The 72,089-nt window shown below is 44.3% G+C and overlaps 2 protein-coding genes across 34 annotated transcripts; one reads left to right on the top strand and one right to left on the bottom strand.

Moving 5' to 3' along the window:
• Window positions 1-4,197: 4,197 nt before the first annotated feature.
• LOC123159535 (chitinase 1-like) lies at window positions 4,198-5,215 on the bottom strand. Its single transcript, XM_044577369.1, has one exon. It carries the CDS (start codon window positions 5,182-5,184, stop codon window positions 4,438-4,440), a length of 747 nt encoding a protein of 248 aa, XP_044433304.1. The 5' UTR covers window positions 5,185-5,215; the 3' UTR covers window positions 4,198-4,437.
• Window positions 5,216-36,857: 31,642 nt separating this feature from the next.
• Window positions 36,858-43,926, top strand: LOC123162271 (uncharacterized). 33 transcript variants are annotated; one of them, XM_044580064.1, is made up of 13 exons: window positions 36,858-37,387; window positions 37,454-37,720; window positions 38,091-38,297; window positions 38,477-38,608; window positions 39,093-39,170; window positions 39,606-39,752; window positions 39,822-39,939; window positions 40,271-40,349; window positions 40,460-40,678; window positions 41,119-41,333; window positions 41,439-42,689; window positions 43,066-43,312; window positions 43,407-43,926. In XM_044580064.1, the coding sequence occupies exons 1-4, from the start codon at window positions 36,975-36,977 to the stop codon at window positions 38,559-38,561; spliced, it is 972 nt and encodes a 323-aa protein (XP_044435999.1). In that variant the 5' UTR covers window positions 36,858-36,974; the 3' UTR covers window positions 38,562-38,608; window positions 39,093-39,170; window positions 39,606-39,752; window positions 39,822-39,939; window positions 40,271-40,349; window positions 40,460-40,678; window positions 41,119-41,333; window positions 41,439-42,689; window positions 43,066-43,312; window positions 43,407-43,926. The 33 variants fall into 33 exon arrangements, 26 of the variants coding, with proteins under 26 accessions (XP_044435999.1, XP_044436002.1, XP_044436001.1 ...); XM_044580063.1 differs by having other exon boundaries at window positions 36,859-37,387; window positions 39,105-39,170; XM_044580070.1 differs by having other exon boundaries at window positions 36,869-37,387; window positions 38,518-38,608.
• Window positions 43,927-72,089: the final 28,163 nt, after the last annotated feature.

Genomic DNA, 72,089 nt, shown 5'->3' on the forward strand with positions numbered 1-72,089 from the left:
GCGTGAGTGGCAGAAGCACAAACCCGAGTAAGTATGTTGTTTGCGTATGGGATAAAGGGGACTTGATGCTTTAATGCTATGGTTGGGTTTTACCTTAATGATCTTTAGTAGTTGCGGATGCTTGCTAGAGTTCTAATCATAAGTGCATATGATCCAAGTAGAGAAAGTATGTTAGCTTATGCCTCTCCCTCAAATAGAATTGCGATAGTGATTACCGGTCTAGTAACATAGTCAATCGCTTAGGGACAATTCCACAACCCCTACCACCACTTTTCCACACTTGCTATATTTACTTTATTACTTCTTTATCTAAACAGCCCCTAGTTTATATTTACATGTTCTTTATTATCTTGCAAACCTATCAAACAACACCTACAAAGTAATTCTAGTTTCATACTTGTTCTAGGTAAAGCGAACGTCAAGCGTGCGTAGAGTCGTATCAGTGGCCGATAGGACTTGAGAGAGTATTTGTTCTACCTTTAGCTCCTCGTTGGGTTCGACACTCTTGCTTATCGAAAGAGGCTACAACTATCCTGTATACTTACGGGTTATCAGACCTCCAGGTGACAGGTGTCGGTATCAATGAGGAGCGAAGACAATACGAGGAGAACGAGAAGCAGTGATTCATAAAGCATTGGTATTGGTATGACATAATGATCTTAATTGCTGAGCCGACCATTGATGATGGCAACGGAAGACAGGAATATAGAGTGAAACAATCTCAGCAGAAGAAATCTGGCTATTCAAGGGTGACACGCCTAACGAACGTACAATTCAAAGGGTAATATAACTAGGTAACTTCATGTTATTTTTTGCGGGGGAGGTAACTTCACATTACCGTTGCACCCGACTCATTCGTTGTTCACCATGCACTAAATCTCTAGGTGTCTAGCCTATTCATTGTAGGAAATGTGGTACTTCATAAGGCCTGGCAAGTGTACGTCCCATATTGAATGTTCGAACATATTCAACCTTTATAGGCTCAAAGGCATATTCAACCTCATGTGTTTCATGCTAGCACATAAGGTCAAGGATTGCATACTTGTTCCCTACAATCCTATGTAAAATCATTTTCTACATTGTGCTTTCATTAATTTCCTGTGATTGTGCACCTAACCAATTTTGTGGGTTATTATTGGTTTGTTCACATGTTTGTGTAGCGTCCACCGGATCATCTTATGCCAAAGGAAAGCAAAACTTAGTACTTTGATTCTATGAAAAGGAAAAAAGAAATACTTCACCCACTAAAGTAAGTTCTCAACCATGCTCTCTTTGACTATAAACACAAATGAGAAACCGTGGCAAGTGGTAATGTATGCTTCAACCACGAGACTGATGTCTGTTGCAGATCACAATAACCGGAGAATAGTGTGATGTGTCGTTAGTACGTAATCTCACACATGGACGATTATGTATGGTCCAAGAACATGTTAAACACGACGACGACTTATGAAAATGGGTTAATAAACTTAAGCACAAGCCGAATGGACTGGATCCAAGAGTTTGCACACTATTAGAATGTGTTTGCAAACATCATGAACAAGGATGCCTTCATGGATACCTTCTATAGCATGCACCCCCCATATTGGTACGTCCTTGGTTAAGTTGCTCAATCAAACCGTGTGTGATGTAGCACTTGTGTACAAATGAGTTTTGTGAACCACATGGATGTCCTAGCACATGGTTAACTTAACCAATCATGTGCAATGAGTTCTCCATTGCATGCGCTTGAACTTGGGGTAGACAACTTTCTTTTCACAGAGAGAGAGAGAGAGAGAGAGAGAGAGAGAGAGAGAGAGAGAGAGAGAGAGAGAGAGAGAGAGAGAGAGAGAGAGAGAGAGAGAGAGAGAGAGAGAGAGAGAGAGAGAGAGAGTGTGTGTGTGTGTGTTAGCATCATCACATTTCTCACTAACATGTGACATAGTTGAGAGGGCTTAATAGTATGTATCTATAATAGTACAAATGGCATCGACTTCAGAACCATGACCTCCACCTGAATACCTCTTCTTTCTTTCTCTTTCTTCTTGGTTCCCTCTCTCCTTCCCTACTCTGTCCCTTCGTTTCATGTGCCAAATATTTACTAGCACTAGTATAGTTAAGGTCATCTCACATGGTTCAAAATTCTTTCAGCAAATAGAGATTAGAACCGTTGCCTTGCGATGTTGTGCAATAGATGGGGTGGGGATGTGTGCATTGCACACACTACATGATAATCATGTGCGATAGAGATGCAGACGTTTTAGCGAAAGCAAATGTATGCGATACCTGCGTCTGGCCTATGTCAGATGACAGTTCTGGGAGGAGTGGAGAACAAGCGTCGGTCGCAAAGCTCTTTTTACTGGTACCGGTATCTACCGGCAAGCAGTTAGCCAATGAGCACATGACACCACATTAAGCATCTGTATACGGGGGATGTATTTCACTTGTTTCTCCAGATTTGCATGTAGTGTATTTCCTGCACTAGGACGCACCATGTGCCAGATGAAGGACACATGCATGCATGACCATCTCTTGCTGACACACAAGTACCTATAAAGCACGCATGCATTTTGTTTTCTTTGACAATTTCAATCATGCATATCTTTTAATCTATAGTTTTATTTTTAAAACTTTTTTATATTTAAACTCCTAGGGTCAAGACCTTTACAACAAGATCATTCTTGCATATATTTGAAACATGTTTAAATTTCAATGTTTCAATTCACTTATTTCGTTCAATCTATTAATTCGGTGTGGGAAATATGTTTTTGATTTTAGTGAAATTATTATTTTGAAATGACCTAAACTTGTATTGAGTGAAATTATTATTTTGAAATGAGCTAAAATAATTTTGAAATTAGTTTTGTAAAGGATGAAATATAGTATTTCACAAATAGAGTTTTTCAATAGAGTTTTTCAGTGAAATATGTTTAAATGAGTGAAATATGAAGATTGAAATCAATTTTTATATGAGTGAAATATTAGTTTTGCAAGCGCATGATGAAATTAGTTTTGAAATATATCTTTTGTAACGAGTGAAAAAGGTTTTTTGAAACGAGTGAAATGTAATATTTCAATTGAATGAGTGTAATGTGTTTTTTGAAATGAGTGAAATGTGTTTTTTTAGTGAAATAAGTTTATTGAAATTGAAAATTAAAATTTGTGAAGATGAATATTAAAAAAACATATTTCAACAGAAATAGCATGAACAAACCTATTTTGTAAGAAATATGTGAAATAAACCTATTTTTATAAGAAATGTGGTCAAATATATTTATTGAAATGATTGAAATCAATTTTAAATGAGTGAAATATCAGTTTCGCAAGCGCGCTGTGAAATTAGTTTTGAAATATACCTTTTGTAGTGAGTGGACAAGTGAAACGTAGTATTTTCAATTGAGTGAGTGTAATGTGTTTTTTAAAATGAGTGAAACGTAGTATTTTCAATTGAGCGAGTGTAACGTGTTTTCTGAATGAAGGAAATCTATCTTTCATAAATGAGTGTAATGTGTTTTCTAAAATGAGTGAAATCTATCTTTTGTAAATGGTTGTAATGTGTTTTCTGAATCTAGTGAAAATGTGAAACTGTCTAGAAGGTTTTCTGAAACTAGTGAAATGTGAAACTGACTGAAATGTTTTCTCTGAAATGAGTGAGACGGTAAAATTCAAACTAATCAAAGTGCATCCAAGATTGATCTTGTTTTAAAGGTCTTGTCACCCTGAATTCAAAAATATAAAATATTTCAAAACTGAATATTTAGTTCAAAAATTATCAACCTTTTAAAATGTGGCATGGAAAATAAAGTGCAAGTATTTAGTGTGTGCATGCAGCTCGTTCATCTGCTCTCTTTCTCACCCTACCACCTGACAAAAGGTACTAATGTGGACCCCGTCCAACACTGTATATCTGTTTGTGTAAGATTCGTATTGCTAAAAGAGAGAAACAAAAGCATAGTGGGTCTACCAGCCACACCAATCTCAAAGCAACGTTTGTGGTCGATTATGTACCTCCCGCCACCGGTAAAAAATCTTTTTCAATGCGTCGGTTCGGAGAACAACTCGGAGGTTGAAAACTATCATCCAACCCTCATTTTTTTTATTCAACTGCCACAAGAAAAAATTCAGGAGTCTGATGTATTGGCGGTCCCATACATACATCCATACTTTACACTCACACGAAAGACACATCATGTAGAGCAAACCAAAGTAGGGTGCCGCTTATTCAAGTTTTTTTTTTTTTGCATGGTAATACCGCTTATTCAAGCTTGAGTTACGTACACGACATTTATTTAGTCCCCGCGTACATATCCGGGTTACATGGCTTCGTACGTATATATGCTGTATGTATGCAGCAAACTTGTCTTATTCAGTGTACACCGCAAGCATGGATAGAATCCACCACTTAGTGGTTGGCGACGATCTGCTGCGCCTGGGTCTCATACTTAAACCTGTAGGGGCTCATCTTAGAGCTATCCGCCGAAAAGATGAAGATCCCCGGCAGCTTGCCCTGCCGGTCTTGAAGCTGGCGAGCAACTTGGTGCCGCCGGAGCCGGGGTAGTTGCGCGCCTGCTCGTCGTAGAACTGCACGTAGTACTGGACGATGGTGTTGGCGCCGTAGCCGTAGAACTGGAAGTTAACATAATCGATGACGCCGGAGTACTTCCTCCACAGAGCCTGGTAGTACTTCTGGTTGACTGGGAGGTCGTAGGGCGCGACGGAGGTGCGGATGTTGGGGAAGCGGGCCTTGAGCTGGGTGAGCAGGCGGCCGATGCCCTCCACGAACGCGTCGACGTCGGTGCCGAAGTGCTCGTAGTCCACGTCCACGCCGTCCAGCCCGTACTGGTTGATCATGGCGGAGAGGGAGGAGACGGCGTTGGCCACCCACGAGTCGACGGAGGTCGGCGCGTATGTGGCGTTGACGCCGGTGTTCTGGACGGTGTCGCCGCCGAGGCTGACCATGATGCTCAGGTTAGGGTGGGCCGCCTTGGCGGCGGCCATGGCGGCGGGCGTGAGGTTGCCCGTGTCCCAGAACGGCTTGAAGACGCCGTTGGTCGGCGTGGGCTTGGACTGCTGGCTCGCCAGGTAGTCGATGGCGAAGGCGAGGATGAAGTGGAAGCTGACGCCGGTGTTGACGGGCACGTCGGAGAACTGGACGCCGGTGAACTGCGCGCCGATGTACTCCCGGAAGAGGTACCCGTTCGTCATGGCTGGCTCAACGGATCGAATGAAATCTAGCTCAGTGGATCGAATGACATGCATGCTTAGGCATTCTCCGAATTTATAGCGGCTGTGCACTGGCTCGCGTGTGGCCGCTTGCATGCCACGTACGTCCAGAGCAAGTCAACAATGGCGTGCTGCTAGTTTCCGCATCCGTGAGAAGTGTCGTTGTTTTGACGGATCTCCGGGCGACGCGCGGGAACATCACACGTTAGCTCTCATGGCAGCAGTTGTGAGCCTAACGCTGGAGAGATTTCCATGCTCCAAAGTTGAGTACAGTACACCGAGGCGAGGCGACTACGACCACGTATCCGTTCAGATGCAGAACCTTCAGACGAGATCGCCAAGTGCAAAATATGCCCTCGTGGGTTGTCGGCACATTCTCTTCGGGCATTAATTTGTTAGGCCACTCTTACGCGTAGAATTCCACGTTACGGTACTGACCGGGCGTATAGGATGTCAAAGTTTTTTCCAGTTAAGATAACGAAGACACATGCATGGTACTATCACTGAGTGTGACCTCTTAGGCCTCCTTTGGTTCATACAATAGTAATAGTAAAGTAGTGAAAAACTATAGGAAGTAAGAGATGACATGCATCTCAATTTCTATAGAAACACCACTTGGGGAGCGCTAAGGCGGTTAGAGAAGATTGCGAAGTGATCGGGCTTTAACGCTAGGGTTAGGGTGTCCTGTCGGGGGTGGCTAGTCCCCGACGACGTCTAGGGTTGCGACGGCGCATCCTGGGCGTGGGTGGATGTTGCTATTCTCTGTCAGGGGCGGGGCCAATGGCAGAGAAGGCAGGAGGGAAGATGGCAACAGTTCCAGAGAAGACGACGACCCCAAGATCGACGCAGGCGGCATCCTCCACGCCGATGCGGGAGGGAGGGCTGGGGGTTCTGCTGGACGGGGGGCTCCTGTATCCCCGGCCGAGACCAAAACTCCGACCCAGCTGCGAGCCTCTCAGCGCGGCTAGGGGCATGATGTTGATGGACAAGGAGGCCGACGGAATCGTCTTTGAAGAAGACGATCAATCACTTCCAAAAGCTACAAGATGGTCGGCAGTCGGCAAGGTTTGCTCCTCCAGGCCTTTGAAGAAATCTGTGTTGGAAAGAACTATGCCAAGGGCTTGGAGTCTCCACAAGGAAGCAAGGTTCAGGAATATGGGATCAAACATATTTGTGGTAGACTAGGGATTGGACACATGTCCTGCACAATGGTCTGTGGCAGTATGATTTTTCTGTTCTGATTATGAAGGACTATGAAGGTGATGTGAGGCCCTCTGAGATGGTATTTGATAAGATTGATATCTGGGTTCGGGTGGGTGATCTACCCCGGACAAAAGGACGGAGGCATTCGGCAAAGCTCTCGGCAACTAGCTGGGAGAGGTTATGAGGGTGGATACTGACAAGGACGGCATCGCCAGAGGGCAACACCTTAGGGTTTGAGCTTTAATCTCTATGTTTGAGCCTCTGGTTTGGTGCTTCAACTTGAAGAAGTCTAAGGAAGATAAGGAGGGAACCTGGTTTGATTTTCAGTACGAGAATGTTCCACACTTTTGTTTTGAATGCGGCAGGCTTGTTCACAAGGGAGGGGCCTGCGATCGTCCCCCCGACTCTTCTGATCAATGGGGGGTGTCTTCGGGCGTCTCCCAGTCATAACAACTCAGGCAAAGAAGGGTCATCAAGTGCAGCCTCAAGTAGTAGCAACAACTTTGTTAGCTCCCAGGGTATGGATGATCAGAGGGATCGTTCGGAGCACCACAAGGGTGAGAGAAATGCCAACGAAAAGAAATCTCAACTCAGAATTTGATAGTTTCAGGGAGTACCGCACTGGTGGGCGCTCGAGGGACAAGGACATAGTTAGCAGCTACAGGCAGTGGTCGGGTAGAGTTGAAGAAGCTAGAGAGGAGGACCTCGGGTACGGGCTTGAGCAGAAATGGGAGAGAGACTTGCGAAATAAATTAGTTGAGCAAAGCCAACAAAGGCAGCGGGAGACAGGATGGGACGACTACAATGGAAGAAAGGGCAAGTATAGTCATAGTGAAAGTGAATACGACAGGCATGCTGTGGGCCGAGACTCTTACAAAGCTGAATGGGGAGAACCCGCTATGCATGCGCCCGCAATGCATGGCGATCGGAACCGACGTAAGGGCCATTACATCCGGAAGTACAGAAAGGATTTTGACCATCAGCGTGGCAGCTCGTCGCAGGCTAGTGGAGAACATGAGAGCAGAAAACAAAGGCCCAAGCAAATGTGGGTTGCCAAGGGAGAGATGGACAGGCAGGAGGATAGGAGAGTTTCATTCGCGACACGAGGCGCAAGACGTCTACAATGTTTGATTGCATCTCCAAGCATCATGATCGATCGACGGACCCTGCGGGGCCACCTGCAGGAGCAATGAATATCCTTGCCTGTAACTGTCGAGGACTGGGGTTGGACTCGGCAGTCGGCGGGCTTCGTGACCTGGATAGGTACGTCTTACAACCCAGCGGTGGTTTTCTTAAGTGAAACGAAGAAGAAGGCTAATACAATGAATAGGCTCAAGTGGAGTCTAGGTTTCCGGAAGGGTGTGGCTATGGATTGTGTTGGTAAGAGTGGTGGCTTGGCTTTATGGTGGAGAGACAATATGCAGGTAGATGTGAGGCCTTGTTGCCAATATTCATTGATGCGGCGGTCGTGTTTGAGGACAAAGCTTTTAGGATCATTGGATTCTATGGCGAGCCTAGGAAGGAATTAAGGAATAAATCTTTGGAAGCTCTTCGGTATTTGAGGAGACAAGATAATGAACCATGGATCTGTGTTGGGGATTACAACAAGGTCCTTCTTCAGACTAAACAATTTGGTGGGAACATAAGAAGCTTTTCTTATATGGAGAATTTTAGATAATGCCTAGCCGACTACGACTTGGCTGATCTTGGGTTCCCTGGTTACCCATACACTTGGGACAACAAGCGAGATGGAGCTGAGAATGTCCAAGTTCGTCTTGACCGTGAAACATGCAATTGATTTCCTTGGGTTGTTCCCCTCTACGGTTGTGGAACATTTCATCACTGAGGAGTCGGACCACAATGATATTATTGCTCATGCTAGGGAGACAGCTCCTGTTGCTTCTAACAATGGGTTTCAGAGATTTTGCTATGAGGAAATGTGGATGAGGCATGAAGGATATGATGAGATGGTCAGGTGTGCATGGCAAAAGGTAGTGTCAGCGGGGCAGGGGCGGCCAAAACCCGTGACATTCCAAAGTCCGCGTCTGCTGAGATGCAACATTAGGGCCACACTGTGTTCGGCTCGGTCGACCCAGTTCGGCTATGCAAAAGAGAGGGCTTTGGTTTCGGGTTGCTCACTGGAGGTCCGAAACTTGGAAAATCAGTTAAAAGAATTGTATGAGAGGGAATATATTATGTATAAACAAAGATCAAGAGTAGGATGGCTGAAGGAAGGAGATCAAAACACAAGTTATTTTCAGAACAGAGCTAGGCATCGGAAGAGGAAAAACACGGTAAAGGCACTTAAGAGGGCTGATGGCAGCAAGTGCACTATTGATGATGAGATGAGAGCTATGGCTGCTTCATTTTATGTAAATCTCTTCACTTCAGATGGCTCAGATGGGGCGGACAGAATACTTCACTTGATGAATGAGGTTGTCACCGATGAGATGAATAAGCACCTAACGGGCCCAATTCTGGATACCAAGATAGAGATTGCTCTATTTCAGATGGGGGGGGGTACGAAAGCTCCTAGTCTGGATGGGTTGCCAGCTCTATTCTACCAGAGACACTGGTCTCTTATTAAGGATGGCATTTGTGCAGCTGTTCGTGATTTTTTGCAAGGTCGGTTGACACCGGATCCATTCAATGATACAATGTTGGTCACGATCCCGAAGGTTAGCTCATCGGAGCTGCTTTCCTAGTTTTGCCCAATTAGCCTTTGCAATATTCTTTACAAGGTGGCTGCGAAAGTGCTTGCAAACAGACTGAAGAGCTTTCTACCGGTCATGATCCCGGAGGGAAAAAGTGCTTTTGTATCGGGGAGGCTCATCACGAATAATGTGCTTGTCACATGTGAGTGTGTTCACACCATTAGAAATCAGAAAAGAAAGAAACCCTTATGTGCGGTCAAATTAGACATGATGAAGGCGTACGACCGTGTGGAATGGTCTTTCTTGGAGCAAGTTATGCAGAAATATGGTTTCTCTCACGGATGGGTGGATATGATCATGGGGTGTCTCAGAATAGCTAGGTTCACTCTCAAACTTAATGGAGGCTATTCTGATATTTTCATCCCATCTAGGGGGCTCCTGCATGGTTACCCTCTCTCCCCTTACTTGTTCCTCCTGTGTGTCGAAGGCTTTTCAACACTCCTAAAAAATTCACAACTTGATAAATAGATTTGTGGAGTTTCATTTGGGAGAACTGTCCCCCGTGTGACTCACCTTTCGTTTGCAGATGACATCATTGTTTTCCTTGAGGGATCCCAAAGCAACATGGAGGCGTTGAGAGATATTCTACAAGTCTATGAACAAGCTTTGGGACAACTTCAAAAAATCCTCCATTTTCTTGGGTAAGGGAAGTGGTGAGGGAGATAGAGAGATGATCAACGAGATTATTGGTATTTCTTCGGAAGCTCTCAGTGATAAGTACTTGGGCTTGCAACCGGTGGTGGGTCGGTCAAAAGAAGGCACTTTTAAGCATGTGAAGGAAAGTTCCAAACGGAAAGTTTTGGGTTGTAAGGGCCAAGGTTTGTCTAAGGCAGCAAAGGAAGTTCTTGTCAAATCTGGGCTACAAGCGACACCAGCGCTCACCATGAGCTGTTTTAAACTCTCAAAGAAAATGTACCAGAACCTGACTACTACCTCCTCTAACTTCTGGTGGGGTTCAGTGAATGGTGAAAAGAAGGTGCACTGGGTGGCTTGGGACAAGATGTGCTTGTCAAAAAGAGATGGTGGTATGGGGTTCATGAACTATGAAGCGTTAAATCAGGCATTGCTTGCAAAACAAGCGTGGAGAATCTTGCATGCACCTCAATCCATATGTGTATGTGTTCTTCAAGCTAAGCTAGGTGCTTTAAGGAGGGGTCAATCATGAATGCAACCTGCTCTTCGGGACGGTCATACACCTTTTGGAGTATTCTTTATGGTCGGGACCTTCTCAGAGAGGGCCCCATTTGGCGGATTGGCGATGGATCTAAAGTGCATATTCACCATGATAACTGGATTCTACGCAAGGGTTGTCTAAGGCCACAGGGCAAAATTTATTTGCATGGCACTACTGATACATCTCCAACGTATCTATGATTTTTTATTGTTCCATGTTGTTATATTATCATACTTGGATGTTTTACAATCATTTTATAGTCATTTTATATCATTTTTTGGTACTAACCTATTGACATAGTGCCCAGTGCCAGTTGTTGTTTTCTGCATGTTTTTTACATCGTGGGAAATCAATATCAAACGGAGGCCAAATGCAGCGAAACTCCTGGAGGCTTTTTTAGGCCAGAAGACATCCCGTGGGCCAAGGAAGCACCTCGGGGGTGGCTCGAGGGGAGCAGCACCCACCAGGGCGCGCCAGGAGGCCCAGGCGCGCCCTGGTGGGTTGTGCCCACCTCGGGTGCCCCCTGAACTACCTCTTTGCTCTATAAATACCCCAATATTCCAGAAACCCTAGGGGAGTCGATGAAAATCAATTCCAGCCGCTGCAGAGTCCAGAACCACTAGTTCCAATCTAGACACCGTCATGGAGGGGTTCACCACTTTCATTGGTGCCTCTCCGATGATGCGTGAGTAGTTATTTTTAGACCTACGGGTCAGTAGTTAGTAGCTAGATGGCTTACTCTCTCTCTTGATTATCAATACAATGGTCTCTTGGATATCCATATGATGTAAGTCTTTTTGCGGTGTGTTTGTTGGGATCCGATGAACTTTGAGTTTATGATTAGATCTATGTTTTTATCCATGAAAGTTATTTGAGTTTTCTTTGATCTCTTATATGCATGATTGCTTATAGCCTCGTATTTCTTCTCCGATATTTGGGTTTTGTTTTGCCAACTTGATCTATTTATATTGCAATGGGAAGAGGTGCTTTGTAGTGGGTTCGATCTTACGGTGCTTGATCCTAGTGACAGAAGGGGAGCCGACACGTATGTATCGTTGCTACTATGGATAACAAGATGGGATCTATATCTTTGCATTAGATAAATGAATCTTGTCTACATCATGTCATCGTTCATATTGCATTAATCCATTTTTCCATGAACTTAATACACTAGATGCATGCTGGATAGCGGTCGATGTGTGGAATAATAGTAGTAGATGCAGGCAGGAGTCGGTCTTCTATTCTTGGACGTGATGCCTATATAATGATCATTGCCTGGATATCATCATGATTATTTGAAGTTCTATCAATTTCCCAACAATAATTGTTTTCCCACATTTTGCTATTTTTCTCGAGAGAAGCCACTAGTGAAACCTACGGGCCCCGGGTCTATTTTCATCATATTTGCCTCTGCGATCTATTTTCCTTTGCATTTATTTTCAGATCTATTAAACCAAAAATACAAAAATACCTAGCTGCAATTTATTTGTTCCGCGGTCTATTTATCCTATCTACCACTTCTACCTCATGTTATTTGCCTATCTTGAGGCGCCGTACCCTAAAGGGATTGACAACCCCTTTAACACGTCGGGTTGTGAGTATTTGTTATTTGTGTGCAGGTGATGTTTACGTGGTGTGAGAAGGTTCTCCTACTGGTTCTATAACCATGGTCTCATCACTGAGGGAAATACCTATTGTCGCTATACTGCATCATCCCTTCCTCTTTGGGAAATACCGACGTAGTTCTAGCAGACATCAAAAGGAATTTCTGGCGCCGTTGCCGGGGAGGATCTTCAACATCAACCAGGTTCCTAATCACAAATCTCATCTCCTCGCAATTTACATTATTTGCCATTTGCCTCTCATTTTCCTTTCCCCCACTTCACAAAAATTTGCCGGTTTATTCGCCCTCTTTTTTGTTCACCGTTTTCTCGTCAGATCTGTTTTTGAGTGCAATCTTGTTGCGAAGTCATCATGACTCAAGAGAACACCAAGTTGTGTGATTTCTCAAATACCAACAACAATGATTTTATTAGCACTCCGATTGCTCCTCCCGCCACTAGTGCAGAGTCTTGTGATATTAATACTGCTTTGCTGAATCTTGTCATGAAAGATCAATTTGCTAGTACTCCTAATGAGGATGCCGCGTCCCATCTTAACACATTCATGGAATTATGTGATATGCAAAATAAAAAAGATGTGGACAATGATGTTGTGAAATTGAAATTATTTCCGTTTTATTTGAGAGATCGTGCAAAAATTTGGTTTTCTTCTTTGTCTCGCAATAGTATCGATTCTTGGAACAAGTGCAAAGATGCTTTTATCACTAAGTATTTTCTGCCCACAAAAATTATTTCCCTTAGAACCCAGATCATGAATTTCAAGCAACTTGAACATGAGCATGTTATACAATCTTGGGAAAGGATGAAATTGATGCTAAGGAATTGCCTAACTCATGGGTTAAATCTTTGGATGATCATAGAAAAATTTTATGCGCGTTGAATTTTGTTTCTCGTAATCTTTAGATTCCGCCGCGGGGGTTACTTTTATGGAAATTACTTTGGGTGAAGCTACTAAACCGCTAGACAATATTATGGAAAATTCAACGCACAATGGCATACCGAAAGAGCTCCTAGTAGTAAAAAAGTCAATTCGGTACAAGAAATAAATTCTTTGAGTGAAAAAGTTGATGCTCTTATGAAGTTTGTTGCTAATAAAAGTGCTCCTATTGATTTTAATGATGTGTCTTTATCTACTTTGATTGAGCAAAATAGTGATGCCATAGATGTGAATTTTGTCTCGCGAAATAATTTCAATAGCAATGCTTATAGAGGTAATTTTAATCCTAGGCCTTTTCCTAGTAATTCCTCTAATAATTATGGTAATTCCTATGGTATTCCCACCTATAATAATAATAGAAACACCTCTGATCTTGAGAGCAATATTAAAGAATTTATCAATACACAAAAGGCTTTCAACACTTCAATAGAAGAAAAATTGAATAAAATTGATGATTTGTCTAGAAGTGTTGATAGAATTTCTCATGATGTAGAAACTCCCAAGATGAAAAATTTTATGCCTAAAGTTGAAGAATCAATTAAAGCTCTCTATTTCTTCTATGGATGAAAGTAAGAAAAGAACCGCTATGCTTAGAGCTAAAAGAGAATTTTTAGAAAGAGTGTTTTTAGTGATTACTATCATAAAAGTGATGAAGATATTAAAATTATTGGTGTTCCTTCTATTGATTCTTTATTTAGTAAATTTAATATTGATGAAAAAGGGATTGGAGAATAGTTAACTTTAGTTAGAAAGCGTCCCTACGATTCGGAGGGTGAAAATCTTGTTGAGGAAATTGATAAAAGTGGGTTTGAAGAGGTCAAGACTTTAAGTAGTGATGTGCCCACTATTTTGGATTACAAAGACTTTAATTATGATAGTTGCTCTTTGGTTGATTGTATTTCTTTGTTGCAATCCATGATAAATTCACCCCATGCTTATGAACAAAATAAAGCTTTTACTAAACATATTGTTGATGCCATGATGAAAGCTTTTGAAGAAAAGTTGGAATTAGAAGTTTCAATTCATAGAAAATTGCATGATGAGTGGGAACCTACTATCAAAGTCAAGATTAAAAATTATGAGTGTTTTGCTTTATGTGACTTGGGTGTTAGTGTTTCTACAATTCTAAAATCTTTATGTGATCTGCTTGGTCTCACCAATATTGAAGAATGCTCTTTAAATTTGCACTTGGTGGATTCTACTATTAGAAAGCCTTTGGAAAGAATTAATGATGTTCTTATTCTTGCAAATAGGAATTATGTGCCCATAGATTTTATTGTTCTTGACATTGATTGCAATCTATCTTGTCCAATTATTCTTGGTAGACCGTTTTTGCGTACTATTGGTGCCGTGATTGATATGAAAGAAGGCAGTACTAAATTTCAATTTCCACTAAGGAAGGGAATGGAACACTTCCCTAGAACAAGAATTAGTCCACCATATAAATCAATCATGAGGGCATCTTATGAATCTAGAACCAAAGATGACAACACTTAGATCCTACGCGTTATGCCTAGCTAGGGGCGTAAAACAATAGCGCTTGTTGGGAGGCAACCCAATGAATACAATTTATTTTGCTTTTTGCTTTCTGTTATTGTGTGTTAGCATAATTATGCTACTGTTATGATTGTGGTTTTTGTGTTTTAGTTAGTGTTTGTGCCAAGCAAGGCCTTTGGAAAGACTTGGGTGAAAGTTGATTTGATCTTGCTGAAAAGCAGAAACTTTTGTGCTCACGAGATTATTTTTCATGTTTTACAGAAGAGTGATTTTGAGTTGATTCTTTTTGAATAATATTAATATACAAATTCCTCACGTCCACCAATTTATTCTAGAATTTTTTTGAGTTACAGAATATTAGAAATATTCAGATTGCTACAGACTGTTCTGTTTTTGACAGATTCTGTTTTCTTTGCGTTGTGTGCTTATTTTGATGATTCTATGATTTTCTTTGATGAGTTTTTGCCATAGAAAATTTGGAATACAGTAGATATAATGCAAAAACAAAATAAGAATAGGTTTGCTACAATACTTATAGTAGTGGTTTGGTTTCTTATACTAACGGATCTCACGAAGGTTTTGTTTGAGTTTTGTGTGATTGAAGTTTTCAAGTTTTGGGTTATCTTACAATGGATGAAGGAATAAGGATTAGCAAAAAGCTAAGCTTGGGGATGCCCGAGGCACCCCAAGATAATATTCAAAGAAGTAGGAAGCAACTAAGCTTGGGGATGCCCCCGAGTGTTATCTCCGCTTTCTTCTAACAACCATCGGTATTTTACTTGAAACTATATTTTTATTCGTCACATAATATGAGTTTTTCTTGGAGCGTCTTGTATGATATGAGTATTTGCTTGTTTTGCTTTGTGTTTTAAGTGTTGATCCTTTCTGGACACACCCTTTTGAGAGATCCAAAAATTATGCTATGCTTGCTCATATGCTTCACTTAAATTTTTAGAGCCATGGATTTGCTCTAGCACTTCACTTATATCTTTTTGAGCACGGTGTGCTTTGTTAATTTTTGAAGAAATGCTCACATGCTTCACTTAGATTTATTTGGGAGTTAGTAATTTTTTAAGAAATTCTCTCTTGCTTCAGTTAGATTATTTTGAGAGACAGAAAAAAATTATGCTCATGATCTTCACTCATATTTGTTTGAGCTTATCAAAAGCAACATATGAAAATAGTCCCAAAGTGATAGATATCCAAGGAGGATATAATAAAAACTTTCATGAAGATCATTGGACAAAATAAACTTGATGCTTAGTAATGGTTTTGAGATATGACGATATGATATGTGAGTTATGTTGATGAGTAATTGTGCTTTAGTAAGAATATTGATGTTAAGGTTTGTGATTCCCTATGCAAGTACGAAAGTCAATAATTATGCAATGAAATGTATATCCTACTTATGGTGCATTATTTTGTTGGGGAACGTAGCAGAAATTCAAAATTTTCTTACGTAACACCAAGATCTATCTATGGAGAGACCAGCAACGAGTAGAAAGGGAGTGCATCTACATACCCTTGTAGATCGCTAAGCGGAAGCGTTCAAGTGAACGGGGTTGATGGAGTCGTACTCGTCGTGATTCAGATCACCGATGACCAAGTGCCGAACGCACGGCACCTCCGCGTTCAACACACGTACAGCCCGGTGACGTCTCCCACGCCTTGATCCAGCAAGGAGAGAGGGAGAGGTTGAGGAAGACTCCATCCAACAGCAGCACAACGGCGTGGTGGTGATGGAGGAGCGTGGCAATCCTGCAGGGCTTCGCCAAGCACCTACGGGAGAAGAGGAGGAGGGAGAGGGGCAGGGCTGCACCAACGAGAGATCAAATCGCGTGTTATGGGCAGCCCCTAGGCCTCATATATATAGGGGAAGGGGAGGGCTGCGCCCCCTTTAGGGTTTCCCACCCCAAGGGGCGGCGGCCAGCCTCCAGATGGCATCTGGTGCGGCGGCCAAGAGGGGGGGAGGAGTCCATCCTCCCCAAGGCACCTCGGAGGTGCCTTCCCCCTTGAGGACTCTTCCCTCTAGGGTTCCCTAGGCGCATGAGCCTCTTGGGGCTGGTGCCCTTGGCCCATGTAGGCCAAGGCGCACCCCCTACAGCCCATGTGCCCCCCCGGGGCAGGTGGCCCCACCCGGTGGGCCCCCGGGACCCTTCCGGTGGTCCCGGTACAATACCGATGACCCCGAAACTTGTCCCGATGGCCGAAACAGGACTTCCTATATATAAATCTTTACCTCCGGACCATTCCGGAACTCCTCGTGACGTCCGGGATCTCATCCGGGACTCCGAACAACATTCGGTAACCACATACAAGCTTCCTTTATAACCCTAGCGTCATCGAACCTTAAGTGTGTAGACCCTACGGGTTCGGGAGACATGTAGACATGACCGAGACGTTCTCCGGTCAATAACCAACAGCGGGATCTGGATACCCATGTTGGCTCCCACATGTTCCACGATGATCTCATCGGATCAACCACGATGTCAAGGACTCAATCGATCCCGTATACAATTCCCTTTGTCTAGCGGTATTTTACTTGCCCGAGATTCGATCGTCGGTATACCGATACCTTGTTCAATCTCGTTACCGGCAAGTCACTTTACTCGTTCCGTAACACATCATCCCGTGATCAACTCCTTGGTCACATTGCGCATATGATGATGTCCTACCGAGTGGGCCCAGAGATACCTCTCCGTTTACACGGAGTGACAAATCCCAGTCTCGATTCGTGCCAACCCAACAGACACTTTCGGAGATACCTGTAATGCACCTTTATAGCCACCCAGTTACGTTGTGACGTTTGGTACACCCAAAGCATTCCTACGGTATCCGAGAGTTGCACAATCTCATGGTCTAAGGAAAAAGATACTTGACATTAGAAAAGCTTTAGCATACGAACTACACGATCTTTGTGCTAGGCTTAGGATTGGGTCTTGTCCATCACATCATTCTCCTAATGATGTGATCCCGTTATCAACGACATCCAATGTCCATAGCCAGGAAACCATGACTATCTGTTGATCACAACGAGCTAGTCAACTAGAGGCTTACTAGGGACATATTGTGGTCTATGTATTCACACGTGTATTACGATTTCCGGATAATACAGTTATAGCATGAATAAAAGACTATTATCATGAACAAAGAAATATAATAATAACTTATTTATTATTGCCTCTAGGGCATATTTCCAACAGTCTCCCACTTGCACTAGAGTCAATAATCTAGTTCACATCGCCATGTGATTAACACTCACAGGTTACATCGCCATGTGACTAATACCCAAGAGTTTACTAGAGTCAGTAGTCTAGTTCACATCACTATGTGATTAACACTCAATGAGTTTTATGTTTGATCATGTTGCTTGTGAGAGAGGTTTTAGTCAACGGGTCTGAACCTTTCAGATCCGTGTGTGCTTTACAAATCTCCATGTCATCTCCTAGATGCAGCTACCACGCTCTATTTGGAGCTATTCCAAACAACTGTTCTACTTTGAGCTATTCTAAATTATTGCTCCATTATATGTATCCGGTCTCTCTACTCAGAGCTATCCAGATAGGTGTTAAGCTTGCATCGTCGTAACCTTTACGACGAACTCTTTTACCACCTCCGTAATCGAGAAAATTCCTTAGTCCACTAGTTACTCAGGATAACTTTGACCGCTGTCCTGTGAGCCATTCTTGGATCACTCTTGTACCCCTTGACTGACTCATGGCAAGGCACACTACAGGTGCGGTACACAGCATAGCATACTGAAGAGCCTACATCTTAAGCATAGGGGACGACCTTCGTCCTTTCTCTCTATTCTGCCGTGGTCGAGCTTTAAGTCTTAACTTCGTACCTTACAACTCAGGCAAGAACTTCTTCTTTGACTGATCCATCTTGAACACCTTCAAGATCATGTCAAGGTATATGCTCATTTTGAAAGTATTATTAAGCATATTGATTTATCCTTATAGATCTCGATGCTCAATGTTCAAGTAGCTTAATCCAGGTTTTCTATTGAAAAACACCTTTCAAATAACCCTATATGCTTTCTAGAAATTCTACATCATTTCTGATCAACAATATGTCAACAACATATACTCATCAGAAAATCTATAGTGCTCCCACTCACTTCTTTGGAAATACAAGTTTCTCATAAACTTTGTATAAATCCAAAATCTTTGATCATCTCATCAAAGCGTACATTCCAACTCCGAGATGCTTACTCCAGTCCTTAGAAGGATCGCTGGAGCTAGCATACCTTTTAGCATCCTTAGGATCGACAAAAATTTTCTGATTGTATTGCATACAACCTTTCCTTACGAAAACTAGTAAGGAAACTTGTCTTGACATCCATCTGCCAGATTTCATAAATGCAGCTAATGCTAACATGATTCCGACGGACTTTAAGCATCGCTACGAGTGAGAAAATCTCATCGTAGTCAACTCCTTGAACTTGTCGGAAAACACTTCGCCACAAGTCGAGCTTCATAGATGGTGACATTACCATCCACGTCCATCTTCTTCTTAAAAGATCCATTTATCTCAATGGATTGCCGGTCATCGGGCAAGTCCATCAAAGTCCATGCTTTGTTCTGATATATGGATACTATCTCGGATTTCATGGCTTCTAACCATTTATCGGAATTCGGGCCCACCATCGCTTCTCCATAGCTCGTAGGTTCATTGTTGTCTAGCAACATGACCTTCAAGACAGGATCACCTTACCACTCCGAAGTAGTACGTGTCCTTGTCGTCCTACGAGGTTCGGTAGTGAGTTGCTCCGAAGCTTCATGATCACTATCATAAGCTTCCACTTCAATTGGTGTAGGTGCCACAGGAACAACTTCCTGTGCCCTGCCACACACTAGTTGAAGAGACGGTTCAATAACCTCATCAAGTTTCCACCATCCTCCCACTCAATTCTTTTGAGAGAAACTTTTCCTCGAGAAAGGACCTGATTCTGGAAACAATCCCTTATTGCTTTCGGATCTGAGACAGGAGGTATACCCAACTGTTTTGGGTGTCCTATGAAGATGCATTTATCCGCTTTGGTTCTAGCTTATCAGCCTGAAACTTTTTCACATAAGCGTCGCAGCCCCAAACCTTTAAGAAACGACAACTTAGGTTTCTCTAAACCATAATTCATACGGTGTCATCTCATCGGAATTACGTGGTGCCCTATCTAAAGTGAATGTGGTTGTCTCTAATGCCTAACCCATGAACGATAGTGGTAATTCGATAAGAGACATCATGGTACGCACCATATCCAATAGGGTGCAACTATGATGTTCGGACACACCATCACATTATGGTGTTCCAGGCGGTATTAATTGCGAAACAATTTCCACAATGTCTTAATTGTGTGCCAAAACTCGTAACTCAGATATTCATCTCTATGATCATATCATAGACATTTTATCCTCTTGTCACAATGATCTGCTACTTCACTCTGAAATTACTTGAACCATTCAATAATTCAGACTTGTGTTTCATCAAGTAAATATACTCAACATTTACTCGAATCATCTGTGAAGTAAGAACATAATGATATTCACTGCATGCCTCAGCACTCATTCGACTGCACACATCAAAATGTGTTACTTCCAACAAGTTGCTATCTTGTTCCATCTTACTGAAAATGAGGCTTTTCAGTCATCTTGCCCATGTGGTATGATTTGCATATCTCAAGTGATTCAAAATCAAGTGAGTCCGAACGATCCATTTGCATGGAGTTTCTTCATGCATATACACCAATAGACATGGTTCGCATGTCTCAAACTTTTCAAAAACGAGTGAGTCCAAAGATCCATCAACATGGAGCTTCTTCATGCGTTTTATACCATTATGACTTACATGGCAGTGCCACAAGTAAGTGGTACTATCATTACTATCTTATATCTTTTGGCATGAAAATGTGTATCACTACGACCGAGATTCAATAAACCATTCATTTTAGGTGCAAGAGCACTCATTCAGGTTTAATACTAATCTTGATGGTAGAGGGAGCGTGCGATGTTAGATCACATCAAACTTGGAAACACTTCCAACACGTATCGTCAGCTCACCTTTAGCTAGTCTCCGTTTTATTCTGTAGCTTTTATTTCGAGTTACTAACACTTAGCAACCGAACCGGTATCTAATACCCTGGTGCTACTAGGAGTACTAGTAAAGTACACATTAACATAATGTATATCCAATATACTTCTATCGACCTTGCCAGCCTTCTCATCTACCAAGTATCTAGGGTAATGCTGCTCCAGTGGTTGTTCCCCTTATTACAGAAGCACTTAGTCTCGGGTTTGGGTTCAACCTTGGGTTTCTTCACTTGAGCAGCAGCTGAATTGCCGTTTCATGAAGTATCCCTTTGTTCCCTGGCCCTTCTTGAAACTAGTGGTTTCACCAACCATCAACAATTGATGCTCCTTCTTGATTTCTACTTTCGCGGTGTCAAACATCATGAATATTTCAAGGATCATCATATCTATCCCTGATATGTTATAGTTCATCACGAAGCTCTAGCAGCTTGGTGGCAATGACTTTGGAGAAACATCACTATCTCACTTGGAAGATCAACTCCCACTCGATTCAAGTGATTGTTGCACTCAGACAATCTGAGCACAAGCTCAACGATTGAGCTTTTCTCCCTTAGTTTGCAGGCTAAGAAAATCGTCGGAGGTCTTATACCTCTTGACATGGGCACGAGCCTGAAATCCCAATTTCAGCCCTCGAAACATCTCATATGTTCCGTGATGTTTCGAAAACGTCTTTAGTGCCTCAACTCTAAACCGTTTAACTGAACTATCACATAGTTATCAAAACGTGTATGTCCGATGTTCGCAACATCCACAAACGACGTTTGGGGTTCAGCACACTAAGCAATGCATTAAGGACATAAGCTTTCTACTGTCCGCATAATCGCTACTGTCAACTTTCAACTATATTTTCTCTAGGAACATAACTAAACAGTAGAACTAAAGCGCGAGCTACGACATAATTTGCAAAGAGTCTTTTGACTATGTTCAAGATAATTAAGTTCATCTTATGAACTCCCACTTAGATAGACATCCCTCTGGTCATCTAAGTGATCACATGATCCGAGTCAACTAGGCCGTGTCCGATCATCACGTGAGACGGACTAGTCATCATCGGTGAACATCTTCATGTTGATCGTATCTGCTATACGACTCATGCTCGACCTTTCGGTCTCCGTGTTCCGAGGCCATGTCTGCACATGCTAGGCTCGTCAAGTTAACCCTAAGTGTTTTCGCTGTGTAAAACTGTCTTACACCCGTTGTATGTGAACGTAAGAATCCATCACACCCGATCATCACGTGGTGCTTAGAAGCGACGAACTGTAGCAACGGTGCACAGTTAGGGGAGAACACTTCTTGAAATTGTTGTAAGGGATCATCTTATTTACTACCGTCGTTCTAAGCAAACAAGATGCATAAACATGATAAACATCACATGCAATCAAATAGAGTAGTGACATGATATGGCCAATATCATATAGCTCCTTTGATCTTCATCTTCGGGGCTCCATGATCATCTTGTCACCGGCATGACACCATGATCTCCATCATCATGATCTCCATCATCGTGTCTTCATGAAGTTGTCACGCCAACGACTACTTCTACTTCTATGACTAACGCGTTTAGCAATAAAGTAAAGTAGTTTACATGGCGTTCTTCAATGACACGCAGGTCATACAATAAATAAAGACAACTCCTATGGCTCCTGCCGGTTGTCATACTCATCGACATGCAAGTCGTGAATCCTATTACAAGAACATGATCAATCTCATACATCACATATATCATTCATCACATCCTTTTGGCCATATCACATCACATAGCATACCCTGCAAAAACAAGTTAGATGTCTTCTAATTGTTGTTTGCATGTTTTACGTGGCTGCTATGGGTTTCTAGCAAGAACGTTTCTTACCTACGCAAAACCACAACGTGATATGCCAATTGCTATTTACCCTTCATAAGGACCCTTTTCATCGAATCCGTTCCGACTAAAGTGGGAGAGACTGGCACCCGCTAGCCACCTTATGCACCAAGTGCATGTCAATCGGTGGAACCTGTCTCACGTAAGAGTACGTGTAAGGTCGGTCCGGGCCGCTTCATCCCACAATACCGTCGAAACAAGATTGGACTAGTAACGGTAAGCATATTGAACAACATCAACGCCCACAACTACTTTGTGTTCTACTCGTGCAAAGAATCTACGCAATAGACCTAGCTCATGATGCCACTGTTGGGGAACGTAGCAGAAATTCAAAATTTTCTTACGTAACACCAAGATCTATCTATGGAGAGACCAGCAACGAGTAGAAAGGGAGTGCATCTACATACCCTTGTAGATCGCTAAGCGGAAGCGTTCAAGTGAACGGGGTTGATGGAGTCGTACTCGTCGTGATTCAGATCACCGATGACCAAGTGCCGAACGCACGGCACCTCCGCGTTCAACACACGTACAGCCCGGTGACGTCTCCCACGCCTTGATCCAGCAAGGAGAGAGGGAGAGGTTGAGGAAGACTCCATCCAACAGCAGCGCAATGGCGTGGTGGTGATGGAGGAGCGTGGCAATCCTGCAGGGCTTCGCCAAGCACCTACGGGAGAAGAGGAGGAGGGAGAGGGGCAGGGCTGCACCAACGAGAGATCAAATCGCGTGTTATGGGCAGCCCCTAGGCCTCATATATATAGGGGAAGGGGAGGGCTGCGCCCCCTTTAGGGTTTCCCACCCCAAGGGGCGGCGGCCAGCCTCCAGATGGCATCTGGTGCGGCGGCCAAGAGGGGGGGAGGAGTCCATCCTCCCCAAGGCACCTCGGAGGTGCCTTCCCCCTTGAGGACTCTTCCCTCTAGGGTTCCCTAGGCGCATGGGCCTCTTGGGGCTGGTTCCCTTGGCCCATGTAGGCCAAGGCGCACCCCCTACAGCCCATGTGGCCCCCCGGGGCAGGTGGCCCCACCCGGTGGGCCCCCGGGACCCTTCCGGTGGTCCCGGTACAATACCGATGACCCCGAAACTTGTCCCGATGGCCGAAACAGGACTTCCTATATATAAATCTTTACCTCCGGACCATTCCGGAACTCCTCGTGACGTCCGGGATCTCATCCGGGACTCCGAACAACATTCGGTAACCACATACAAGCTTCCTTTATAACCCTAGCGTCATCGAACCTTAAGTGTGTAGACCCTACGGGTTCGGGAGACATGTAGACATGACCGAGACGTTCTCCGGTCAATAACCAACAGCGGGATCTGGATACCCATGTTGGCTCCCACATGTTCCACGATGATCTCATCGGATCAACCACGATGTCAAGGACTCAATCGATCCCGTATACAATTCCCTTTGTCTAGCGGTATTTTACTTGCCCGAGATTCGATCGTCGGTATACCGATACCTTGTTCAATCTCGTTACCGGCAAGTCACTTTACTCGTTCCGTAACACATCATCCCGTGATCAACTCCTTGGTCACATTGCGCATATGATGATGTCCTACCGAGTGGGCCCAGAGATACCTTTCCGTTTACACGGAGTGACAAATCCCAGTCTCGATTCGTGCCAACCCAACAGACACTTTCGGAGATACCTGTAATGCACCTTTATAGCCACCCAGTTACGTTGTGACGTTTGGTACACCCAAAGCATTCCTACGGTATCCGGGAGTTGCACAATCTCATGGTCTAAGGAAAAAGATACTTGACATTAGAAAAGCTTTAGCATACGAACTACACGATCTTTGTGCTAGGCTTAGGATTGGGTCTTGTCCATCACATCATTCTCCTAATGATGTGATCCCGTTATCAACGACATCCAATGTCCATAGCCAGGAAACCATGACTATCTGTTGATCACAACGAGCTAGTCAACTAGAGGCTTACTAGGGACATATTGTGGTCTATGTATTCACACGTGTATTACGATTTCCGGATAATACAGTTATAGCATGAATAAAAGACTATTATCCTGAACAAAGAAATATAATAATAACTTATTTATTATTGCCTCTAGGGCATATTTCCAACATATTTGGTGTTACTTATGCTTAATGCTTTGGGTATGAGATTTTTCGCTTTGTGGTTGGTTGCTTCTCAATCTTTTTGCTAGCCTTCATTTTGCACTAAGTATGATCACTACTTGTGCATCCAAAACCCTTTAAAACAGTTTTGCCATATGAGTCCACTATACCTACCTATATGCCTTATTTCCATAATTTCTCTTTTGTGTGCTTAACCGCTCGCGAAGTGGTGAAGGGTAGGCAATCTTTTTCATGCTAGATGTGTTATTCTCACAATGAGTGTTTATTCACTTGTCATTGCATGAGAGTACGGCAAAGGTATTAGGGATGCCCAATCCCGCAATGAAAAATGAATTTACTTTATGTTGTCAAATAATAATTTCCTTGGAAAGTGTTGGTATGGAGGGCACCCGTGGATATGGTTAGCCATGGAAAGTGAAAGTAATGGTGGAAAAAGGAATAAACTTTATTTTCTGTTTGGGAACCGCCTATGATGTATCTAGCATGGAAAGTGTTGGGATGCTCCAAGTCGTTTTCGTTGGTGGGAAAAGTATGCCTCTCAAAATATTTTTATCTCTCAATTTAAGCTCTGAGCTCTAGCACCTCTACAAATCCCTACTTCCCTCCGTGAAGGGCCTTTCTATTACTTATCCAATTTTTATTTTGAATTTGAGTCTCCATATTCTCTTATAAAGCACCAACTAAGGGGCACTATGATCGTATTTGAGCATTGGGTGTAGCTAATATTCGAGTGTGTTTCATGAATGGATCAATGACTAAGCATGATGGGTTAGGGATAACTTGCTTTAGTGTTGATAATTAGAAAGACATGGCTGCTTGTTGGTATGCTTGAGTATTAAAGTCTTCATGTCAAAACTATACTATTGCTTTGAATCATATAAAAGTCCATATGTCCATGCTATGAAGAAAAGAAATGTGATGAACATGTTAGGCAGCATTCCACATCAAAAATTCTGTTTTTATCATTTACCTACTCGAGGACGAGCAGGAATTAAGCTTGGGGATGCTGAAACATCTCCAACATATCTATAATTTTTGATTGTTCCATACTATTATATTATCATTCTTGGATCTTTTACAATCATTTTATAGTCATTTTATATCATTTTTTGGTACTAACCTATTGACATAGTGCCCAGTGTCAGTTGCTGTTTTTGCATGTTTTTTACATCGCAGGAAATCAATATCAAACGAAGTCCAAACACAGTGAAACTCCTAGAGGATTTTTTGGGCCAAAAGACATCCAGTGGGCCAAGGAAGCACTTGGGGATGGCTTGAGGGGAGCAGCACCAGCCAGGGCGCGCCAGGAGGCCCAGGCACGCCCTGGTGGGTTGTGCCCACCTCGGGTGCCCCCTGAACCGCCTATTTGCTCTATAAATACCCAACATTCCAAAAACCCTAGGGGAGTCGACGAAAATCAATTCCAGTCGCCGCAGAGTCCAGAACCACCATATCCAATCTAGACACCGTCATGGAGGAGTTCACCACTTCCATTGGTGCCTCTCTGATGATGCGTGAGTAGTTCTTTGTAGATCTACGGGTCCGTAGTTAGTAGCTAGATGGCTTACTCTCTCTCTCTTGATTATCAATACAATGGTCTCTTGGAGATCCATATGATGTAAGTCTTTTACGGTGTGTTTGTTGAGATCCGATGAACTTTGAGTTTATGATCAGATCTATGTTTTTATCCATGAAAGTTATTTGAGTCTTCTTTGATCTCTTATATGCAGGATTGCTTATAGCCTCATATTTCTTCTTTGATATTTGGGTTTTGTTTGGCCAACTTGATCTATTTATCTTGCAATAGGAAGAGGTGCTTTGTAGTGGATTCGATCTTATGGTGCTTGATCCCAGTGACAGAAGGGGAACCAACACGTATGTATCGTTGCTACTAATGATAACAAGATGGGATCTATATCTTCGCAATAGATAAATGGATCTTTTCTACATCATGTCATCGTTCTTATTGCATTACTCCATTTTTCCATGAACTTAATACACTAGATGCATGCTGGATAGCGGTCGATGTGTGGAGTAATAGTAGTAGATGCAGGCAGGAGTCGTTCTATTAATCTTGGACGTGATGCCTATATAATGATCATTGCCTTGACATCTTCATGATTATTTGAAGTTCTATCAATTGCCCAACAGTAACTGATTTCCCACCGTTTGCTATTTTTCTCGAGAGAAGCCACTAGTGAAAAATACGGCCCCCAGGTCTCTTTTCATTATATTTGCCTTTGCGATCTATTTTCCTTTGCTCTTATTTTCAGATCTATTAAACCAAAAATACAAAAATACCTTGCTGCAATTTATTTGTTCCGCGATCTATTTATCCTATCTAACACTTTTACCTCATGTTATTTGGCTATCTTGAGGCACCGTACCCGAAAGGGATTGACAACCCCTTTAACATGTCGGGTTACGAGTATTTGTTATTTGTGTGCAGGTGATGTTTACGTGGTGTGAGGAGGATCTCCTACTGGTTCGATAACCTTGGTCTCATCACTGAGGGAAATACCTACCATCGCTATACTGCATCATCCCTTCCTCTTTGGGGAAATACCAACGTACTTCTAGCAGACATCAACTACCCATGTGAGTGATCTTCTTTCAGCCACCGGGGACACTTGGGACCATTCCAAGGTTGACGCCATGTTCTCCATGGAAGATGCCAAGGATATCAAGCAAATTCTGGTTGGTGCCCTTGGTGTGGATGATGTCTTGGCTTGGAACTACACCAGGGATGGTGTTTTCACAGCTCGGTCGGTGTATCACCTATTGATGACCGGAAAGAGGGGCACAAACCGGATGGCCGGAACCCTACTCAACTGTGCAAACCCATAGGCGATGGCTGGCGCTGTGGGGTGCTCATGTACCCAATAAGGTGAAAGTGCATTCTTGGTGTCTCATGAGGAATGGTCTGGCTGTTGGTTCTGAGTTGAATAGAAGGAAGATCAAACCTGGAGTTTTTTGCATGACTTGTGGTAGAGAGGAGACAATTGTTCACAGATTCTGGGCATGCCCTCATTCTCAATGCTTTTGGAAGGACCTCTCTGATAGAAGGGGCATCCCGGCTTGTTTCCCTCCTGACTGCGTCCAAACCAACTCGAAAGTGGGTAGATGGCTGCTCCATTGGGTGGCCGAAGCTCATGATGACCAAAGAGAGATGTTGATGCAGGGCATGTATGGCCTTTGGCTCGCGGGGAATGATGCTAGGGACGGCAAGAGGATCCAAACTCCACATGAAATAGCAGTCTCAGTCTGCAAGTTCATGTATGAATGGCTCGAGGTGTCGCAGAGGAAAGCGAGACCTATAGGACGCCCTACACGTGAGAAGTGGGTGCCACCGGACAATGGATGGATTCTTGCAAACGTCGATGGTGGTGTATCAAAGAATGCAAGCAAAACGAGGAGGAGGGGTGGTCCTTCGTGATCATGTTGGTGCCTTTAGAGGCATTAGAACTCACTTCTTCCCAAATGAATCGAACCTGGAATTTGGGGAGCCGAAGGCTTGCTGGAGAGCTCTCCACCTTGGTCGTGCGCTGGGGATCCCAGAGATCCATGTTGAATTGGATTGCTGCCAAGTTGTTAGGATGATCAATAACTCAAGCAAAAACCTCTCGGTGGCGGGGTCAATTGTCGAAGATATTAAAGGCATGATGCAGGGCTCGCAGGGATGCAAAGTTACGTGGAGGTGAAGTTCAGAAAACTGCGCGGCTCATGTCTTAGCCAAGATAGCTGTAGGCGATGAATTGTGCGGGGAATGGCGATGTGTGTCTCCTGATTGTATCTTGCATGTAATAGTGGAGAAGATTCCACGCGCTTTTCAATTAATGAAATAGTTCATCCCTCAAAAAAATTCTATAGGAAATAGAGATGTCATTTGATGCATAGGATAGGAATATTTTCATTAAGTCTAGACTAATGTATTTTTTCTTTGAAATGTGAATCCATTCCTACAAACCAAAGGACACCAAAGATTTTTTTTTTCCTACAAAGTTTTTATCCTTTACAATTCCTACAAAATTCCTATGAACCAAAGGAGGCTTACCTTTTTTAGCATAGTATTGAAGCGTGACCTCTTAAATCGTCTCATACACATCGTCTGGATCAAAGTGGGAAGAGCGAGGGCCGCCAAAGCGCGTACATAACAAGCCACAAAATCCACCAGTAGTATCCCTCCATTAGAAGACAAAATGATGACTCAACCTCAAAAAGAAAAGATAAAATGATGGCTTGCGGTTTCCTTTCCCACTTCCTTGCTTCGACCCTCGCACCATGTCTAGCGGTAAGAGCTCCTCTTTGGAGCCTTGAGCGCCACGAACGCTCCATGGCGCTCACACGCTGGTCTCGTGCGGGCCTAGCCCAACAAACCTCGATCGCTTGGTCCACCTTTCTCGGTTCGCTCGGTCAAAGTCGACCAGTCAACCGTTGACCGGATAACCACTCACCTTTTGCCTGTTGAAAAAAATGAATTTGTAAAAAGCTCAAAGATTTTGAAAAGAGCAAAGAAAATCATGGAAAAATAAAAGGTTCAATTTTTAGAAAAATCATGAAATTTGAAAAGTTCATAAAATTAGAAAATGTCATCATTGAAATAATAATCATGGGTTTGAAAAAATATCACAAAATAAAAAAGAAACCCAAATTTTGGAAAACATTTCTTGAAATTTGGAAATGTTCCATGATTTTTGAAAAAAAATTGAATTGAAAATGTTCACGTGTGCGAAAAGAGGAAAAAGAAAAAAGAAAAGGAAAAAATGAATAAAAACCATCCCAAAAATAAAATGAAGAAATACTGTCTGGAAGCTTTTAGAAGCTTCCCAAAATTGGCCTCGAGGCTTCCCAATACCAGGGAACGAACTCCCTCGAATACCTTTAAGTAGGCCTGTTCACGGAGAATCGATCGAAGCGGGGTGTGTTCGCCATTTTGCTACAATACCTATAAACTACGCCTGAAGCCCGCATAGCGTTTGGGTTTGGCAGTTTCGCTCTAGTCTAGTGCGAGAGCGATGTCTCTCCCGGTTCGTATTAGGAATCGCCTAAGGAGCGAATCAGGCTGTCCATTAGTTGCCGCTTTGTGTCGCTGTAGGTTCGTCTGCTCCTGTTTTCTTCAGATTTTTCTCCTTTTTCTTTTTCTTTTTTTTCACCAGTTTTCTTTGTTATACATTTGTTTTCTTAGTTTCTATCTCAGTTTTCTTTGCTTTCCTTGTTTTCTCGTTTCTTTGTCGGCTATTATTATTTTTTAACACAAGTCTACCCTTTCTTTGTACACAATGTACATTTTTAGTGCACATGTGAAACATTTTTTTTGATACATGTTGGACAATTTTTAACTATATGAGGAATATTTTGAAAAAAATACATGTTTTGAACACTTCTTGTAATATATTAAAACATTTTGCAAATACACGCTGTACACTTTTTAAGGGAAAAAAACCTTATTTTAAACTATATGAACATTTGTATATATAAATTCCTAAACTAGGTGAAAGATTTTTACATTGTATAAACAATTTTGAAAAATATTACAAACATTTTTTCTGAAACACATGATTTTTTTTAAAATATAAATTTCATTTTTTAAATGCTACGAAATATTTTCAATTTTTTTTGCAAACATTTGTTTAAATGTGAAAAACATTTTAAATGTATATATTTTCTAAAGTCCATAGATAGAAAAAAAAATAAAAGTTGTGAATTATTTTTGAACATAACATAAACATAATTTTTAATACGGCATAAACAATTTAAATAAAACCATTTGTATGTTAGGATACTTTTAAATATAAATAAAATATTGAAATAAAAAGAAAAGCTATTTCCCGCTCACCTCCAGTCCAATACTTTAGCTGCACACGTCGATTGTTCTCTCCGTGGTTTCTCATCAATTTTTACTATTTGCAATGGCTTCTTATGGGCTTCTTTTTTTGATTTTTTTTACTTTTTTCTTTTAGTTTTCTCAATTTCCTTTTTTATATATATAACACATGCCTAACTTTTTTGTAAACATTATACATTTTTTATATACACCAGAAACATTTTCATACGCATTCAATGTTTTTTTAAATACACTTTTGGCATGCGAACCAATCTATGATTGGATGGTTAGGAGGAGAGTGGTATCCTAGCCCACCAGGATTCAAGTTATAGACTTGACATTGGTACTCGTATTATTTCTGAATTTATTTCAGGCTTCTGGTGATGTTTGTTCAGCGGGAGGAGACGTTGCCGTCAACTGTGAGGCGCATGTGGTGACTTCGTAAAATTTCAAGATGCTATGCCACTCAGTCTCTCGAAGGTGCTCATAGTGCTAAGGTGTGCGTGTGTTCATAGGCATGAGTTTATGCTCGTGTATATGAGCAACTTTGATTGTACTATGTTAAAAAGTATATGATTAACATTTTTTAAAATATATGTTCTGGTGTCCATTTTCTTATTCACTTGTACATTTTGGGCATAGATATAAAACAGTGTCACTGCTCAACTATAGCACTGGAGTCTACTCCCTCCGTCCGAAAATACTTGTTCAAGAAATGGATGTATCTAGATGTAGTTTAGTTCTAGATACATTTATTTGTATTTATTTTTATGACAAGTATTTCCGGACGGAGGGAGTACATCCTTTGGCTTGATCCGAGTGGAACTCCGCCCGCTTCACAACAGGATGGAGGTGCTACGAGCAGAGGCAACACGACTTGAGCCAGGTGCAGAGGAAAAATTGATTGAGGCACGCATGGTCGAATTATGTTTTCACGAAGAGATTACGTGGCGCCAGAGGGTTCGAGTCCAATGGCTTGTTGAAGGAGATAGCAACACAAAGTTTTCCCACAGGAAGGCGAGTCCAAAAAAATCAAAAAATCGTGTCGTGAACTGCAGAAGGCCGATGTTTCCATTTGTACCGATCCAGGAGAGATGGTGCTATAGCCCATGCTTTTTTTCCTAGGGCGAGAGAGATCGTGCATAAAGGCTTGCTTTTATTTGCTGCAACAAGGGCCGCCCTGGATGGATCTTGGGTCGGCCCTGTGCACTTCGACAATATACAAATATAAAGTATATTTCAGTGGTACAATATAAAGAGTATTTCAGCAGCACAAAAAAGATCGGTGCCATATATTAAAAATTCATGTAAGGGATAATACAAGATGGTTGGACTTTTTATGGTGGACTCAGCTCACCCGAGTTCAAGTCCTTGACTTGACATGGACTTGCTTGCATATTTTCTAAATTTATTTCAGATTTTCATCGATATTCTTTCATCGGACTGCAAGGTACTTATGACGACTTTGTTAATCTTAAGATACGTGGGTTTAGTCTCTCGAATGTGCTCATAGGGGTAGAGTTTGCGTGTGCGTGTTTATAGAATCATGGGGATGGGTATGCGTGCTTGCGAGCGATTGCACTGTTCTATGTTCACAATATTTTGGAGTTATGCTAATATACTCTTGCAATTTAGATTAAAATAGTTCAATAAAAATTTGATGCATGTCATACTAAAGTCTTTTGTTTTGACAATAAGTCGACCAACGCTGTTGTTGATCCAGTAGGAGACTTCCTAGTCAGCGCGTAGTGCAGGGACGCGCTTAGGAACGGTGTAAAGGAGGTGTTTAACTAACGTCTATATCATACTACCTTCGTTCGAAAAAGATTGTTCCTTAAATGAATGTATTTAGCATTAAGTTGATGTTAGATACATTCATTTAAGGCACAAGTCCGGGACAAGTTTTTTCAGACAGGGGAGTACCAGCCACCGAGGAGAGACAAGAAATTTTCTACAGGGGTATTAAAGTAAAAGAATAATCCAAACATGGCCCACATGTGCGAGGCTAGTCACGCAAGCGCACCCGCGCTCCATGTGAACGTTTTCAGGGCTGACCACAATGCGGGGTGGAGCACCACTTTTTCCTTTTAATTTTTCTCCTTCTTTCTATCTCTGTTTTTTTTTCTTTTTTCTTTTTTCATTTCTGTATTTCTATACCTGCTCCTATACAAATGTTGGGGTTTTAAAGAAAATCATAATTTCAAGAAAAGTCTAAAAATTTCTAAAAATGTGTCAAATTAAAATGCCTTCATAATTAAAAAATGTTCATGACTTTCGGAAACTTTCCAGGCTTAGAAAATCGTCCAAATTTTAAATAAGTGCAAGGGTTTGAAAATGATCACGAATTCAAATAAGTTTTAAATTTATAAAAATATTCACGAATTAAAAAAATGCTTCTAGATTTCAAAAAAAGTTACTCAGATTTCGAAAGATGTTCATGAAATTGAAAATTGTTCCATTTTTTATAGAAAAAACATGAAGTTGGAAAACAATAACGGATTTATAAAATTTTGAGGATTTGAAATTTTTCACGAATTTGAAAATAGTTCACATATTTGAAAAAATATGAGGAATTTCAAATTTCTTCATGATTTCTCTTTCTTTCTTTCTTCTTCTCTTTTGTTTTTTCTTTCTAGGGTTTTCACTAGTTCTATTATTTTCTTTCTTTCTTTCTTTCTTTTATTTGTTTTCATCGGTATCCACTTTTTTTGTATACACGATCAACATCTTTGAGAATTTATTTTTTGATGTTTACTTTTTCCCATACACATTTTCAATTTCTGGTATATATCTAATACATTTCCAATACACATTTATTCAAATATAAATTTCAAAAATTTAAATACACAATGAAAAAAATTCTATACACATTTTAAACATTTTGTAAATGTTTGATGAACAATTTTCAAATAAAAGATTTTCTTAATACATGGTCAAAAAAATATCTGAAAATATTTTAACATTTTTAAAATGTTTGATTAAAGTTTTGAAATACAAGATTAATATTTTTAAATTCATGGTAAATATTTTTTCTATACACATTTAACAATTTTCAAATGCTTGATTAACATTTTTAAGTAAATCTTCAACATTTTTATACACATTTAACAGTTTTCAAATGCTTAATTAACCTTTTTTAAACATTAACATTTTTTTAAATGCTTGACTATTAACTTAAAATATAGGATCAACTATTTCATGCACATTATACATTTTTTCATATACATTTTACGTATACATAAGAAGCATTTTCCCTATTCACATTTAACATATTTCAAACACTTGGTTAACACTTTTTCGAATAGTTTTACATAAAAAAAATGTAATATATTTTATTAAGTATATTTGTAAGTATAAATGAAAGTATACAAAAGAAAACCAAAAAAATGAGGATGTGGCCTCTAGAGCAACTAGTTAACGAGCGCTCCTTCGGGAGCCTCACAACGATCAGCGCCACTTGGCGCGCTTTCAGCCACCCGCCACATGTCGCGCTCTGGGCGTTTCGTCCAATTTTCCACGCATTTTCGGCTTTTTAAACAAAAAAATTCTGGGTTTTTTCGACGTTTCGGGTTTTCAACGGTCTTCCTTAACTTTTGGAACAAAAAATATTTTCGGGGAAAATTTTCTTTTGCGCGAAAATGTTTTTTTCATCCGCGAGAGGCACGATTTTTCTTTCGCTAGAGGCACGTTTTTGTTTTCGCGAGAGGCACGACAATAACTCTCGGAAACGAAAAAAAATGTTTTATGTTTTTTTTATCTGCGAGTGGCATGTTTTTGCTTTCGCGAGAGGCTCGACTTTGACTCTCGGAAACAGAAAAAAACGCGTTTTCTGTTTTTTTTCATCCGCCAGAGGCACTGTTTTGCTTCCGTGAGAGGCACGTTTTTGCTTTAACGAGAGGGAAGACCATGACTCTTGGAAACGGAAAACAAACGCGTTTCTGTTTTTTTCTGCTAGAGGCACGGTTTTGCTTTCATGAGTCACGGTTTTGCTTTCGAGAGAGGCACGACTGTGCCTCTCGGAAACAGGAAATAACGCGTTATTTATTTATTTTTCTTTCGTGAGAGCCACGGTTTTATTCCCGCGAGAGGCATGGTTGTGCTTTTGCGAGAGGCACGGTCGTGTCTTCTCGGAAATGGGACGCGTTTTCTGTTTTTTTCTTTCTTTCGCGAGATGCACAGTTTTGCTTCCGCGAGAGGCACGATCGTGCCTCTTTCGGAAAGGAAAAAGTCGCATTCCTTGTTCGGTTTTTTTTTCGGTTTTCATCCTTTTTTGTATGAAAAAGTGTTCGTCAAAACCTATCAACATGCAATCTAGTTTTGAAGAACTCGACGCGAGAAATCCAACGATGAAAACGGTTCGAGACTTGGAGGCATGGTTTAAGAGATAAAACATTTTGAATAATCAGATCTACGAAAAAGGGAAAACTACCAGGTTGCGACAAATGACACACATGCAGCGTGCCACTTGTCACAACCTGAGAAGGTGGAAGTGATATGTGCAATAAGTACTCCTCAATTAGTGATTTCGTAGGGGCGCCCAAGCACTTCTGCATTTCATCCATGAATTTGGTCATGCCCATTGACCTCGATGGGTAAAATTCAGCCCTTCAGGTTTATAAGGTGTCAGACGCATCTCTTTGGCGGCGCGCCACTAATGTTTTGCATATAAGCAGGAGTGCAGCGTTTCGGTGTCCAAGCTCATCTGCACCTGATAAAAAAATTAAATTAAATACTAGAAAATTCAAAAAAAATTCCTGTTTTTTGCATGGTAGAAAATTTATTGCGTGAAGCCCGCTCCAATTCTTAGGTCATTTGGACTGAGTAACTCTCAGTAAAAAAGAAATTGGGTCAGTACAATGCATGAACAATAAACTTTTTTATAAACCCTGAATTTGTCTTTTTTGCCGAGAGATGCTCAGATGTCCAAATGATTTTAAAATTGAAGGGGACCTCACGCATCAAAATATCTACCGTGCAAAAATATTGATTTTTTTATTTTTTCTAGTATTTATTTTGATATTTTTTCATCAGCGCGGGTGCAGATGTGATATGTCCGCGACTGATGTTAGCGTTGATGAACGCATAATATTACCGCATGTCAGCATGTTAGAGAAATTATTTTCTGTTACAATAAAACAAGACATTGTTTTGTTTGAGCTTTGCGCTAACGAGAGGGGAGAGAAGTCCCTGGACGTGCATGTATTAAAGGATGATAATTACATGCAAACTGAAGAGCTAAATCAAGGCGTGGTATGTGCATGTAACATTGGTCACGCAAGCTTTGGCAAGGAAAATTCAAAGTGCATTAATACTTGGAAAGAAGAGGAAACCTACGCTGACGGAAGGGAGCATGCGGGATGCCATTTATTTGGTTCGGTCAACAAGATAAATGAGAGGGATTTGTTTCTGTTTTTGCCACCTCCACGTAAAGAGGAAGTTTCACAATGTTGCAAGAGTCAGAGACTAGTACGTGATTTATTGTCATTAAAAGACACGGGCTGTGGTCCACCTCTAATCTCTATTCCTAATATAGTAGTTGATGAATGGGAATCATTTGGGTTCGGCGCGCCGGCCGAACACTCGGCCGGTCGCTTTCCCAGCTACGCTCACGGGCCCACGCACACAACTCATCTCCCACCCACCGCTTTTTATTTCGAGAAAGCTTATCCTCTACGCATTCTCTTCCCCCATGCGCTGCATCTCTCCTCTCAAATCCCAATCCGCCATGAAATCCCTTCCTCTTTTTCCTCTGATCCACGCCGACGAGCAAGCCACTCCGGTTAGCCAGCGCCGCCCCTTGAACCTTCCCCTTAGTCTACCCCCCATGATCCATGGCCACAGACGGCGGCGCTCTGGACCTGTGTGGCGGCGCTATGGACCTGTGTGGCGGCGCTCTGGACTTGGCGATGCGCCGTGCTGCAAGGGGCAGGTCCCCGTGCTGGAACCGTTGTTGTGCTAGACCATCGACGCGCCATACTGGAAGCTCTACGGCTGCCGTGCTGGAATCTGGCCACACTCGTGCTGGAACCGGTGAAGTAAATTGCTGGAACCGGCTACTCGATTTGCTACAACGGAGGATTCAAGACGTCGCATCCATGGCGGCGAAGGTATTTTTTGCTGGAACCGCGAGCTGATTTTGCTGGAGCCGGCTACTGGATTTGCTAGATCCTGCGAAATTTTTTGTTGCGACCGTCGGCGGCGACACCTATTTTGTTGTTGTAACCGGTATATATTTTTCTTGCCATCGGTGATTTGTTTTGCTACAACGGTTTCATTTTTTTGCTACATTCATTCACCGCTGAGCTGCGTCTTGCGACGGCGGTGACCTTTTTTGCTGCAACTGATGTAATTTTTGCTACGTCCGTTGAGGATTTTTGATACATCCTTTTTTCATGGTGGAGCTGCAGGCTCGACGACGGCGACGATGTTTTTTGTGTTGCAACCGTCGTTGCTTTTTGCTACGACCTATGATATTTTTTGTTACATTCATTTTTTTTCTTTTTTTGCTGAGATCGTGTGCTACATTCGACGACCTTGGGGTCCGGCGGGCCGCTGCACTCCAAGCAGCCGGCCCTACTGCTCGCCGGAGCCACGCATGGCGTGGCGGAGCCAAGCATCCACGTGAGGCGGGGTTTTTTTTTTCGCGAGGGCCGGGGAAGAGAAGGAGGCGCCATGGTGAAGGATGCATCTGCTTCAAGCGCAGCCTGTGCGCGAGGAAGGATGAGGCTTTGACCCGCTAGCGAGGGAGAAGATGCGATCTGGACGGTTATTATTTCGCGAATCGAACGATTGGGGCTTGACCGGCGGAACCTTTCGGCCGGCGCACCGGCGCCCAGTACTGGCCTTGATGAATAGTCTGCCGTTTATTTTTCGTTGGTTTTATTTCGTCCCATCACTTTCGCTGATTTTTTTTCGTCTCTTACCCCACGGCACCCCATCCCACGCAGCCAAAAAAAACAACACCCAGCAAGAAAAAAAAACCATGGACCCCATCCTTCGTTGCCCTTTCCCATCGATCCCATCTACCCCCGCCGCCGCCGTCCGAGGGGGAGACGACGCCGCCGCCGCCTCTGCAAGGCAGGGCGGTTTGAATCCCGCCGCTGCCGAACTCCGGGAAACGCCCGACGGCGTACCCTGGAAGGCCTGGATCAAGGAGGAGCACAGGTATACCCTGCCACCAAAATCTCAATTGCAATCCACGCATTAAAGCAGGACTCCCCGATCCGTCAGACAGATCCTGCCGTTGGCCGCGACCCTCGTCGTCTACCTCCACCGGCCATCCCGCACACCCTTGCTCTCCGTGCGTCGCGCCATTCCCCACCCCGTTGTGCCCCGCCTCTGTCCTAACCGTCGAAATCGGCCTCGCCGGCGGCGCCGCTCCCGTGTGCTTCGTGCTCCTGCGCTGCTGCCGTCGCGATGTCCGGGGGATCCATGGCGGCCAGCTGCTTGTCAACCACAACGAGCGGAGGTAGCGAGTTGGATTTGGCCACGCCTGAGGTGAGCGGAGCAGAGCAGCAGGGTCATACCTCCTGATTGAACAAAAATCTCATACGCTTGACTACACGAGTGAGTCTCGAATTTCTGTGTTTTCGCCTATTCATAAAAATGAATCCATCCGCCAGTGCGAACTCCTCTTGTTGCGTGATTTGGTTTGGAAAATAGGTCTGCAAGCAAATAGTATTGTGTGAGTTTGATAGATGGATCCCATCCACCTCCTTTTCGATTTATAATCCATCCACTGCCATGGATTTGTTCCAATCTATTCATGAAATTGTGCTTTGCTCATGAACTGTTGAATTAGGGGGCTCAAAATAATTACAAATTGATGTCATATCATTCAGTCTGTCATGTTCTTGTGGGCCGGCAGCGATTTCGTGGCCGCGGCATTGCGGCGCGGTGGCCGGGGGTCGCGGCGTCCCATGTGGGTGCAGTGGTCACGGCAGCAGGCACACACGACGGTGGTCGCGCATGGGGCTGCGCTGGTCTGTGACCACATGGTGGCGGAAGAAGGTCGTCTTCCCATAGCACTGCACGCTGGCCGCCATCTCCATCGGCGGCTGCACCAACAAGACAGGTATGCCGCCGCGCCCTCGACGTATTCCCTACTCCCGTGCACTCATGGAAGTCTGCATCGCTTCTTTTGCCCCATACGGCCTTGGCAGACTCCACTAGAAATTCCTATAAAGGGGATTTAGCTTAGGAGAACAATAGACAAATTCTATAACCAATTGTGAAATTTTTTCTGTTATTTAGTGTTCCTGAATTAGGTCAAGAATGTACTGCTTACATTGCAGACTGTATAATTCGGATGGGTCTTCTTCTACATGGTGACTATTGACGCAAAGAAGGATTGCACTTCGTTCCCATCTTCTACATAGCCTATACGTACGTGATTACTCAGATTTCAATTTAGTGTGAATATTCACTGTCATGATACTTGTCTGCATCAAGACGAGTTTGTCGGTGCTTAATCTGAAATTGTTGCATTTTTTGAAGCTAAATCGTGGTAAAATAGATACCAATTTTTAGGTTAATTCTTGGTCTGCAGTATGTTCATCCAGTAGAATGGATGCTTTTGAGTAGAAAAGTCTGAAAACTTGTTCAGATTTGATGTATGTTAATAGAAGCACTTCCCTTAGGTTTAGTTCTTGCTAAGTATCGTTTATAATATTCTGCGTTACGATAGGGCATAGTAGATTATAGTTGCCTTGGGCATCTAGCATTTTGGAAACTGTTGCAGTGCTGATAAATCAGTTCATGTTTTCATTAGTAACACCCTGTGATAAAGCCATTTACGTCATTTCACAAGCAGTCCAGCAGTCCTTAAATTTCTTGATGGTGGGAATAAGACGTACTTGACAATGCTCAGTTTTTGTGTCAGGCGTGTTGTGCTATTTCAGGAGGAATATGAAAAGGAGATCAATGACACCAGGTCCCACGAGCTCATGTAAGTTGAAGAGGCAAAAATTCTTGATAACGTGGAGCATACTCGCATTATCGTCATTTTGTAACCTATTAGGCCTTCATAATTCTTCATGGGATGTAAAATTGGTTGTATTATTAACAAAACTCATTAATATGAACAATCCAGGTATATTTGCACTTCTATAGATTGTGAAAGTTTCAAATATTTAACCACGCGGATATCACGATGATACATGTACAGATTGATGGAGTAGTAACTTCAATTTATTTCTTAAAATGTAAGAAATATGGATAAAATATGATAAGAATAGCAGAATTGTGTTTGCACGATGACGATGCACATGTTTTTCCGTGTGTATTGGTATACACTAGATGACTAGAATGTATATAGTACATCTTGTTTATCTTTTATTTTCACATGATTTATTTATCTTTTGGCATATTGGGCATCTTGCAGCTTTCTGAATGGTGCCTTGCTAGGATGACCCAAATTATGTTAGTGTCGGTACGTTTAGTTGGTGATGGTTTAGCGGGAGCGAGAGCTGCATCTGTAACTTACGTAACTTACCCATTGGATGTTGTTCGAACTCGCTTGGCAACACAGGTAACGTCCGTGATGTGTCCTGTTTAACTCTTTGGGATGTTCAGTCCATTGCTTATATTGCTGGTACAGGAGGGTGAGGCAGTGTCAAAGCTACTTAGCATTCTAAGATTGTGAACCAGTATATGGGTTTGCACATCTGAGTGCTGGTGATCTTCTTCGCGAAGAAGTTAAATGTGATATGGAGCAGGTAACAGTCTGCTTTCAGTTCCTGTAAATAAACTCTGACATTGTAATAATTTTCTTGATATCTTTTTAATGCCAGCCTCTTTCAGTTAGTACAATGATCAAGGATCTCATGTATGAAGGAAAGCTTGTGCCTTTTGAGATCATTGTCATGCTAATTAGTAAAGAACATGCTTGTGATTGGAAATAATAAGCTTTTGATTGATGGATCTCCGCAAAATGAATAACCGCCAATCATACGAGAATATTTAAGAATGCTTCTATGTACCTTCGATAGTGCCAATAGCAGATCAATCTCTTGTTGTGTGCTTCACACATGTGCATGTGTTTAACAGATTAAAATTGACCATGAGCTCGTACTATTAATTGATGGCTCAAGGGAAGAGACAGCGGCATATTCTTAGTTGAAATCAGGTGTGTACTTTTGATTAATTAGCCCCAACTTGGCTTGTTTGATTGCATGTCATCCAGTTTCATTGTCTTAGGGGAATAGATGATGACGCATGGACACCATTCGGTGGCAGTTTGATGTTTTTCAGGAATGAATTCCACTCGTTATTCAATACCACTATGAGAAAAGTAGTGAAATGCTGGCCGTCTGCAAAATGTACTGGTCCGTCTCGCGGTCTCACCCCAAAAACAGAGGAGAGGAGCAGGGAGCTCCTCCCTCACACTTGTCGGCTCCAAGGAGCCCCGCCACCATGCATGGAGAAGAGGAGCGCGAAGCTCCTTCGCGGTGTAAGGTTATCTCCACGCCACTAATATCCATTGTTGCATCTTGTAATTATTACTCCCTCTGTTCCTTTATATAAGGTGTATTTGTTTTTTGATAAAATTTCACAATGTAAGGTGCATTTGTTCTAATTCCTCGTAATTCCGATTTTGGCCCTTCAGAAAAAGGAAAGTATCTCTCCCCTGATTGCTTGTATCTCTCCTTGTAGAGAAAGAAAAGGAAACTATATCTCTCCTGATTGCGTGTATCTCTTTCTTTCCTAGCCTAAATGATTTAATTGTCGTTAATCTACGAATTAGACAAGGGTAATTTCGTCCTAAGTAGTCCATAATTCTGTGCCTTGGTTAACGTGCTGAAAATAATACACCTTAGATAAAGGAATGGAGGGAGTAATTTGGAATAAATCATGCAATTGGCATTTCTATATGTTTTACTCTGTCTTTTTTATAGGCAAACCAAGGCTGCAACGTTTGAATATTATACTCAGTCAGTTGCTCGACTACTTACAGTCCTATTACTTGAGACTTAATACTCGGCCAGCTGCCGTGTACATTGTTCTGACATAAATGCCACCATGTCTATGCACAAGTCAGAAGGAACTTACCATCTAAAAAGATGTCTAATTAGTGTGGTACATGCTTCAGTACTGCAAGTTGGAGTAGCAAGTAAGTATACATCAAAAGAAAGTGCTGCTTCACTACTACGTGCTTCAGCACTGACCATCTAAAAAGATGTCTAATTAGTGTGCATGAATCATGTTAATCCCGCAGTGCCTACCTGCACATTGATGCTCATACCTGACGGTGAGAGAAGTTGCATCTTGAGATTCAATTCTTTGATTTATGATGCCCAGCCATATGCACAATGAGAACATATATCCTTTTTACTAATCTCTGTTTTTCTAAGTTGAAACTATTTCTTTGTTACTTGGTTTGAGGACGGCAAAAGACTGGCCTTTTGCCGGACAGAGAAAAGACCGGCTTATTTTATTTTAACACAACATAGCAAGCTCCATATATTGCAGTTAGTACATGGCAGGATGCAGACTATGTGCAGTATTAGTGGTGTTTAGACTCCAAAATGGCAGTATTAGTGGTGTTTTAAAGAGAAAGATTCGTAAATGATGTTGTTCTCTACTAAGAAAATTCAGTAGTCGGTGTCACCATTGAGTGCCAATGTGATGGGCATTTAAGATTTAGATTCAGAACTCCTGGGTTCAACACAGATGGCTTCACTTCAATATTTTTCCCCATGTGGTTGATGGATGCGTACATATCTATGTACACTGGTACATATCCATCCATTCAACTTCAGTTTTGATGCATCGTGTATACTGAATCCTACATTATGTTGAGAAATTTAGATATATAAAAGTATCTGTAAGCCGACCACATACCACACATTTTAAAGGTTTATTTTCTCTACATCTGTACTAGCTTTGAACCAAGTATTTCTACCTTCTTTTTATTTGTTGCCAGAAATTAAGGAATGTCGATCTGATGTATTTTTACAACAATCAGCGTGTTGATGTGGAGCTTGTCCATTCGCGACATAACTTGTTTATGTGGGATGGTTGGATGATTGAAAGTCGGACGTACCATTAACGACGGTTGTGAGCATGGATTGGGGAGACGAAGATTATGGGAGCACAAGAAAGAAAAGAAGAAGAAAACACGTTGCGGAGTGTCGCGGCCTCCCAGTTCTTGGCCTCCGTCGGGTGGCTAGACCACGCCACATAGAAGACGAGGGTTATGTCAGTTAGGGGCCTCGGCAACGACGACGAGAATGGCCAGGTCGAAATCACAGGTGCGTGACGGCTGGAGACGGCCGCAGGGTCCAGAGATGGGGCGCACGGCGGATGTGTTCTACTTCCCATTGAGAGAATTCTGGTGGGTTTCTCTAATAGTATGCCAAACTAACTAACAATTGTAGTTAACTATACCGCAGCGGCGCACTTCTTATTTTGGGATTAAGCCTAATGCTTGCTCTACCAATCAAGTAGTACTGTTGTGAACTCATAGGTAAAACCATTCTCTATCCAATACAGTGTTAGCATAGCTTTACGTAGATTGGCATGGCTGATCTTCCCTTCCATTATTATTGCTACTTTATGTTTTAATTCCATTTTTCTTTACTTGTTCGGATCCATGTTCCAGTGACTTCCTGAACTTTTACTTGTTGATGGGAAGTTTCTATTTTAATTTTTCTTTCACTTTATCTTCAGGTTTACAGGGTTAATGGATCCATGTTTGAGTTTATAGAAGTGTGTTTACTTATCTAGCTTTCTGTTTTCATTCTGTTTGAAATCCATCGACATTTTCCAAAATTCCCTTATCAATGCACGAGTTTCCTTTCTTAATTAACATGTGAAGTTCCTTGTTCAACAATGATTTTTAGGCCAAATCAGAGGATGCAGGTTGTACCATTGAAGAGAGAAAATTATGAGAAAACTACAATATATGAGAGGCTTGGTTGATACCTTCAGAAAAGCTACATCCCAATAATGTTGTGGGTTACACCTTCTGGCTTGAAAATCAGCTTCATAACAAGAAAGTTGCAACACTATATTGGTGGATAATTGCATTAAATAAATGTTGTAATGGTGCATTTGTTTTTAGATTTCTATTAACCTGGTACCAAAAAGGTATGGGTGCATGCTCGATTTTTTTTAGCATTTGTGCATCTGACTATTCAAGCATCCTTGAGTGATACATATTTCTTTGTACATTGAAATGCAGTTGGAGAGCAAGGACCTTATATCAGTGGTGTTTATACTCCAAAATTGCAGTATCGGTGGTGTTTATACTCCAAAATTGCAGTATCAGTGGTGTTTAGATTCCAAAACCTATCTAGAGTAATCTGTCATTTGTTCTTCAAAGAGATTGCGTATCTGTTACCCCATGTCAGGTTCAGTACCTCTGGGTTCAAGATCTATAGCTACAAGTACTTTTGACTAGATTGTGGTCATATATGTGCTAATTCATGCTGATACGCATGCTCTTTGAACTTTTGAAAGGAATGGATGAAATCATCATCAGAGCTTCTGCAAATGGGATCTCTCTTGTAAGCCCCGCTATAGTTACTTCACTGGTCTGAACTTTGAGTAACTTGATATATGTGTCTCCCAGACAAAAATATTTTTATTTATTAGTTGTATACATCGTAGGTTAATACTCGTGGATGTTGAAGAAGTTAAATGCTATGTACTCTTTATTAGTTTGGTTTGAAATGAAAAGGATGGCAAGCTTCTTCAGTTTATTAGTTTTTGTTTGAAATGAGTTGTTTTTTAAATTAAAGTTATATGGTCTATAATTATTGCCGGGAAAAACAGAACCCCTGATTGTCTAATAATACACATGAGCTATGTACTTTCTATTTGTCTGGTTTGCATTCATGTTACGAGAAGCGGTCCTTCTACTACGTTGTTGCTTTTTTTTAATATACTACCAATCTATTCTGACTTAAAGCCTACCTATATATGTCTTAGAGCATCCACACGATGACATCAAGAACTTAAGGGCATCTCCCACTGGTAGAAAAAGAGGCTTCCGTCCAGCCCCATTAGTCGCGAAACTGTAGGAACCGCGACTAATGAAGTCTTTAGTCGCGGTTCGGCAGACGAACCGCGACCAAAGGCCTGGGCCCAGGGCGCTCGGTGGCCAGCTGGTGCACGTGAGGGGCTTTAGTCGCGGTTGGCCAGGCCAACCGCGACTAAAGCTCCTCCCCTATATATACCAGTTCAGCACGCTCACTTAGCCATTTGGTGCCACTTCTCTTCACAAGCTTCACAAGGGGGTGTAGGTTTGCTTTTGGTTCCTCTTATGCACACAAGGTGTTTGATGAAATGCCCTAAGAGGGTGAAACAAACATGATATGAAGTGTTGGAGCCACACTTGAGGTTCCTCATTTATTTTTTCCTCCTCGATCGCGGTTAGCAACTTGAACCTTTCATGCATGTGTGTCATTGATAAAATATGCATGTGTGCAGTTCATCATGCGATGATCCAAAGCGCCACATTGTTCTTTCAGGGAAAAGAAATATCGTGGGAGTGGAGGACAAGACAGACATGTCAGAAGATTATAATATATTTGGTGAAATTCCGCCCTTCAAAGTGAACATTGACCCAAGCATTAAGTTAAATGATGAGGATGCTCCATGGATACGGCACAATCGTAAGCAAGCAGGGACACAAGGGAAGAATTGATGTGTAATAATTTATTGTACCAAACTTTGTATTTGGTCGATGAACTGAATGATGTATCAAACCTTTTGTCAAACCTTCAAGGGGTTTTAAAATGAATTAGTTTTATTTTTCTGATTTTTTTGATATATAATTGTATTTTTAAGATTTTAAAATGAATTAGTTTTATTTTTCTGATTTTAAAAGGAAAAAGGAAGAAGAAGAAAGAAGGAAAAAGGAAGAAAAAACAGAAGAAAAAACAGAAGAAAAAAGGAAAAACAGAAGAAAAAAACAAACAGAAGAAAAACATAAGAAAAAACAGAAGAAAAAGGAAAAAGGAAAAAAGGAAGAAAAAAAGAAAATATGCCACCTACTGGGCCACCACGGCCTGAATACGACTAGAAACCCATTAAAGGGCCAGGATTCAGGCCCGCAGAAGGCCGAGTAGGCCCACAGGCACATAGTGACAGAATAGGCCCGTAAGCCTGCATTTGAGAGGAGCTCGAAGTGGTGAGCGCAGCCGCGCTTATAAACCACTGTCGAAGCCTCTCGGCTAGCGAGGTGGGACTAAACATCCCACCGCACCGCGCCAGTTCTAGCACAGACCTTTAGTCCCGGTTGGGGAGGCGGACCGCGACTAAAGGGTACCCTTTAGTCACGGTTGTTGTCCCCAACTGCGACTAAAGGGTCTTTCTGCGCGGGAACGGAAGCGGCGCCAAAACCCTTTAGTCCCGGTTGGGGAGGCGGACCGCGACTAAAGGGTACCTTTAGTCGCGGTCCGCCTCTCCAACCGCGACTAAAGGTGCGTCTATAAATACTGCACTTAGCAGTTTTGCCACTTCCCATTCTCCTCTCTCTCGACGCCGAAGCGCTGCCCCGACGCCGACGCCGAAGCCCTGCCCCGACGCCGACGCCGACGCCGAAGCCCTGCGCGCCGCCGCCCCCGTCCCCAGTGAGCGCCGCCTCCGCCCGTGCCCTGCCCTTGCCCGCCGCCCGTGCCTTGCGCCCTTGCCCGCCGCCCGCCGCCCGCCGCCCTGCCGCCCGCCGCCCGCTGGCCCTGCCTGCCGTCCTCCGCGCGCCGGCAGAAGAAGAAGAAGGAAGAAGAAAAAGGAAGAAGAAGAAGAAAGAAAAAGGAAAAAGGAAGAAGAAGAAAGAAGGAAGAAGAAAACAAAAGAAAAACAGAAGAAAAACAAGAAAAAGAAAGAAAAAAGGAAAAAGGAAGAAAAAAAGAAAAAGGAAGAAAGAAGAAAAAAAAGGAAGAAGAAAAAAAAAAGAAAGAAGAAAGAATATGTTTTGGAATTCATTAATATTTTTTTGTTTTGATGAATTTTTTTGTGTCTAATAAAATCAATTTTTTGAAATACACGAATAATTTTTAAATTCACGTGAACTATTCTGAAATCCCTAAACATTTTTTGAATACACAATATGTTTTTATTCCTGTTTTTTCCACAAAATCATCAACATTTTTTGAAAACCTTTTTTTTTGCAAAATCACAATGTTTTTGTATCCATGAACATTTTATGATTCATTTTTTTGAATTCACATACATTTTATGATTTCTCAAATATCTTTTTTCATTGCTATGTTTTGCTTAGTCCAGAAGCTCGTTTCCGACCATTTCAAGAGGAACTAGCTGGATGGTTCAGCAGGGAAGTCCTCCATCCTAAAGGAGAACACTATTACGAGGACGTAGAACTTTATATGCATTAAATCATGTATGGAAACTTGTTCAAAATTGTATATGGTCATCCGATGATATTGAATATATATTGTATATTCCTCTTGAATTCTTTTTGGTTCTAATTTCAAATTTATTTGAAATTGTACATTCATATGCATGTATGTAGTACCGTAGAATATATGAAACTCCTTCAAAATTAAAATAAAGCACAAAAGAAATAAAACAATACAAATTAAACAGAAAACAGGTTTAAGGGGGGGGGGCTAAAACCCTAAACCTGCGGCGGCCTTTAGTCGCGGTTGGCCAGAAGAACCGCGACTAAAGGTCCTCCGCCCCGACGGCCACCTGGCGCCCACGTGGACGGGCCTTTAGTCGCGGTTCTTAAGCAACCGCGACTAAAGGGGGGGGGGCCTTTAGTCGCGCCCGTTCGGTCGCGGTTGCGCAACCGCGACTAATGGCAGTTGCGAACCGCGACCAAAGGCCCTTTTTCCACCAGTGTCCAGCCGCGCCCCAGGAAGGCCTCCCCAGGCGATTTTTTCGCGCCGGCGCTGAAAAAACGGCTGGGTCGCGTCCCCAGGAGCCCGATTTTCGCCGGCTTGGACCGAAAACAGCGCCGGCGGACCCAGTCCGAACCCGGCGCACTGGGGGGCGCCGGGCGAGCTGTTTTGGCGCGAAAAAGATGCGGGCCAGCCGCGTCAGCGACTCGGCGCCTCGTCTTCCCCCAACGGCCTCGGTTCCCGCGGGGAATCAATGGCAAGGCTGCCGCCAGTCAGCCTTGCCATTGATTCCTCACGGGCGGCGCTTCACGGGACGGCGTGCCGACGCCTCCCTTCCCTCGCACGCGTACACACGGGCGCGGCCCGGCTATAAAAGTCGGCGCCCTCCATTCGCCTGTGCCCACACCAGCCTCGCCCTCGCCGCCATCCAGCCCCTCCCTCTCCCTCCCTTTCCCGAGCGCCGCCGCCCAGCCTCTCCCGAGCCCGCCCAGCCCGCCGTCGCCATGGTAGAACGCTTCCCCGGAGACGAGGCGGCGGCCAACGGCTTCGGCCGCCATTCGTTCCGCGAACAGGAGTCCTGGCTCCTGTTCCAGGCGAACATCCCGGCGCCGCCGGACATGCGCGCCGGGCCGACGGGGTGGAGGCTCAGCGCTGGGGGAGTGCCCATTCCCCCGTTGCCCGACGCCGTGGCGAAGCCGAAGTACTTCGCCGAGGAGGTCGAGATCGTGCGCGCGTCCCTCACCGACACCCAACTCTCCCTCCCACAGTACGCCGCCGACAACCACGCGGCCTGGGCGGCGTATTTCGAGCGCCGCCAGCAGCAGCGACTGGCGTCCACCAACGGCGTGCCGGTGGTCGGCGGCCGGCAGAACAGCGAGGGGCGCCACCTCTGGTGGGGCGTCCCTGGCCGCACACTCGAGGGCGTGCTCACGTACCTCGAGGGCGGCAACGACCCGCCGTTGGCGTACCCCCCGGCGCAGCACCACCGCGTCGGGCCATGGGCGCCAAGGAGGTTCGGGTCCTCCTCCTCCTCTTCCTTCTCCCGATCCTCGTCGCACTCCTCCGGCACTCCGGCCCTGCTTCGGCGTCAAGGCCGAGCCCGCGGCGGAGTCGCCGCTCGGCCGGCGCACTCGCAGCGCCGGCATCGTCATCAACGAGGGCGGCCGGCGCGCCTCCTCCTCGTCGGCTCCTCCGCGCTTCGTCAAGGTGAAGAGGGAGCCGGGGCTGGCGCCGGTGAAGACGGAGCCTGGGCTGGCGCCGGTGAAGACGGAGCCGGGGCTGGCGCCGGAGAATGCGGAGTTCGACGACGACGACGCGGCCCTAGAATGGGCGCGCCAGGACTCCATTGCGATGGAGAAGGCGCGCCGGGAGAAGGCGAAGGAGCGCCAGCGCGCCGCCCTGCGCCGCTTCGAGGAGCGTCGACGCGGCCGCGATGAAGACGGAGTCGTCGTCCTATGCGACAGCGACGACGACGACGCACCGCAGCCAGTCCGCCATGGCGACGCCGGGTCCAGCAGGGGCGCCCGCGTCAAGGAGGAGAAGGCCGACGACGACGATGGCGACGACGACTTCAGCCCCTTTCTTTTTTAATTAGGTTAATGTAATGAAAATGCGCGAATTTCGCCAAAATTTGCCATGTTTAGCCGAAATTTAACTACTTTTTATCATAACTTCGCCGAACGGTCCTTTTTTTTATACGCGCCTGGGGGCGGCCCTGGGGGCCGACGGCTGGGGACCGACTCGCCCCCAGGGCCATTTTTTGCGCCGGCTCACCCCCAGACGGCGCTTTTAGACGCCCCCTGGGGGGGCCAACGGCTGGAGATGCCCTAAGGGGTGAGAGGAATAGGGAGACAACAAGTTTGATTCCATGTTAACAAAAATTGACACAACATTTGATGTGATGTGGGTCTAAAGATACAGATTAGACATAACTAATATTGAGCCGCTAGAATATGTATGTTTCCATTGCAGCACACAGGCGATTAGCTAGATTTGAGGGGACCAGTTGCGACTTGATCACCTTTTTTCCTTTATCCTGTTCGCTCATTGATCGGGCGTGTATGTGGACGTTCGAGGAGGGCTGAGGGGACTGAATGTAAATGCTCTAACATTATTGTGTTTGATACTATGTGTGTTAGCTGATTGTCAAAAAATTATTCACGTTACGGTATTGTTCTCAGTTATTTTTATCTTCGTGAATTGTATCTTAAAAAAAATTTAAAGCCCGTGGCAACGCACGGGCGTTCTACTTGTATTATTCGGTTGCAAGTTTAGATTCTACCGAGATGTAAAAGGTAGTTTAAATAAGTAGGAGTTTTTTTACGTGAGTTAGTTTTTCCCTTGTCGATCAAGTTAGAAGGAGTTCGCTATACTACTATAAAGTCTAGCCCGTGAGTCATGTAAAGTTTAATTTATTTTTATATGAAATAGACACGATGTGTTTTTTAGGGTAAACATCCATATCAAGTTTTGGAGGGATCTTTAGAAAACCTCTGTGTTGCGATTTCTCTTCGTGGAAATTGTTTTGCGCGTGAGTACCTTCGTCGAGATTGGTTTTTTTATGTTGGGCCGCAAGGTTCAAACCCTCTACTTCGTGCACATCGCGTGCGCGGGCGAGAGGTTGCTACTGCTGATGGAGGAGTGTCGTGAAAGATCGGGCCGCAACAACAGATCGGATCTCACCACGAGATTCGGTACACATCATGTGGTATTCAGAGCAAAGGTTGCTCACGACACAATATTTTTCTTCGAGTTACTATTGAAGTTTTTTATCATGAGAAAAGATTGTAGCTCGCAAATGATGATGGCGGTGGAGAAGGATCCATTGCGGTCCTTGCCTTGGTACCAATGCTTTACGCGTGTGCGCGTCGGGCCGGCAAGTTGTGCAACGTTGATAAACTGCTATTCTAGTATCAATATGGTGAGTCAGACTATGGTTGATGCTTTGAACCTGTCGTTGATTGAACATCCAGAACCGTACGAGCTTTGGTGAAAGGACAAGTTTGTCAAGATCATGCATCGCGTTGAGGTACGGTTTATTCTATGTGGATATGAGGATATGGTCATGTGTGATGTGCTTCCTACGCACATACATACATGTTCAATATTGCTAGGAAAATCATGGACAGATAAAAGACAGTTGACATATCATTCGGTTGGCGAATTTTCTTTTGTTCGTGGAGGACAATACATACCACTTGATTCGTACACATCAGAGAAGTATATGGCTGATCGCAAGAAGCGGGATATTGCTCAAGCTGCATCAGAAGTAAAGAACAAGCAAGTTGAAGCCGCTGAAAATTTTCCAAGCATCGTTCAAACTGCAAATAAAAATATTGTTGAAGAGATTAATTTGAAACCGAGGACGGTTTCGTTTCAAGGAGAAGAGGATGATATGTCCGCGACTGATGCTAGCGTTAATGATCGCATAATATTACCGCATGTCAGCATGTTAGAGGAATTATTTTCTGTTACAATAAAATAAGACATTGTTTTGTTTGAGCTTTGCGCCAACGAGAGGGGAGAGAAATCCCTGGACGTGCATGTATTAAAGGATGATAATTACGTGCAAATTGAAGAGCTAAATCAAGGCGTGGCATGTGCATGCAACATTGCTCACGCAAGCTTTGGCAAGGAAAATTCAAAGTGCATTAATACTTGGAAAGAAGAGGAAACCTACGCTGATGGAAGGGAGCATGCGGGATGCCATTTATTTGGTTCGGTCAACAAGATAAATGAGAGGGATTTGTTTCTGTTTTTGCCACCTTCACGTAAAGAGGAAGTTTCACAATGTTGCAAGAGTCAGAGACTAGTACGTGATTTGTTGTCATTAAAAGACACGGCTTGGGGTCCACCTCTAATATTATTCGGTTGCAAGCTTAGATTCTACCGAGATGTAAAAGGTAGTTTAAATAAGTAGGAGTTTTTTTTACGTGAGTTAGTTTTTCCCTTGTCGATCAAGTTAGAAGGAGTTCGCTATACTACTATAAAGTCTAGGCCGTGAGTCCTGTAAAGTTTAAGTTATTTTTATATGAAATAGACACGATGTGTTTTTCAAGGTAGACATCCGTATCAAGTTTTGGAGGGATCTTTAGAAAACCTCTGTGTTGCGATTTCTCTTCGTGGAAATTGTTTTGCGCGTGAGTACCTTCGTCGAGATTGGTTTTCTCGTGCTGGGCCGCAAGGTTCAAACCCTCTACTTCGTGCACATCGCGTGCGCGGGCGAGAGATTGCTACTGCTGGTGGAGGAGTGTCGTGAAAGATCGAGCCGCAACAACAGATCGAATCTCACCACGAGGTTCGGTACACATGAAGATGAGCGTGAGCTTGGAAGTGGATTGCCCATATAAGCATTTCTTTATTGTTGCTATTAAAAAACTAAATGCCAAACGATTTTGTCTCATGATGGACGACTGTTGTTAGGGAGCATACTTTTTTTTTTGATTGAAATGTTGTAAAAGGGGGCATCACTATCCTCTTTCTGTTCCCTCGACTGCCCCGCCCAAGCATTAGTCGATTTGTTCGCAGCCGTTGGATTTGGAATGACCGGCCATATCACCTTCTTTCTCCTCCAACCGTTTTCCTCCCATCTCTAATGTTCATCATTATCATCTTTCTGTTCCCTTGATTGCTCCGCCCAAGCCGCCTGTCTCCGCCCCTCCCCCGACATGAGGGTGTTGCCACGCGCCGCCTCACCGCCTCGTCCTCCCCTCAATCGCCGCCCACCGCCATGTTTGTCCTCGCCCAATCATCCCTATAACCCTATCCCCCATCTCCAGCGCGGGCGATGCCCTCGTTCCCTTCCCACCCGGATTGGCACTAGTCAACTCTCTTCATCGCCTCCGCGTGAGATGTCATTGCTCGCTTTTGCTTGTAACATCCTTCCCGTCTCCAGTGTGGTTCTGATTCGGCCTCACCGGTCTCGAGCTCCTTGTTGGCACTCGTCACGTCGTCCCCGTCTTCGGCTTCTTTAAAAATCGACTGACGAGAGTGCACTTTTTAGGTACTTGAGAAATGACAGACGCGTAAAATCACCTTAGATTTTAGGGAAAGAAATCATCAGGCTATATTGTGTGTCTTGAGGCTTATGAGCACCGGTTGCACCACAAGCGCGATTCCCAAGATACGCTCTCAATATTTTGTGAAAAAACGGAATCCTAGCGTAGAGCCAAAAACAATCATGGATGCCTCACAAAATTTGCTTCCATCGATTCTCCTTACATGAATAGAACTTGCATATGAGATATCATAATAGATTGTCAGGTTCCGGCGGCTAACCTGATTATTGAGCTGCAGCATCTTACATTGCCTATTAGCCTATATATATGGGCTCAAGGCATGTGTTGAAGAATCTAAAACTGTACAACGGGCCAATATGTATCTTAGAATGACATCCAGTTTAGGAATACTAGATCGGAGCACAGATGATGGGGCACTAACAAAACCAAACTCAGTTGTTCCCGTCTGGTGTGCATGTGAGGTAGGAAAGTGATGATTAGATATCACAACAAGGAAACCCCTCTCTAATTGCAGAATCTCACAACCGTTTCTTGGATGATATGGAGCACATTATCCTTTTTTTTTCAGGCTAGCTGTTGACCGGAAACACTAATATCCCCTCAAGAGTCCAAAGAAAAAACACCCCTCATTATTTTCTGATGCTAAAGAGAAATAGCATGCAGCAAACATATATATAGCCCTTGATATGAAAAGAAAAACGAAGGAATACACTTCGGGCGTGTTTGGTTGCACGCATGCAGCCCAACCAGGTTCGCGTGGAATGTGCACAACCTATTTGGTTGCCTGGGCTGCATGCGGTTTGCGGCCCGCATGGACCTTAAAGCAGGCCGCAGCTTGGCCCGGTGGAAACTACCGAATCAGCAGTTTCTCGCGAGCATGGCTCGGCGCGGCCACGTGTACGACGGGGTTGGACGCCTCGGGCAGCGCGGGAGACGGATGGGACGCCTCATAACTGCCCCCCACTCTCCTGTCACCGCCTCGCTCGCACTGTTCCCTATCGCTCGCTCTCTCCCTCACCGCCCCTCCCTCTCCTCTCCTCTCCGCCAATGGCTCCGCCTCGCCCACCGTCGCGCCGCCCTCTGACCCCATTCGACCAGCGCACCGCTAGCATCCAGGAGCGCTGGCTGGCCGGGCTCCAGAACTCGGGGCGGGACCTAGCGTTGGCGCTGCAAGCGTCGTCCCCCATCTGCTGCCGGCCACCACGAGCGCCGGCCAATGCGATGCCGGCCGTTCCTGCTCCGCCGCCGATTCCGGACCTCGTGGTCCTGGGCTCGGCGCCGGCGCCGTGCACGGAGCCGCCGCTTCTTGGGACCCCATTGGGCAAGGGGTTTTCTTGACCCCTGTCCAAGGGTTTTCTGGTGTCGGTGGGCCATCCTCCTCATCCTCTGGCGTGGCGATGAGCACGGGGACGATGCCGCAGGCCATCGCCAGGGCCGGCTCCTCCTCTGCTCCGCCACCTCTCTCCTTCCCATCGGGTTTTTCACCCAGCCTCGGTTCGTTGCGGCTGCGCAAGCTTCGGTGAATCAATCCCCTCAATGTTGCTCGTAGATGTAGATTAGGGGTTTATTTTCTTAGGCATGTGCTAGTAGTTAGTGGATGCGATCTGATTAGATAGGATTGGAGTAGATCCGATTGGATTTAATCCCAATCGAATCCAAGCGGACCGATCTGTTCTTGGTTCCAATAGTGTGTGTCCTAGGATATTTTGTTTTTGCTACTGCTAGTGTGTCCTAGGATCTGTCATCATGCTAGTTAGTTGTGTTCATGCTAGTAGTTGTGTTCATGCTAGGGTTTGTGTTGATTGCTATACGTAAACGTAGTTGAACCATTTTAGGATGATGCCAAATGTGCATGGCTGAACATGGGTGCTATTGGCACTTGCACTTGCTATTTTTAGATGTTTCCATGCTTAGGCTAGTGCACTGATCAATGGACTTGCCCAACAGCAAGTGCCACTGATCAGTGGCATTTGCTCGCACTTGCTGTTGGGCAAGTGCACTGATCAGTGCGACTTGCCCAATAGCAAGTGCCACTGATCAGTGCCATTTGGCCATGAGCAAATGACACTGATCAGTGGCACTTGCTGTTGGGCAAATGCCACTGATCAGTGCCACTGATTAGTGCACTTGCCCAACAGCAAGTAGATCATTGCACTTGCCCAACAACAAGTGCCACTAATCATTGCCATTTGGCCATGAGCAAATGCCACTGATCAGTGCCACTGATCAGTGCCATTGATCAGTGGACTTGCCCAATAGCAAGTGCCACTAATATGAGCAAATGCCACTTATCAATGGCACTTGCTGTTGGGCAAGTCCGCTGATCAGTGCTACTGATCTGTGGCATTTGCTTGCTTGCTTTGTTTGATACTAATACTTGTCATGTTACCTGACAATATACTGAAGACTGATTGGGATGTGGCAGGTGGAGGAGCTCAGGTGGTGGTCGGAGCTGAGCGCGCCGAGGATTTAATCCCCACTAATAGGTGGCTCACGACGGTGGACCTGCCTGGCAGGATCGCCTTCATGAGCCTGCCTCGTTCAAGGGGACGATCTTCGAGGCAGGGCCACGAGGAGGGGGCCCGGGAGCCACTGCGCTTCTACCAGCAGATCAAGGACAACGAAGACTTCGCCATGCTCGTCCTCCCTCACAAGTTTGTGGAGGTGATGAACACCTGGCTGGTCATCAAGAGGCTCCCGCGCATGGTTAGGCTGTCGGCGAACAAGTGGTGCGTATTCTAGGCGCAGGTCCAAAACTACAAGGGGCACATGGTGCTTGGCCGGGGCTGGAACTACTTCTGCCGCCGCCACTGGATCGTCCCTGGTGACCTCGTCGTTGTGCGCATCTTATGACTCGGACTGAAGGTTCAGATCTACAACTAGGACTCCTCGGTCATGTGCAGGTTTCATCGCAGCAGGCACAACTGCCATGGTGACATCGAGCATGCTACGTAGTTAAGGTAAGTAAGGTGTTAGTGTTGAAATTTTATGGTGTGTGGCGAGACTTGCGATGGGAACTTGTTCATATTTTGGCCAGGAGCAACACCCTGGCATGGAGCAGGGAAGGAGGATGCCCCTGCTGTTAATCTAGACTTATACTATGTAGTTAAGTAGTTTGCTGTCATTTCCTTACTTGCTGTGTTTGATTTCATTTGGTTGCTTGCATTGTTTGATCTTGCTGTTGTGCTGATCATGTGGTGGTAAGGCCATCACATTTGAATGGGGTGAGCAGAACACAAACGCTGTTTGCAGCCAAATAGCTGAAGTTTGCATCTGCTCACACCCTAAGCACAAAAACGGCAACAAAACAGCTGGGGGTAAGTGGCCCTTCATGCGATGCAGGCAACCAAATAGGTTGTATCTGCTCCATATGAGGTTGCATTTCAACAATCAGGCTGGCTGGAGATGGACATGCAATGCAACTACTGTTGCAAACTCATAGTTGGTTGCAGATCGATGTTATAGTGTCCCATGCTGGCTTCCTACCCGTCCCCGCAAAACACTAGTCTTATGAAAGGGTGACACCCTTCCTTGTAAGGTCTAGCCTCCTTCCATAAGAGCATCTCTAACAGCCGCCCAACGCGTGGCGCGCTAAAAACTAGTTTGTGGCGCGTCCATCGTCAGGTTTGGCGCGGCGTGCAGCGCTGGCTCCAGCAGCCGCGCTAAAATGCAGCGCGCTCGTGTAGCTCCAGCAGCGCGCTAAAATGCAGAGCGCGCGAGCAGCCGGCGCATGCCATTTGTTGCATTTTGGACACAAAATAAATTTCACACATCACAAACACAAAGACATGGCATATAATTTAAATCACACAAACAAGTTGATGACCAAAAGTTCATGCCCACAAGTTCAAATTCATGCCCACAACATCATCCAACACGTTCCAAAATGCAAAACAAGTTCATGACACAAACGAAAGGCACAAAAATCAAGCCTCGTCCTCGTCTTCATCCTCATCTTCCTCCGATTCATCCGACTCCTCCAAAGACGATTCTTCCTTCCATGATCTCCATGGTAGCTCCAAAGCCACCAATGGCACCCATGTTGCCCATGCTAGCTCTAAAGCACCCATGCCGCCAAGGCCACCCATGCCTCCCATGCCACCAAGGCCACCACCACCCATGCCACCAAGGCCACCGCCACCCATTACGCGAATCATGGCTCTTTTTTGGATTAAGACTTCTTCACGGGCAAGATTGACATACTCCTTTTGCGCATCACTGAACATAGATGTGTCCAAGAAGAACAAGTGCTTCTCCCATTCCAACAATTTAGATCACTCCTCCATGCCCACCTTCCTCTCCTCGAATGCTACCTTCCTCTCCTCGGCCGCCACCCTCCTCTCCTCGACCGCCATACTCCTCTTCTCGGCCGCGACATCTTGGTTCCTTGCCATCTTCCTCACCTTGTTGGCTTCTTTTCTTGCCTTGACAATTGCTTTCATAGCATTTTTGAGCTCATCATCTCCTTTCCTCTTCTTCTTTTCTTTTGCGTCTTTCTTGGTCCCATCCAGTCGTTTTGGCTTCGAGTATGAAACCGAGTTTGGTGTGGGGATTCTCTTGCCATCATCACTTGATGCATCCTCCTCATCATCTTCCAAATCAATTGTTCACTTGCATTTTTTGCTCAAATCCAAATCATCAATATCTTCACGCTTCTTCCATTTCTCATCATCCTTCAATACTTCATAGCAATGAGGCAAGGTAAATGGCCTTCCTTTCTTGATCTTCCCCTTCTTGGTCCTCTTCTCCTCTCCTTTGAACAAGTTTTGTGCAATATTTAACTACATGAAAACAAAACAAGTTAGCACAAGAAACACCAACAACAAGCATGATGAACATGAATGATGAAATGTCACTTACCCTATCTTCATCATTAGTGCCACTTGGGTTCAACTTGTCAATCGCCTTTTGTGCGGCCGCCCATTGTTGACAATCCTTGTTGATTGTCGACCACTGGAGTGAAGAGATTGATCAGAGCGGTCAATTCCACTCATGTTGCGTAGATCAAAGCGTTCTTTCATCCGGAGCCAATAAGCATCTCTACTTTGATCACCTCCAACGGATGGATCCCTCGACACGTCCAACCAAGTTTTGCATAGAAAGACGTCTTCGTCGTTGGTGTAGTTGCCTCCTCTTCCTTTCGGTGCGTCGACAATGCCCTCACCATCCTCGTCCACCTCAAACTCATGGTTTTCAAAATGCATGTCATTGGTTTGAGACCAATGCGAATTGTTGGAGCCAACACCCATAGTTGACATGTATGCATCATCGTTGGCACTACAAAGTATGTAGAACAATGCAAATAAGCTATCTATATGTATGCATTCAAAAAATAACAACAACAAAAAAGTTGGCGAAATTTTATACCTTTAGGGCATTTCCACAAACACATTGTGCGCGTCGGCCGCTGGCTCAACAAGTGAGCTCGTCGGTGCTTCGGTAGCCGCCGCGCCCGTCGCGCGCCCTGCAAGCTTCTTCCTCGACTACTTGGAGGAGCCGGAGCCGTCCGCCGCCTTGTTCTTCTTTGCGGAAACCTTGCCTTTCTTCGGCCGCGCTGCATTTGGGAGCTTCGAGAGGAGGGCACGTGGTACGGCAGGCGCTAGCGCGATGCCACCCGCCGCCGAGGTCATCCGCGGCAGCATGAAGAGGCCGCGCGCGATGCCGGTGCTCGGAGGAACTCCGGTGGGGGCGAAGCCAAAGCTCCCTGCGCTAGGGTTTGTGCCGGCGCCGGCGGCGGTGGTGGAGTGGTCGCTGCTGTAGGAAGGGGTAAGGTGGGTGCTGGCGCGGGCGTCCATCAGGCCAGTTTGCCGGCAGCAGCGCGTGCGTGGCGAAGATGGCGCGGTGGAGAGAGTGCGGCGCGAGCGCTGGAGTGTGCCGCACGCGGAAGCGGGCGCAACAAATACACAACGCGCGCTGGCGATTCGGACGGCGCGCCCAACTCTATATGCCGCGCGCGCGCTTTTTGTGCGTTCGCTGGAGCCACTCTACCGATTGCGCGCGCGCTAAAAAGGGCAAATTTGCGGCACGACGCTCATTTTGCACGGCTGTTGGAGATGCTCTAATCGAGGTGAGACTAAGAGCATCTAAGTCGGGCATTCCAAACCCTCCTCAAACGTCTGGGTGGGTCGCCCGGTCACTGACCGATCATGAAATTTTGACCCACCCTGGGGCCTCAAACGGGACTTAAACGCCTGGGCTGACCGGGACCCCTCATATCCAACCCATTTATGGGGCGGATATGGGGCGCTCGGGCCCGTCCGCCAACGAACCCACATATATTCATCCCTATCCACTCACCGGGTCAAACCCTAGCCACTTCACACTCCACTCCTTCCGCCATCCAAGCTCACCTCCGACGATTTCCAACCGTCTCTGGCATGGCGGGCAGCGGATCTGACTCCGACCAGTCTGGATCCGTCGACTAGGGTGTCATCCAGTGTGGGTTGGAGGAGTCCATGGCGGTCCGCATTGCACTCCGCCGCTCCGAGGAGGACAGCACCCGGCGACAGAAGGATCTGTCCGGCGCGACTCCATAGCATCGGCTCAACGGACGCTCGGGTACTCCGGGGCTCGATCATCGCGGTCCCGATAGCTGGAAAATCTCTCCTTCCGCATCACCGGTTAGGCAGACTATGAGTCCCACCGGGAACGGGCGGCCCGCTGTGGGAAGGAGAGGATAAGGGCCGCTGAGGCCCGTATCGTGGCAGAAATGGTGGTGCCGGAGGCAGCTGATGCGGCGGCGCAGACGGCCACAGAGGAGGAAGCCATCCGCGCCCGCAAAGCAAAGGAACACGTGCGCCCTCACCCGAGAGCAGAATCGGGCAGTTCATGCCATGGCCGGACTGCCATCGAAGGAGTATATCGACGACGAGCAGATCCGACTCGAGCCCTACCACGTGTTCAACCGATACTTCCACGAGAAGGATGGCAAGGGCGGCAGGAAGGGCAAGGACAACCGTGGATGATCTTCATAGCCAAACATGTCAAATTTTGATGGTCCGATGGCATGTTAATAGTGATGGAGTAGCCGGATGATGTGTGTAATGCATCGACGTAGTTGCATGAGTTTGTATGGATTTAAGATACAATAATTCAGATGTTCGGTTGTGAGAAGACAAATTTGAGGCTTGACCTGTCGATGTTCACGGATGCGTCCGCACACGTCTGCAGGCGTTTCAGGGACCGAATTTGCAAAGTTCACCTGTAGATGCTCTAAAGTCACCGACGACGCAGTCTACGCCCAATGACCCAGTAGCCTAACAGTTGATTAGCTAGATAGGTAGCCAGCGGATTAATAACAGAAGATCTTGGGTAGGGCTTGGCGAATAATTTGTTCGATCGGGTTGCGAAATGTTCCTATACGTGTAGGTTTGATCGTCTGTGCTGTTGTGCGTATATACGCAGATACTACTGATTGTGCACGCCGCATCCATAACTGCTACGTACCAGATGATGCATGATATATACTCTGAAATACGAATCTGCGGCCGGTCGGTAGCTGCGGCGCTGCCGGAAGAAGCACACATGGTATCTTGATCCCGCGGGATACAGTTATAACGGGCGTGGTGGTACGCGATCCTGTTAATTATATATATACTGTACATGAAATCCATCGATGGTGGATGCAGATTCGCGCTTCACGCTTGATGGAGATATGTTAACCGTCATCACTGCACATGCATGTATGCTCAACGAGTGTCGTCGCAAAACGGTCGAGACAGATGATGCTCCAAATCCGATCGAAGTCGACCTCGCCATTTAGTTTCTAGAGGCAGAAGTTAACGTACTATAGTGATTGAGTCGAGTGCATGCATGTACCATAGTTGGGACAAAACTTGTCATTGTCACGCTCCATATAGCATCTTAGTATATGAACTAATGGTGGAGACGGAGACAAAAAATAAAAAACTGATGTTGGAGACAAGCGAACAACGTGTCCAACTTAAGTTGCCTACGACTGCAAAACTAAGGAACATGCGAACTGAGCTGAGCGTGGGTCACGTGGTTAGGTTTCGAACATGTGAACTGACTGTGTGGTGGAACCAACACATCGGGGTTCAGATTTTCGACTTGACACTGGTATTCACATTTTTTTGAATTTATTTCAGACCGAAGACGTTTTCGTCGATGACGAGGTGTCTGTGATAACTTCATTAATATCAAGATATCGTGCCGGCTCAATATACTGGAGGTGCTCATACGGGTAGGGTGCGTGCGTGCGCGCACGTATTGGTGAGTGTATGTGAGCATCTGTGATTTTACTATGTTTAAGAAAAAACAAAGGAACAAACGTGTTATACTTTCTTTTTTGAAAGAGGCAAAAGGCTTGCCGTTTTTATTGATAAAGGATGCACCACACTTTTTTTTGACACTTAGGCTGAAAACTACAAAGTCTCGTAAAGAATCAAGAAGAAACAGAATGAAAAGCCACAAACAGAAAAAAAAAACACCGGCACTTGTGTATAGGGACTAGAAGAGCACGCTTAAACGACATCAAGAAATGTCTGAGCCAGGCACAAGAGCACCAAGGCCGTAGACCACTAGACAAAGTTCAAGATCAACTGAAGACCACCAAACACTCGAACAGACTCAACCAAAATGATCCTGGCCACCGCGTATGCATTCAAACCTCAAGGGTTAACATTATCTTTTTGAGATCATCCTGTAAGGGCCACCTTCGATTTCCCGATGTCCACCGAAGCACACAACTCCTAGATTACTTGCGCTAAGAGTGTTATTTTGTAAATGTCCAGGTAGGCTTATATCTTAAGTTCGGCGCCCTCTACTTTGCTCACTTCTAGCAACTCACCAAAAGTTGCCTACAACTTATGCTCTAGGCGCTGGCCCGTTAGGACGTTGCACATATTCTTCTTCTTTTCGAGTCATCCACTGCATCGCTTTGAAAGAGAGGCATCATCTTTCTCAAGTGGCAAGGATGTCGGTGTCCCATGCAATGAGTGTGGAGCTACATATGTGACCTTACTTACAATATCGTCCACATAAATTGGTGGTGCAACAACCTGAGTCGCCATAACAACATCATACAACTACTCATCCTCAGCGCCTGACTTGTTTGGATCACCCTTCATGCGCTTCATATTGAACCTAGTTGGAGTCCTCCCAGTTGAGCAACAGACATGTAGGGGGTTGCACATCAGTGGTCTTGGAGCACATGTGGTCAACAAATTCCTCACTCACCACCGCCAGAATCACAGAGTCTAACAACACATCATCACACCAAGTAAAGCAGCCCACAAGACACTTTATCGTAGGTTGATAGCCTGCGAGTGCACATGCTTTAGTCGTCGTACCCTTTTCGAAGTAAAAGTATCGATCTCATATGGAGCACAAAAAATGGTCTTCCTTCCTTGTAGTGAATTATTGCAAAGTGCATGCAAGTTAATGAAGGTATCAAGCAAAGAAAATGCAAAGGTTGAAATATTGTAGGTGAGGGGCGACAACAAGTATATAAAAAGCACAAGAATAAAGTAAATGCAACATAGAGTAATGAAGGTTTTTGGAATTAATAGTGTAAGGCATTCCCAGGGAGTCTGAATTTCTCACTAGTATGCATCTAACATAACTAGGCAAACACATAGCTCTATGTTCGGATCTCTAATTCACTTTATATGCTTCTGCAAGTGGGCGGATCCAATTACACACATGTGCATACATGCAGCAACCACGTATCACATACGCCACCACTAGTCCTCCTCACATTCAGGTTTTGGTAACGGTGATTATGGGTCTCCCTGTGGACGCAGCTAAAGGCAGTCTCTGTTAATCCCCTATCAAATGGTTACAGAAGGAGGGAAGTAGCTTATTTCACCGCAGTACCTCTGCAAGCTAACCATCGCATAGATAGTAATAACCTTTAGTCCAAGAAGGCAAATATTGAGTGGTCGACTTCACCCAATAGTGCGAAGATTATTAACAAAAACATACAAATATGATGCAACATCCTATTGGCATTCAATACCTAAAAATAATAGGGTTCCTCCGTATCCCCGGGACCTAGGGGGTCTACTCGGACATGTGGGCGATAAGCATCAAAAGTTAAATCATGATAAACATAGATGGATAACCAAAGTAATACAAGAATGGATCCAATTGGGTTTCTGTTTTACAAAGAGATGAAAGGGGAGGTGGTGACGAAGATGGTTGTCGTTGTAGTCCCGTTGATTGAGGTGATGATATTGCAGAGCCCTTCTATCGATTCCCCCTACGGATCACTTCCGGAGGCTAGGGTCCTTGAGTATGGCGACTTTCTTTCCTGATCCAAAGGCATGAGGTTAAAATAGTTGAACAGGCGGTGGCGGCAGCTGGTACGAGCATGCATGCTCGTACCGTATGTTGTCTTCTCCCATGGAATCCCTGTTGCGGCTGGTTTCCGCCTTTCTTGACCTGTGCCTTTCCTGGTATGTTTTTGTCATGTAAATCAACGTTATTGTCACACCATATCTCAAGATTTCTTTAATTTGCCTCAATGACTCCTCCATGTTAAGGATCCTATTAAAATCAATAAAAAGGTGTGCGACCGCGGTAAAATTCCGACGAATCCTATAACCACGGTACAAAATTAGAAGTAAAACATGATGCATTTTTGGACTCATCATAGGTGCAACCTATAGAGATGGAGCCAAGGCTTCATCAAACGTAAGATCCTCATGCTGTGAATCGATATCCACGGACCCAACCAAGAACATTGCAGCAAGAAGATCCTGCTCGAACATGATGGAATTGTCTGCAAGATGAGCCGAGTGACCAATGGATGGTGTCAAGAGAGCCTCAACATATCATTGAGGCCTCAGGTGTGCCCAAAAACATGCCATAGTTAGCATCAACATCAAGCCAAGAAACAAACAAGATGTGCTGACAATGAGGGCTTCTGCCGACGACGAGAACATTGGCTAGCAAGGTGAAATTCTTTGTAGCAATGCCAAAACATGAGTGGCTCCTGACAATCTACAACAAAGTGTTTGCATCTAAGACATTAAAAGAAATGCCCAACCATCCATGTGAGGTAAGCGCCATGCTTAGCCTGACTGGTCATCGAATGGGGAAGTGGCACCACATGACTATCTTGGGCAACATCCACACTTGCCCTATTCCTAGGGAGCGCAATTCAAGCACCACGGTCGACAACCAAAAAATACCCACCTCCAACAACCAAAGCTTGGACCCAGACCACCACTAACTTGAGGGATTGCCTCTTATTAGGGGATTAAACAACATTATCACACAACAATTCATGATCAGAAACCATGCATGAGTCAGATAAGGAGGGACGATCAGTAGTGTTGCACACTAGGAGATACAAAAACATTTGCGATTCTAGCAAAGGGGCGAAGTGGGAGCCATGGTCGTAAGCTCGACACCATAGCCACCAACTGATGACGGTGGCTCTAGCACAACAACGACGCCAACACCCAAATGACGGCCATTTTCATCCTAGGCGCGGCGACCATGGAGATCATCAATACATAAGGCGTCACCCACTCCACCTCTGTGAGTTGGGCATGTATCAGTATCCCTGGCGTTATCTAAGCTCCAATAGAGTCTCTCATGCGAAAGTGACATGGGTGGAAGAAGAAGTCATGAAAGTGCGTTATATCGACTAGAGGGGGGGGGTGAATAGGCGATTTTTATGAATTCTTCACTGAGGAATTTGCCGGTGAGGAAATTCCTTAGCGAAGAACTACTTGCAGCGGAATAAGTACTCAGAAGTAAGCATAACAGAATACAGACATAGTCATCATGATGAAATGAAGACAAACACAGAGTACAGAAAGCGTAATCACAGAATAACACAAGATGAAGAAAAACAGACTGAAGAAATTGAACCGAGGAAATTGAGAAAGTCTTCAGTCAAAGTCTTCAAATACAGATATGAACAATCACTCAACACAGTAATGAGGAAATGAAAGAGTTTGAGGAAATAGAACCAGTAAGGTTGGTGAAGACAATGATTTGGTAGACCAGTTCCAACTGCTGTCTCAGTTGTACGTCTGGTTGGAGCGGCTGAGTATTTAAACTCGAGGACACACAGTCACAGACACCCAGTCACTAAGCACGTAGCTCAGGACACCAAGTCCTCACCGTATTCTCCTTGAACTAAGGCCACACAGACCTCGTCCAATCACTCATGGTAAGTCTTCAGGCGACTTCCAAACCTTCACAGACTCGGTCACTCGGCGATCTACAATTCCTCTTGGATGCTCTAGACCATGACGCCTAACCGTCTGGAAGAAGCACAGTCTTCAAAGGTAACAAGCGTCGGATCCACGCAGGATCAATCTCTTCAGTGATGCTCAATCACTTTGGGTTTGTAGGTGTTTGGGTTTGGGTTTTTCCTCACTCAATGATTTTCGCTCAAAGTCCTCGGAGGATGGATGCTCTCAAATGACAAGTGTCAGTTTCTCTCGGAGCAGCCAACCAGCTAGTGGTTGTAGGGGGCGGCTATTTATAGCCTAGGGAGCAGCCCGACATGATAAGACATAAATGCCCTTCAATGATATGACCGTTAGGTGGATAAGATATTTTGGGACAGCTGGCGCGTAGCACAGCAACAGTCGGAAATTTGACTCTCAAATTCCTCAGGGCTATCATGTTTCTCACTGTGTAGGCAATCCGCACTGGCGAATTCCTAACTCCTCAGTCAGAACAAATTCCTCAGCAACTAGAAGAACTTCGTCTCTGTCACTAAAGAAATTGACTGAACTGTATGATATTTCCAAAGGCTTCACTCGAAGGGATTGGTAGGTGTAGGATTTTGAGTTGAGCATCACATGGAAATTTTTCCTTAGTATTTCCTCGACCCCCTTTAACAGTACGGTGTTTCCTATGACTCAAGAAAGAGAAAACGAAACAACGAAAACAAAAGTCTTCACGCTTCATGTTCCTCAAATGAATACCAAGTCTTCAAGGTCACACCAATTTCTTCACTTTCAAAGTCTTGAGAATATCAAAGTCTTCAGTCGAAGAACTTCATTTTTAGGGGTCGACTTTCTCTATAAATATCAAACTCCTCATAGACTTATAGACCTGTGTACACTCATAAACACATTAGTCCCTTAACCTATAAGTCTTCAATACACCAAAATCACTAAGGGGCACTAGATGCACTTACAATCTCCCCCTTTTTGGTGATTGATGACAATATAGGTTAAGTTTTCAATGGGGATAAACATATGAAGTGTAAGTACTGATATTGAGGAATTTGATTGTAAGATATAGAAGAACTCCCCCTGAAGATGTGCATAGTGAGGAATTTGCTTTTGAGGCAATGCACATTTGAAGAGTTGAATCATAGAGATCTCCCCCTATATCTTGTAATTCATACATGCATTCTACATATAATATGAAGAATTTGAAATGCATGATGAAATATGGTGACTGATGTAATTCAGCATGCGTGTATTGACATATAACAAAGAATAAGCATGCAGAGGAACACATCAAAAGTATCAGAGCACCATCGGGTTTAAGATTACAACTCGATCCAATAAAAGTTTCAGAAGAGCGAGAGTTGTAACTTAGCAAAAAAAACGCCCATATAATAGACCCGCTTGAAGACTAACTCAAATTTCTCCCCCTTTGTCATCGAATGACCAAAAGGATCGAAACTGAGGACTAACGCCCCTGAAGAATATCAAGTTGATGGAGGAGCGTCAGCATTGTCGGGGTCGGTTGTCGTAGTAGGGCCTGCCGCAGTGTCGTCCAAGTCTTCATTTTCATCAGTGTCGCGCGATGAAGAATAGGAGCTGGCCACCAAGGAAGGAACCTTGACCTTCTTGAATTTCTTTGGTGGAGGTGCAGACCAGTCAAATTCTTCCTTGAGACCCATTTTCTTCAGATCTTCTGCGCTGTAGACATGAGATAGAATAGCCCAGGTACGGTTGAAGGTTTCATGGTGGTAGTAGTGGTTTTTCTTCACTGCATTGTGTGTTGAGGTCATGTTGTGAAGAATTGAACCAAACTGACGCTTGACCCATTTATGATTGCGATCAACTTTCTGATGAAGACTGAGGAGTAACTCACGATCAGTCATCACCCTGGGTGCTGTGGCTTGAGGATTTTGTTTGGCAGAGGTGTTGGCGGCAGAGTCATGTGTGGCAGAGTCATCATTGGTGGAGTAGGATGCAACCTTGCGAAATTGACCATCCAATGGACGAATGCCTTCATCTATCACAGCAGTTGCCTTGCCTTTGTCATCAGCTGAGGAAAATGTCTGTTTGAGGACTTCAATTGTAGGCAAGAAGCTGCCGTGGTTCGGAGTATCAGCCTTGTAATTGAGTGAAGACCTTATCCTGATGAACCTCATAATCCATGGTGCATAAGGCTTCAGCTCAAATGGTGACATAGCAATATTCACCAGAGTCCTCATGAAGAAATCATGGAAGTTGACGGGAACGCCATGAATGATATTGAAAAGCAGATTCTTCATGATGCCAATGACTTCATCATTTGAGTCGTGGCCTTTGATAGGACTCATTGTCTTCGTCAGAATGTGATAGACAGTCCGTGGCACATACAATAATTCCTTGACGAGGATTTGGTTCGAGGGGCCTGCCCTGGCTTCAAAGGCTTCATCAGCACTTGCATGTAATGATTTGTAAGCTTAGGTTCGTTGTAGATGCAAGGAGCACCTTCATGGGGAGGACTGAGTGGGAGGGCACGAAGCAATTCAGTTGCTGGTGCCTTGTAGTGAGTATTTGCTGACATCCAGTCCAGCACCCATGAGTTCACATCTTCAGAATTTCCTGTGATGTGCAACATTGCATAGAATTAAAGAATGAGTTCTTCACTCCAATCACAGATGTCAGTGCAAAAATCCAGCAATCCAGCATCGTGAAGAACATTGAGGACTGGCTCAAAGCCCGGCAGAGATTCCATGTCCACGTGAGGAATGTGTGCATGATCGAAGACTTTGTCTTTGTTGAATAGCACCGAGGAATAGAAATTGGCTTGACTAGCAGTCCAGAAACGCCTCTTCCTTATGCGAACAGAATCATAAGGGTTGTAATCAGTGAAGAAAACATGCTCGCTAAAAAAATCTTCAGCCTTGAACTTTTGCTTGCGTGAGAATGGATCCGTTGTCTTTGGCAGAGGAGTGTCAGTGAGTTGCATCACTACCTCAGGAATCGCAATCTCAGGTTCTTGAGGCTGAGGATTTTCTGGTTCCTCTTCATTTGTAGTCTGCGTGTTCAAAAGATCAGCAGCAGCAGGTTCTTCAGCACTAGTGGCTGGTATTTCTTCATGCATAGACGAGGTGGGATGAGTTTCTTCAGAGCCCAGCTGAACAGTTGGTGCAAGGGACTGAGGTATTTGTTGTATTGGGGTGAAGAGTGGAGAATTGGGATGCTGACTTTCCCAAAAGTCATCATTCATCACAGGCATAGTGCATCCAATATCCACGTCTTCATCTTCAATTTCTTCAACGTCAGCCTCTTCAGCTGTGAACTAAGGCATTGGTGAGGAAACAACATGCGTTGAAGGGATCACATCCACTTCAATTTCTTCATCAATCTGCTCTGACGAAGCAGCAGAATGATTTTCTTCATCAGATCCGCTAGGGATCACATATTCTTCACCAAAAGGAACAATGTCCTTTGATGGCATGGTGGAAATCGGAACAACATCAATCGGATTTTCAAACGAGTTTGTCATAGGTTTCATCTTGTTTGGAGCTGACGATTCTAAAGCAACTGATGCTTTCCTTTTCTTCACCGCAGCTCGCTCTGGAGCCTTGGTCTTCTTCACATCTGAGGCAGATGGAAGGATAGGAGTTGGTGTAGGCGCGGGAGGAGCTGAGGAATCTGTTTGAATTTCCTTAGGCGCAACTGATGCAGTTGCCCTGACTTCTTCAATTTCTTCAGGCGCACCACTAGTGGATGCCCTGGCAATATCTTCAGCAGCTGGAATGGAGTCATCAGCCCTGGAACTAGCATTTTCTTCAGCAGGCTGAAAGTCATCAGCGGTGCTGGCATGTTCTTCAGTTGGCTGAGCAGAGGCTCCAGCTTGAGGAACTTCTTGTTGCGATGGGGCTGCAACATTTGTGAATTTCTTAGCCAGTTTCACAAACCTGACTTTGACTCCTTGCCAATCAGCATAATAAGCATTGAAATCATCGCTGAGGACTTTGATTTCAGCTTAGATCTTCACAAGATCATCTGTGGTCATAGAGAGAATGTTATTCTTCAGAAAATTTTCCTTCTTGTACTGAGCCTTCTTGATCTGCCTAGCCTTCTCAAATTTCCATTTCTCTTCAGTGATGAAATGGGTCAGCATGTGACTTTGGCCAGGAGTCAAATGAAAATCAGGCATAGGGGTGTCTGGATCCTTGTGCCAGAGATCAATGTAATCGAGGATCACCCTTGGATCCAAAAGCAGTGGCACAGGTGTGCCTTTGGCTCTAGCAGCCCTTTCTTGTCTGTCTCTGATGATTTCTGCAAGTTGATCATCATCAGCTTCATCGTCAGATGGCACTTGGAAGGCAACCTGCTTCTTCTTCGGACTTGGCCGAGGACCTCGATCAGCCGTTGCCTTTGTCTTCAGCAGAGTGGGGCCGAATGAAGAGTTTGGTGCAGCTGAGGAACTCGCTGAGACACCAGAGGCAATAGTGATGCCTGCAGTCCTTTGGCACGTCGCCAGATGTACAGGTGCTGGGGACTTTGCCGGAGCAGCTGAGGACTTTGGGGGAGGAACCGAGGATTTTGGAGGAGCAGGAGCAGCATGAGGAACTGGCCGTGAGGGCTTTGAAGAATCTGGCCGTGAGGGCATTGCTGAGGAACTTGGCTGTGAGGGCACAGTTGGTGAAGCACTTGGCTTGTGAGCGGGCTTCTTTGCCATTGATTTTCTAGGCTTAACAGAGGCCTCAGTGGCAGCAGCAGTAGCAGAGTCTTCATTGAATTTCCTCACTGCTTCTTTGTCTTGTCTCGCCAACTTGGCTTGGCGTTTGGCCCATTCTTCAGGAAAATCCTCACCACACTTGATGCTGGTGGGGTCAGCTTCTTGGCCAGGTGCCAATGGAGCTCTTAGGCATGGAGGATTTAGTGCGAATTTCTTCATATACTTTAGAGTAACATACTTGTACTCCCTCCATTCTCTTGCCCATCTCCTTTCAATCCTCTGTATGCGCACCTTGCGCTGATTTTTGTTCTCCTTTCTGAACTTGGCCTCATCAGGTGTGCAATAGTCAGCATAGATGTCCTCAGGTATTTCAAACGCGGTCATGACCTCAGGCCTCTTTCCTCCTTTCTATGGCTTCTTACCGTCTGCCATATTCTTCAGTTGAGGAATTTGAACAATCAAATTCTCTGAAGAAGTATGCAACTTTTCTTCGAGGAACACTACAAATGAGTTAAGTTTATGAGAACCTAGTGATTCAGCAGCGGACATGAGTACCTATGAACAGAGTATAGTTGCAAGGAATTTGGAGAGGTCATATGCGTTCTCAGAAAGTTTTTCAAAAAGAACAAGTTTGAGGAATTTGACCAGATGAGCCTTGAAGAATTTCACTAAGTGTTCTTTGTCTTAGGTTCCAGAGTTGTATAGATCGAGGATCCACACAACTGAGGAATCTTGAAGAAAAATGATGCTTAGAGAAATGAATCAAGAACAGATGACTAGTGAGGTGTTTTGTGTGTGAGGATTTGAAGAATAAAACACCTTTGAAGATTTTGTAGAGAAAATTTGAATCAAAGAGGGCAGTAAAAGTAACTTTTAATTACCCTTGATGAAGAACACGACGAACTGAGAAGTTTAGATTTGAAGCTCGTCAGTTCAGATCTTCCATGCCCTAACTCGCGGAGGAAGACAACTACGGCGGCGGCGGAGTGAAGATTTCCGCAGCCGGCGCGAGTACGACGGCGACGAGGACGAGGCAGTGAAGCTCTTCCTCACCGGCGACGATGGAGTAGCGGCGGCGCTAGGGTTTGAGAAGCTCGAGTGAGATAGAGCGGTCGAGCGGAGTAAATGAAGTGAGGAAGGGGTGAGGGGGTATTTATAGTCGCAGTGAAAAACTATTCGCCCGAAGATTTAGGACGAACGTGCCCCTGACCCTTCTCATTCGCATGACAGGTGTCACCCACGTACTGAAAAGTGGAGATCGTGTTAGATCGTGGGTGAATAGATAAGTCTATCATGGGATACGGAACGGTTTGAGCGGCAAAGCCGAAAATTTGGATAAGATAAGTTAAAAGTTCCGTTCACAATTTCTTCAGCTGACAAGGACATAGTGAAGATTTTGAACGAGTTTCAAATAGAAGGCACATGAAGAATTTGTGAATAGACTGGGTTGAGTATAGCATAGAGGGGAAAGGGTCCGATCACATTCACTTAGCAGTAAACGCAACTTGAAGAAAAAGCCATAAGTGAATGCTGTAGAGGACGTAAACCCATATATATTTATAGCCAATGAAGAAAAACGACGGAAACAGTGAAGATTTTGCAAAGTTGAAGAATTTGAAAAACTGAAGAATTTCAAAACTGAGGAATTTAAAAAAATGAAGATTTTCAACTTTGGTGGTGGCGTGACCCACCGTATAAGAATGATGATTTCAGACACCACGTACAATTGTCGTAGGTTTCTGAGAATCAAATTATTCATTAATTTCTTCACACTTAGAGTGTTATCCTTCATTGATTGAAGAAAAACGTTTCTCCATGTGTTGCACATCTAAGTCATCAATTTTGCACAAGTGTTAGGATGCGTGTCCCTTTCAAAGAACATTCGAAGACTCTAAGATATTTAGCTCACACCGCAACTTGCTAAATCTCTTCTCATCCAAGGGCTTTGTGAAGATATCGGCTAGCTGTTCTTCAGTCTTCACATGCTCGATGGAGATGTCGCCCTTCAACACATGATCACGAAGAAAATGATGACGAATCTGAATGTGCTTTGTCTTTGAGTGCTGAACTGGGTTGTGAGCAATCTTGATGGCACTCTCATTGTCAAAGTAGAGAGGCACATTCTTCACGTTGATGCCGCAGTCCTTGAGAGTTTGCTTCATCCACAGCAATTGAGCACAGCAAGAACCAGCAGCAATGTACTCAGCTTCCGCAGTAGACAGTGATACACAGTTCTGTTTCTTCGAGGACCAACAGACCAAAGATCGTCCGAGGAAATGACAAGTACCAGATGTTGACTTGCGGTCCACACGATCACCAGCATAGTCAGAGTAAGAATATCCAATGAGATCAAAAGTAGAGCCCTTGGGGTACCATAATCCTAGTGTTGGTGTGTGAGCTAGATATCGAAGAATATGCTTCACAGCCTTATGGTGTGATTCCTTCGGTGTAGCTTGAAATCGGGCACACATGCAAACACTAAGCACTATATCTGGCCTAGATGCACATAAGTACAATAAAGAACCAATCATGGAGCGGTATACCTTGTGATCGAAGTCAATACCATTTTCATCAGTGCATAGATGGCCATTTGTGGGCATAGGAATTTTGACGCCTTTGCAATCTTGCATGCCGAATTTCCTCAGAACATCCTTGAGGTATTTCTCCTGAGATATGAATATGCCATTGTGTTGTTGACGAATTTGAAGACCTAAGAAGAATTTGAACTCTCCCATCATAGACATTTGATATTCTTCACTCATCATATAGCCAAATTCATCACACGCCCGAGGGGCCTGCTTGAGGCCATAGAGGGCCTTGTTGAGTCTGAAGACTTTGTCAGGATTCTTTGGATCTTCAAAACCCGGGGGTTGAGCAACATATACTTCTTCCTCAGGCTTACCATTGAGGAATGCACTTTTCACATCCATTTGATATAAAGTGATATTATGATGGTTAGCATAAGCAAGTAATATGCGAATAGCCTCAAGTCTAGCAACAGGTGCAAAAGTTTCATTGAAATAAATTCCTTCAACTTGTGTGTAGCCTTGAGCTACAAGTCGTGCCTTATTCCTCACCACAAGGCCATTTTCATCTTGCTTGTTGCGGTAGATCCACTTTGTGCCAATGATATTATGCTTGCGAGGATCTGGACGTTTGACCAGTTCCCAGACATTGTTGAGCTCGAAC

Source organism: Triticum aestivum, chromosome 7B, assembly GCF_018294505.1.
Source record: "Triticum aestivum cultivar Chinese Spring chromosome 7B, IWGSC CS RefSeq v2.1, whole genome shotgun sequence".
In the NCBI taxonomy this organism is placed as follows: domain Eukaryota; kingdom Viridiplantae; phylum Streptophyta; class Magnoliopsida; order Poales; family Poaceae; genus Triticum; species Triticum aestivum.

Bases quoted from the DNA above. Each gene is read 5' to 3' on its own strand.
- LOC123159535 (XM_044577369.1), bottom strand. From the start codon at position 5,184: ATGACGAACGGGTACCTCTTCCGGGAGTACATCGGCGCGCAGTTCACC.
- LOC123162271 (XM_044580046.1), top strand. From the start codon at position 36,975: ATGCGATCTGGACGGTTATTATTTCGCGAATCGAACGATTGGGGCTTG. The intron at 37,388-37,453 runs GTATACCCTGCC...CCGATCCGTCAG, and splicing joins TGGATCAAGGAGGAGCACAG to ACAGATCCTGCCGTTGGCCG. The intron at 38,298-39,104 runs GTATGCCGCCGC...TTTTTGTGTCAG, and splicing joins CGGCTGCACCAACAAGACAG to GCGTGTTGTGCTATTTCAGG.